The 72,089-nt window shown below is 25.1% G+C and overlaps 1 protein-coding gene across 1 annotated transcript; it reads left to right on the top strand.

Annotated features, from left to right (window-relative positions):
• The first annotated feature begins 12,775 nt into the window (after positions 1-12,775).
• Positions 12,776-41,759, top strand: LOC129605843 (coiled-coil domain-containing protein lobo). The gene is made up of 10 exons (XM_055515818.1): positions 12,776-12,793; positions 17,297-17,659; positions 17,719-18,427; positions 19,272-19,404; positions 19,463-19,511; positions 19,575-19,787; positions 19,875-20,096; positions 21,774-21,965; positions 22,055-22,267; positions 41,586-41,759. Exons 1-10 carry the CDS (start codon positions 12,776-12,778, stop codon positions 41,757-41,759), a joined length of 2,286 nt encoding a protein of 761 aa, XP_055371793.1.
• Positions 41,760-72,089: the final 30,330 nt, after the last annotated feature.

Raw genomic sequence — 72,089 nt, 5'->3', positions numbered from 1 at the left:
AAATAAAAAAAAAAAATTATATTATAAAATATTTAAATTAAATATTTTATATGATAAAACCTTTTGGGGTAAGAAAATTTCTGAAACAAATTTTATATACCTTGAGACAATTCACCTTGCATAAAAAAAAAACGAAAACAAAGAAGAAAAATTTAAAACAACAAAGATCCTTTGAATTATTTTAGTTCTTATATTATATTTTATATTATATTTTGAAGCTTTATACGAATATTAATTTACTAAATTGTATACTTGTATGTATGTACACACGTCCATACATAAATATCTTTATTGCAATAAATTAATTTATAAATTTTCACTCATTTTAAGTTAAAATAAATTTTTTATTTCCTTGTTTTTTTTATTTTTTTTTTTTTTGTAAAATAAAATTCACATTTATTTTATAAAATAAAATTTACAACAATAACTTAAACGTATAAAAAGAATTAGTTAACTTAAATGTGAAAGAAAGAGATGAAAATATTTTTATTTTTTTTTTTTTTTTTGCTCTTTTTTTTGAAAAATTTTAACTAATAAACTTTTTCCTATGCAAGAAAATTATATGATAGAACGAAATAGAAAATATGGATTTAACTAAAAATTTTATAAAACAATCTGACCAAGACTAATATACAAAAATTAAGTTTTCAATTTAAGGACTTGTGGGGATTACTAAGTTGAATCCTTCTAAAATTAAAAAAAAAATAATAATAACTAGAATCATAAAAAAAACCAACACAAAAAACAAATGAAATTAAGAATGTATAAAATTCTGAATATATCAAAAAAAAAAAAAAACGAGAAAAATTAGAATCGGAGTATAAGAAAACTTTTCATTATGTTTATCTGTACATTTGTGTATTGGTGTAATAATAAAATATCTAATAGATATAGAATAGTGAAAATATTCTACATAAATATAATTTAAAAAAATACAGTAAGACCTTGATAATTTTATTTCTAAGTTTAAAATTTATTTCAATTCATTTGAACGTTTGAGGCCTGCATCTTTTCTAATATGCCTCTGTATATTTATAAATTTATGCCTCTATTTTCGTGCTTTAATTTATACTTTCAGCGGTTTTAGAGAACTATTTGCCCCAAGCTGAAACATAATTTGTCCCGAATAAATGGAATTTAGATTTAATTTTCAGTAAGTTTTCCTGTGAAGGTACCTTAATAAAACTTTCAAATATCACAAATTTTAAGCATTTTTCAAAACTCTTTACAAAAAATTAGTTTTAAATAAAAAAGAAAAAAATTCGATTTTGCTAACTTATTTTAGGGTAATTTTGTAATTTTAGCAAGCACATTGTAGCTCTTACTAATAGTATCTTTCGCTTGTATTTGTCTTAATAATCTAATTACATATAACATCATACAATATTCTGGTCGAAGTCAGACTAGAACCTAGATGGCAAGACCCAACGAACCTACGTGCCAGTTTTGGAAAAAAAAATTGATAAAATTTCAAACGTGCCAGGGTTCAGCGAAAAAATGTCAGAACATTTTTTTGGTCAATGAATTAATGAAATGAATCAATGTCGATTGTAGGAAATTAATTCGATATGACTTTGATGAAAATAAATATTTGTTTTCCTGGAATATTTCAACCTGAGTTAAATAAAATTAACTATTTCGAATAAATTTCCTTTGGAAACTAAATTTCAATTTTATATGAAATGGTTGCTGGGCATCGCCGTTGAAATTTTAAATCGATAGTTTTTTTCATGAAGCCGTTGAAATTTTGAAGCGTTAGTTTTTTTTCGTGAGATAATAAATGGTTGGTTGTTTATTTTTAAATTTTTCAAGTAATGGGATCAGTAAGATGAGAAAAATGAGAAATCTATAAATGCCTTACTTTCTATTATTTTTATTTTTAAAATAAAATAAACATTACAGTTTTTCATTACAAAAAAAAAACACAAATTAATTCAGTCTTTAATTAAATTAAACGAGAATAAATAAAAGAAAATAAAACAAATTAAACATCACATTCAAAAAAATATGGAAAACTCTCATTGTCTCATACTTCTCAATTTTTTATCTATTAATTTTTAATCAATTAAACAAAGTGAAATCGAAAAAAAATCAGAGCAAATGTAAGAACAAGAACAAGAACAATTTTACACAAAACAAGACAAAACAAAACACCAACAGAGAGATTTCTCGTTATTAATTCTCTCATTGTTTCTCATTGGATCAAAATGAAAACGAAATATTAAATGCATTATACAGGAACAGAAAAAGCGAGTAGGAATGTTTGGTAAAATAAAATTCAAAAATTATTTTGGTATTAGGAAATATTGAAGAAATTATGCTCGATATTTTTTAAGAAATAAGTAACTAGGTACGTCTAAATATATTTAAATTGTGAATACACTGTTTTCCATTTAAAAATTAAGTAAACGGGTAATTAATAACAAATAATTAATCCAAAAAAAAAGTTACAAAAAAAATTATCCAGCAAAAAAAAAAAAATTTTTTTTTAAAACAAAAAAAAATTTTTTTCAAATAAAAAAAAAATTTTTTTTTCAATTCGATATGAAAAGTTGAAAATTTCTCGCGTGCCAAGGAAAATTTGAAACGTGCCAGTCTTGGCACGCGTGCCATTGGATTGCCATCTAGGGACTAGAATATACAATTAGTTATGTTTCTGGTATAAAGAGCTGTTGTTCTCGGCTAATGTGGTTGTGGTGTCTAATTCTTTTTATTCAATTAAAATATTAATTAATATTTTTAATTTCAGGTATAGTTTTCCTTTTAGTTTTTTAATATGAATAAAGTGCTTTTCATATACGGTTTTGAGAGGAGCTTTTGAAAATCTAATGTAGGTAAAAAGAAACAAAATTTGTTTAAATGTAGAAAAATTCAAATTTACAAGTATAACTACAACAGAGTTGACGAAAGAACTGAGTTGGACCCTTCTTCATAGAATTCATCCCAATTTATTGAGACTAGAATTTATTTTTAATTAGAAATTTTTAGAAGTTTTAATTATATTATTTTAATTATATATTTATGCATAACTTTTTATGTCCATCTCGATTAATTTTTTTACTTTTGAAAATTTTAAGTACGACCCCGTGACGTTGTGTGAGACAGGCGCTTTATCAAATATGATTTGGAAACTTCAGGATAAGGGCTTTCTCATGAATATCACATGACCTTAAAGTTCGGAAAATTTAAAATTTTAAGTCAGAAAACGAAATACTTAGTTAAATGATCCTTTCTTTATAAAAACAAAGCATTTCTTATGTTATAAAGAATATTTGAAGAATTGTAAATTTTTTTTAAATACTTCATATTTTTATATAAAAAATCTAAAAATATTTACAAATCAATAAATTAGAATACATGAAATGAGTTATTTGAATTAAAAAGATTTCACTGCTTATCTTTTATACATGTACTTTATACGTGTGTATGTATAATAAATAAAAAAGAAAAAATAAAATAAAGAAACAAAAAAAATTGTCTTACTTATGTTATTAGAAACTATTTCAAATATCTTTTATATTCATGTATTTTAGTTGGTCACGAAGAGAGATTAGAGTCCCCAAAGCAAAATGGTCTTCCAATATTCATAAATAATTTAAGCTTGGAGAACTTTTATTCTTATTTTCTTTTTATCTTTTGTTTTTTTTTTTAGTTAATTTTTTATATTATAAAAATGAAAACAAGTAAAACATTATAAAACAAACAAACGAGAAAAAAGAGAGGAAAAAGATCAAAAAAAAAAGGGAACAAAATATTTTGTGCTCTCATCCTCACAGATAGAAAAATCTCGAATTAAAGAAAAACTTTATTTTTTAGTTCTTCAACATCATCTTTATCTCGAATCTTATTATACTTATATGTACATTTATGTACATACATATGAATGTGTGTATGAATGTGGATACGGTGAAAATTTCACGCATATATCATACATACTTGTTATTATAAATATGCAAGTTAGATAAAAAGTCCTTTTTTTCGGACCATCTCAGCTTTTAATAATTGTTAAACCTCAACGTAGCATAAATTTCTTTGCATATTATGTACAGTTGAATTCTATAATACCGGACGTGAATATAAGAGAGAAGGATGATAAATTTTCAATAAAAGGTTATAAAGTGAAATAAAATATGCGAAGTCAATGAGAAATATGTGCTAGATCGTAATTATTAAATCTAACTAGATTCATTTTGTACTTTCGTTCAAATATCATTTTCATGTGTCATATGGGGTATAAAAATTTGAAATCTTTTAAAAAACAAAAAATTTAAATTGCAAAATGAATTCTTCAGATCATAAATTCCACCTGCTTCCGCAAGTTGTAGCATACAAAAGTCATAAAAGATCTAGTTTTCAGTTTCAAATTCAAAAACATTTTTTTTTTTAATGAGTTCCTCTTTCTCCCAAATCCATAAAAATCTAAAATTTTGTTGGTTATGAGTAAATAGTTTAATAAAAGATCTTTTTTTTTTATTTTTCTTCTGAAAGTGTTAGTCTTTCATACTCAAAATATCGTATTTAAATGCTTTGCCTTACAAACTCTTTGATTTCGTGGAGTGTACTTTTGGAATTTCTTTCTTATAAATTATAGCTATTAAATGAGTTAAAATTATCATAATTTTTTAAACATCCTACGTATATATTGAAGCTAAAATTAGATACATACATTTTAAAATATATGGATGCATATACATGCACATAAATATTAATAAATGATATATATATATATATATATAACGTTATATATAAATTTTCCTTTAAAGATAATTCAACAGTAAAAGTAGAGTCCATTTTACGAACTTTCCACCTGGAAAACTTTAACCAAAATATAAAAAGAAATGAAAATCTAAAAAAAAAAAAATAAAAATATTAAAAACTATTTTTCTACATACTGCATATATGCAGAATACAAGATAGGATAAAATAATAATAATAACAATAATAATAACAATAAAAATAATAATATAATAATATAATATAATAATAACAATAAAAAGAAATATTTTAACATAGCGGCTTTTAATAGCAACATGGGGCATAATCGAGTAGTAGTACTCGTATATGGTAAATATACAGGTATTATGAGTTTCTAAGGATAAAATTTTCCTTTTTTACTATATATTTTGTGAGTCAAGAAAATGGTGGCATTTTTGCTTAGATAAAATGAAGAATCGACCAGAAGCAAAAATATAGAAAAAAAAACTACACATATTTCTAATGTAGAAGGTAATCCATATTATGTATAAAGAAAAAATAAAGACAGATATAAATAAGCCAAAAACCTTTTTGATAAAAAAGAAAAAAGAAAAACGAAAATTGTACAGAAAAAAAATAAGTATAACTGAGAAAATAACAACAGAACAAAAATGTCTCTAAAGTCCATTGAAAATAAGAGAACAAAAAGTAAGCAAACGAAGAAGAAGAAAACAAAAAAAGAGGAAACAACATCAAAAAGAGATCCTTTTATATCTTAAATTGTATAAAGTTTTCTCTACACATGACAATATATGTATATAGATTAGCAATATATTATTGTAAATAGTTAATATAGGTATGTCCATGCAAAAAGAGCTTGTATATACACGAGTATAGAACTTATAGCCTTTATTACGGTCCATCGTCATTAGCATTTCTTTGCTAGAAAAACTTCTCTTTCTTTTCATTTCTTTCTTTTTTATAAGTATATATATACATTATTAAAAATATGCAATATACATATATAAATATATATTATCTATATGTACAATATTATTATATATTTATAATGTATATATATTGGCGGTTATGCGGCTTAAAATTTTATGGTATGAAATATAACAACGAAATGTTCATATAGCCGTTATAAAAATGAAAAGAATATTATAGAAAAAGAGTTAGTTTGATGCCAAAAATAGAATATATAGTACACATTTACTTATATTATATAGTTAAATCTATCTTATATATTTTAATACCTATATATACTTAAATTATACATATAAAATATGAACATAAAATAGTATAATATGAAGCGCAGCAAAGGACACAAATGTGCATTTTTATTATGTTTGCTTTTTTTTGTAATTCGAAAATTTTTAAAATTATTAAATCGAAAACAAAAAACTGGATAGAAGTTTCTGACAATAATTTAAGTTATTATAATAATACTATATTATATTAATAAGTTCGGGAAAAAGTATCGGGAGAGTTAGTCTATGAATTTTTCCTAAGATTTTGAAATGCTCAATAAACAAAAGCAGTTCGAGTCAAAGAGAACGTTGTCTTATAGAAAATTTTTACTTTATTTAGGACTTTATAAACCGAGTTTAAGTAGAATGAGTTGTCAAATTCTGTCGCTTTTTTTTATTAGTGTTTGGATACATTATTATTGTATACCCAGATTACTATGTATGTAAATTAATATGAAATAATTGAAAATTAAGTTAAATTTTTTTAATATATTAACATTAACTGAGGTTCTAACTGAAAAGATAGATATCTTATTTTAGTAGATAGATATCGTATTATTACTCTTAAAATTCTCTTAAATTTCCTAAAACAAGAGAGTTCTCGTGTAAACAAACACGAAATAACACAAAATTGAATATTATCTCAATCAATTAATTCAATCCAGAAGCTCACTTCAGCTGTGGCTTCCTACTTTTTAGTTGATTTTCTATGATTTGCAGCATTATTTTGTTCTACAATGCTCGTCTTATGCTTAAATATAAAGTGTATAGAAGATTTTTCTAATTTTGAACTGGACTCTATATTTTGTATTGGTGCAGTACATGCACGGGTGCTTACAATTTTGAAATTAAATGGTTCGATAAATTGATTATTTTAAAATAAGTTTCATACATTAAATTGTCTAAAACATGATTAACTAAAAAATTAAATCGCAAGGACAATAATATTAGGCTCAATTCTTTTTTTATAAAGAATTAAATAATATTTTCAAAAATAACTTTCAAGTACTTATTTATTAATAACATGGAATAAATTACATTATATATACAGAAATATTTCGTTTAATGTTGATTATTTACAAAAAAATATCAAAATATATTGTTACGTTGTCCTTTTATAATATTATTATTGGAAACTATAATTTATTCAATATTTCTTGTGTCCGAGAGAAAACAAAAAATAAGAATATAAAATAGAAAGAAAAAAAATTATTTTTAAGGATGATGAGAAAAACGCTGATGCTATGTTTCTTTTTTACTTTTAAATAAAAAATAAAAAAAAACAGAAAATAAAAATATCCTTTTAACCTTATTTTTCCTTTATTGATGACGATAAAATATACATCCATAATTCACATACTTATAAATATATTTTTATCAAAAAACATGTATTTAAATAATCTATATATGTGTACATTTATAAATTAAAATATAAATAAATGAATATATACCCACACTTTTGTATAAAATTTTAGCCACATTTCAGCATAATATTCATATAGAGTCATCATTTCTGCAATAACGTAGAGTTGTCTTAGTCGCAATCTATATTATATTCCGCATTGATCCTTTTCATTTTATATTTTGTCCCACCCTTCTATTTTTCTTATTTTAGTTTGTTTTAGTTGCTCATATTTTCTTTCTATATTTCTGACATAAAATAAGGAAAAAAAAAACACGAAGAAATCGTGAAGAAACTTTAACTGTCAGGATACCTTAAAATAACACTATATATATGTATAATGTACAAATATATACATATCTATATATGTTACATAAAATAGAAATTGTATTTTCATTTTATATTGAAAAGAAATAAGTAATCTAAATATAAAAATCCATGGATACCAGAAGAAAAGTATAACTGGACGTTGGTCTAAATTTATATAAAATGATGATGAACTTTATTGTCATATATATATTTATATATATATTGATAATAGATAAAATTTTCTACATTTTGCATTTTCAATCATATACAATTTCCATAAATATTCATTTATATATTTATCTGTTTATATACCAGTTTTGTTGTATATTAAAATTAATGAAGAACTGACTTATGGTGAAAAAGGTGTACATCCTTAGATATAGATAAGTTTCAATAATATTATGATATGTGTACATGTATATATAAAAATTCTACATATATATGTATGTAACTATGTTTTTCTAATGTAATTCTATAAGATAAAAAACAGAAGCAAAAAAGTTTTTTTTTTCTAAGCAACATCAAAAACAGAAGCAATAAGCAAAATTATCATTAATACATGAAGAAGAAGAAAAAGAAGATTAGAAGAAGTAGAAGTAGAAGATGGAAAATTATAGAATAGTCAGCCAAAGTTGAGTTGCTTTTCGGTTTTGCTCTTGTTGTTCCTGTTGTTATGCATTTTATTATTGATGTTATGCATATGTAATATAATTGTGTACTTTGGCTTGGACATCAACCATTCTTTCCATTTTTTTTTCAATTTGCTTTTAATTTTATGTTGTTCTTTTTGTTAGTTTCATCTTTTCTAAATTATATGTACCTACAGGAAAATAAAGATGATAATCAAATAGAATACACGGGAACGAAAAAATATGTATGTATACTATAAGAAATATAATTTTGTTATTTCGTATTCATAATATTGAAACATGAATAACTGCATGGTGTAACTTTCTCGGTTTTTAAATTATTCATATGGAAAATTATAGTTTATTTTTACCAAACAAAAGAGGAAATTAATATTTCTGTTAAAATACAAAGTTAGTAGGTACATACCTTAATAATTTCAGAAATGTGTATAGAATGTCAATTGAAATGTTTTTCTTTCTATCAGTGATTGCGTTTAATGGTGATAATTGTATATTGAAAAACTTTATAATATTAACTATTACCGACCGCATTGCATACACAATAAGGTTATATGATGGCGCTAAATTTCACATGTGGAGTTTTTGGCGGAAATTAGTTTCTTCATGCTAGAAAAGCGTAAGTAAACCATTTTTGGAGAGATGTTCAGCATCTCTAGTTAGGCTGTACCGATTTTGAAGAAATTTTATGTATGAGTTAACTTGGAGGGTGACACGGGTTCATTAACTTTTGGGATATGTGACGGGCCGATTTTAAATTTTTAATTATTTTCAAGAAGATATTCAACCGATTAAATTGAAATTTTATATATAAGCTTCGCTTGACAGTACAAGAAACCATATTACTTTTGGAAGCCAAGTTTACATTTTTGTACATAAAAAGAGAAATAATTAGTGAATTTCCATGAAATTTAATATAATTATGTGAATAGATAGAAAAAAAATGGCTTATCTTTTAAGTTTTCAGAATTCATGCATTTCAACTTCACTTATGGGACGTATAACGCAGCTATGTTAAAAGTATACGTAAGAGACATATTGTGAATGTATGCAACACGAATTAAATTTTGTGTGCATTGTACATGCATTCGTATATTCAATTTTAAAGTTTATCTGAATATTAAAATCATCTTCTGCAAAGGTTGGTCTTCCTTTTCTTTTTCGTCTTCTTCTTTATATGTAATATTTTTCTCTCTATTTTAAAGAAGTATATTGAATTTTGTTTTTGTCTAATTCTAATATTTCAGATAGATATACTCTTCTAATATGGTTAAGGGAAATTTTTCTCAACTTAGAAATTCCTTTTTTAAAACTAAATATTTCAATTTGATTGTTTTAGTTTTGCTTTTTTCTCGTTCATATTCGTTTTTAGCACTTTTCCAAAAAATTTTTTGAAAAAAGTGCTTATTAGTTTCACTCTGTCCGTCCGTCCGTCCGTCCGTCCGTCCGTGGACACTTTTTTTGTTTACAAAACTTCTACACCCTTTAAGATAGAAAGCTGAAATTTCATACGTACATAGATCTTCACTAGAAACTTATTTCCGTAGAACAAAATTTTTACCTATCTCCCTCCCTCTAGAAGTTATACCCCCCAAAGCACTAAAATGGCCTTTTTTAAATATTTGTTGCAATGAAACCATAAGCATTTTTGAAATTTTACAAACGCAGAAAGGCAGTGGCTTGCTTCCCCTAGCGCGATATACTATAGTTAAACTTTAGAAAAACAAAATGGCCGTTCAAATTTACCGTTCAAATTTATCTAAAGTCCTTTTTTTCCAAATTTTTGATGCCATTTTTCTTCTAGACCTTAGCCTGTAGAAGCTTGAAATTTTAGGAGCTTTTAGACATTAACAAATAGTTTATTTTGTTAGAAGAAAATTTTTTTCTATCTCCACCCCCTCTCAAGTTATCACCTCTTGAAATTCGTAAAATTTGAATTTTTGACACCTTATATTTCCGAAACCGCAAGCTTTTCCAAATTTTTATAAACGCAAAAAGCTAACGGTAAATTCCATGAAATTAAAAAATATAATTATTTTTCTTAACTCACACAATTAACCCTTAAAATCGAGCATTATGTTAACCCCTTTTTATATTAATTTTTGCTTTATTTCAAACACTGCATATATGCGTCATCCTAAATATATGCAATTCTAGAAATAGTTTTGTATATGAATGAAAATAATTTTAATAGTTTGATAGGTATACATAGACTGTATTTAAAAGCAGAATTTTCACTTGTTGAAGGGAAAAGTGCTACAATACAAACCATTGGTTTGACCCAACTTTATTTTTTTGCCATTTTGCTTTTATTTCTATACAGATATTTTATAAATGTATTATATGTAGAAAATTCTATATATAGAAACTTAAGAACAACTCTACAAAAACCAATATGTATAATAAAATGAAACACAATAAATATAATAATAATAGAAGTTTTCGTACGTGTATGCATTCGTATATTTTTTGCAACATAGAAGGTTTGTCCACTTAAATGTCCTGCACTTTATGGAAGCTTTATTTTATCTTATGCATTTGTATGTAAATTATTTATGTAAAAAACAAGGTACTTTAAAGAAATATACCAAAAAAATATTTATTTCATATTTTGTATTAAAAATTTTTTTATTGCATGCATTGACGATTACGAATTCCTACTGCAATAGATTCTACTGTCTGCTCGGCTTTATTTATAAGGGAATCTCTTTTGCAGTAGACTTTTACCTACAAGCAGAGAAGAGTCAATTCGTCAAAATTAAAAAATTAAAATTGTGGTCCGTAAAATTACAATTTTATCAAATAAAACTACAAATGAAATTGAAAAAAGTCAAAATTTCCAATAAATGAAACTAAAAAATCTGTTTTACCAACAAACACAACTAGTATTTCCGATGTTAGTCTAATTCAAGTATAAAACAGTTATTTACCATGGCTATTAGCATTACTATTGTAAACAATGTAAAAATCGTAAACAACGGCCAACAAACATTGACGCTAGTGATTTGTTAATGGAAAGTTAATCTTTTAATAGTTTTCTGTACCTCGTTGAATGTCATACAAGATTTAAAATAAAAATAAGAACATATTTACCTTTTTCTATTTAAAATTTATTCAATTATTTTGTTTTCTAGTAATTACCAATATTTCGCTATTACCATATTTCATTTATTCTATTCAATTCATACTTTTTCTTACTTCAAACCAATATTTTTTATGTATTTATTGGAAAACAACTTTTTACTTTACCAAATAATATACTTAAAATTAGAAGGAGAAAGAGATGAAAAGAATATCTACATACATACCTACACATGTGTACATCATGTTTATATGAACCATCATATAATATTATAAAAGATTTCTGATACCCGATATTGCACATGTACTTACATAAACATAATAAATTCATAGTAAATGTATGACAAAGCTGCTTGCATTGTTAAATAGGATAAGTTTGTAACAATGTAATATAAAAGCGTACGTGAATAATATCAAAAACTCACATTTGCATATTATAGAAAGTTAAGAGAAAATTTATTTAAATCTTAAGTTTTCGTAGGTGTGGGTGGTCTTACAAATATTTATTTACATATGTATCTATCGTTCATACCATAAATAAATATAGTATATACTTTAACAAGTATACCCCAACCCATCGAGTATAAGGTACAACAAAATATGGGTGTATGTATATGAAAGTCGAATATAACGGATATTGCAAGTATAGTGTCCACTACCTCATATACATATGTGGCATTTATAATTTAAGGAATAAAATTGAAAGAATAAGTTAACTGTGTTTAAATATAACAAAGGTCTAACTTTCATCTTCATATAATATGTGTGTATATAAATTGTATAAATTGCACACACGTCGGATATCATTTTGATTCTAAACATTATTTCAAATTGAACCTTATATTCTGGATACAGACATTGAGGGTATGATGATTGTGGTTCCATATAGTGAACTATTTAAACCTCTTTACTATTATAATAATAATATATATGTATGTGTATATTATAGACACCCAAAATGGTAAGCTGGGGTCCAGATCACTCAGAATACCTTTTTTTTTGTCTTTTAAACTCTTTGTATTGTTTTATGTTTCGTTTTCTTACTTTTCTTTATCTTTCATCCAAATAAAGTATTGTAAAAGGATAAATGAAAAAATTAGTGAAATAAGATTATGGAGAACACATACTTCCATACATTATGTATTGTAACACGTAAAGTAAACGAAACAATAAAGCAAAAGAACATGCTTTTAAAAGTGTACCTAAATTAAGATCGTCTGATACTTTGCATTATTTATTTCTCTATTGATAATAGAAAACGAGAGATATTAAGGTAAGAATAACTTACAAAAAAAAACAAAAAAAAGGTATTACTAAACACCTCAAAAATCGCGCTTTCAAATTATTCATGAGACCGTAATAACAATTTCTGTACAATTTCTATTAGTATGGGTGATTTAGTCATGGTATAGCGTATTCATGTATTCTATACAGTATAGTGTATTCAAGTATTTTGCGAATGACCATTCTTGATGGTCACCACAAGATGCCTGTTTACTGGGTTTTTAACAAGTCATTTCTTCTTTGGGTGAATGAACTTTCAAGCAATTAAAGAGTATTTTATATTTTGTATAAAATCCAAAAAAAAAATCATTTTTTAGAACTCTTATTGTCTAGTATTACTTTCATAATAGAAAATTTCGAATTTAATCTAAGATGCACATATAAGCAATTAAAATGTCATCGAGTTTTTTAAATGTTCTTCTATAGTTCCAGAATTTTAATACGCAATAAGTTTTATTTGGCAATTTTGTTTATAAAAAAAATGTGTTATTTATCGTACAAGACTTATAAAAATTAGAATGCAAAGCTATTAGATATTTTATTTTTAATATTATTATTTGATAAACTATTTTATACTGCACCCATCTTGTACGACAGCTTTAATAGGTTTCTAATTGCATTATACTTTTTAAATAGAATTTAAGAAAAATTAAAAATTTTATAATAATATTTTTTTTACTTAGAATAGCTCACAGTTGTAAATCTTTTCATTTATTTTTATTTTTAATTATGACAACGTATTTCTATTGAGTCCATTTCTCATAATTGCTTTGACACAAAAAGACAAAAAAAAAACAGAAAAGGAGCAGAGAATCAAAATTAGAAATGATTATGTAAAATTTCTTTTTGTTGTTTTATTTTTAATAACAATAAAAACGAAACAATAAATGAAGAAGAAAAAATACACCAGCCACCAAAAAAGAAGAGTTTTAAATTGGAACAAAACATGAAAATATAAAAATGTATTCAATATGCACCGTGGTCAAAGTGAAAAATAATAATTACGAGTCCAAGAAGGGAACCATTACCCTTTTCTCTATTCTGCCTTTTTTTTTTGGTTTTTGTTTTTTGCTAACTTAGTTGTTCGTTTGTTTTATAGTTTTGTAGCTTCTTTGAATTTTTTTTTTATTCACATTAATTTTTATTATTTTGTTTTTATTAACATTTAGTTTCAAAGAAAAAAAATTTTTTATTTGATTTTTGTTTTTTTCCACTCAGAAAACATAAAATTAAAACAAGAAAAGATTTTTGTTATTCATATACAATTTGAGAGGAGAAAAAAAGGAGTTAAAAAAAGGACGACTGCAAAGAAAAACAATATATTTTATTTTTATTTTTTTTTTTTAGAATAAATTGCAAAAAATAGAAAAAAGGAGAGCACAACATGAAAACAACAGCAACAAAAATAAAATCATTTCTATTTTCTTTATGTCGATACTCGTGGCTAGTAAAATGTAAAATGAACTTTGAAAAAAAAAAAGAAATACTTAAAAGAACAATCTCTGAGTTTTCTTTATAATTTTTCTAAACGACTCGTTTTAAATTAATGTGATATGGGAATGTTTGTGTGTGTGTTTGTATGAATGTATGATTAAGTAGAATACAAATACAAGCATGTTTATGTTTCTACATTTTCTTTTCATTATTGAAACTGAGAGCAAAAATAAAAATCACAAAAAAAAACAGAGTATAAAAATAGGAAAAAAAAACTATAGGAAAACAAAAAGGAAAATTGCTGCGCTCGTTTTAAAAATTAGAAAAATAGAAGCGAAAAAATAAAAATAAAAAAAAAAAAACAAAATATAAAACTTAAATGTCCTTCCCTTCATCAAAATGATGGCTATAGCTTTTAGCTGAATGCTGCTATTTTTTGTTTTTTCATTTCATTCCTATGAAAAATATTTTAAGTAGAAAAAAGAAAACATAATATAGAAAATAAACAATAAAAAAACAAAATAAAAAGTATAGGAAAGAAAGCAACAGAAATAAACCTCGGGCATGTAGAACACGGTCAAAAAATATATTTATATAAGGTACCCTGGTAGTAAAATTAAAAACAGGTAGAATTAAAATTTGTTGCTAGAAAAGAAATATTATAGAAAAAGTCGGCTTTGACACGAAATTTTTTGGTAAATATTTTTTTAGTCAAAAAGTGTAGTTAAATTAAAAAATTTTAATTGATATTCAAAATTAACAAATCCGAATACTCTCACATGCTCTCATAACTTTTAATTACTGAGTTCCAAATAGAAATGCATAATACTTGTTGTTCATTTTAAAAATTCATGCATAGAGTTAAACTTATATATAAGTTCACAACTCGTTCACACTTATTCACAACTCGTTCACACTTAGTTATAATTAGGATTCCAGAGATTCCACTGTCATTTAATTTTTATTAAAAATTTAAATAATATGCCCCAGAAATAAGTTTTTTTTCGAAACAGACACTTTTTGTGTTAGTACAATATTTTGTGCGCACCAATCCATGTAAATTTGTAGGTATACCGGGTCAATAAATCTTGTAAATGTGACATATTGTTAATGTACCTTTTCTTTTACATCAAAAAAGATCATTATTTCCAAAAATCAGCTACTTCAATTTGAAGCATATGAAAATAAAGTGTCTGTTCTTCGAAAAAAGTTATTCTTCACTGTTTTAAAATTGATTTGAAAAAGTTGTTACTTGGGACATTCCAAGGACTATAACAGAAATGATCATAATAAAACATAAAATTAAAATAGGAACAAAAAAAACACAGAACAGATTAGAGAAAATATCAAAAGTAGGCGCGCATAAAAGAACTAAACAGAAAAGAAAATGTGTTCTCATCAAAAAGGATAGCTTGGTATACTCCTTTTTTCCATATTTATGCTACTTTATAAATTTTTCTTTGTTGTGTTGATTTTTTTTTTTTTTTGTAGTTTAATTTTTTTTTTCTATTTTGGCATTATTTTGCTTTGTAATTTTTCTTATATGATTGCTGTATTTTCTGTCATCAACAAAAAACAAAAAAGCAAAAAAAAATAATAAAAAAATAAAACAAAAAAAAAATTATTCTGATGAAGCTTTTTGTCGTCCTAGAAATGAATTAGAGGATCCTCTTTTTTTTTTTGTTTTGTCCCCATACACACAAATCAAAATGTAGCATAGAACACGATAATATCTGATGATTATACTTTGGATGTTAGCTTATAAATGTAGGATGTTAATGTAGCTATATTTATAATAATATAAGAAATGTGTACTCGAATGGATCGCCAAGCATTTCATAGATAATTTTTTTTTTTTATTTTTAGTTTTAGTCTTTTTTTTTATTATGATTTTGATTATTTTTTTTCTGATGCCGTAAATGCGGTTGATGAAGTTGCCAAAGAAAAATCGCAAAATCACGTTGTTGAATAAAAATAGATTCGCATTTTCCCCATTGGACATCACATTGAATACTACTTATATGATATGTGTAATATGTTGTTATTCATAACCTATCCGTAATATGTACTGCATAGACATAAATATAATAATACACTTGAGTGGTTAATAGAAAGGCTCTTTGATGAATCAACTATATGTAATAAGAAAATGAGTTAAAAAATTAGAAGAATGGAAAATACAGAAAAAAAAAGAGAAAAAAAAATCTATAAAAAGGCGTAATTCGGTATAAAAAATAAGCAAAATAAAAGGACTATACTTTAAGATGATTTATTGATTTAAAAGAGGCTAGTAAACCATATATGTAACTAATTTTCCTTATTATTTCTGATTACAGATAATAATCTAGTATGAAAATCAATTTTTATATAAAAATTGAAGCATTATTTACAGTAATAGAATTGTGAATTCAATTATAAAGAGTTGTCAAAGGAAATTATTGCAATTTGTAGTTCACTTTTATAATTTATTATTGATATTTTTGCTTTGAGTCAACATTGTAAGAAATATTGTTTTTCGTGATACACGATTAATATAAAACGGGACAGGAAGTATGACATAATACAGGAATTGATTTCAATTTTCTATAATTAAAATTAAATCATGCAAATTATTGGCTATAATTTGTTAAACAGAAAATTATTATTCAAAAATTCATTTTCTTTGAATAGGATGAATCCAATAATGGAAAAGAGATGTATATTTTTTTAAAGAGTATATGAAAAAATGAGATTGACTCTTTAGACTTTTAAGATAAATATGAAAAGTGATTTTAAATTCAAGACATACACAACGTATAGTTATGAAACTGGCAAATTTTAGGGTGTGGGTGTGGGAAAGCTAAAACCTCCTTATATGGTATTGTTGTCATATGTTGCAGAATTCTTTTCTTTTTGAATTTTTCTCGTAATTTCCCTTAGCTAATAAAAAAAAAACAAAACAAAATAGCTAATGATTTTTAAAATCAACAAAGCGAAGAAAAGGTTGTTCTCTCTGAAAAATTTACAAAGTGTTTAAATTAAAAATAAATCTCGTATTTTTATTAAAAAAGGATCACAAATATTACTTGAGAGCGTTTTGTTAGTTACGAATATGTCTAGATGTAACTCCACTTAAAATCAATTTGGTTATTTGTTTTGAAATTAAAATAAAATTATTAAAAATGCTAATTAAAGTTCATATTTTTTTACAGCCGCCAACTATAATATCACCAGAGACATTATTACGTCGTCGACAAGGTAATTCATATGAAATGGCAATTTTGTTGGCCAGTCTTTTAATTGGTGCTGGTTACCCCGCAATGGTTGTATCAGGTTTCGCAAGATATGAAATCACCTTAAATGATCAACGAAAATTTGAATGCCCATATTTAGTTGATGATGATCAGGAACCACCTGTTAAAAAGGAGGAATTGGATGAATGGGAATCCAGGTATGTTTTGAAAGATGATCCCGACTTAACCAGTCATTTACAAGATGCATTGGATGAAAGAGCCAGAGAAAAGCAAGCTGTCATAGATGCTGAAGCAGCTGAGGAAGCTAAACGAAAAGCTGAGGTATTCATAGAAAAATTATAATTATTTTCATTCAAACTATTATTTATCGTATATTTAAGTGGTTATCACAAAGATCCTCTGATAAATATCACAATCGAAGAAGACATGCTTGGGTCGTTATAATTGAAAATGCACCATGGAGTATTAAACCTCGTACATTCAAACGTTCAGAAGAAGGAAAAATTATTTATGATCCATTGAAAGCATTTTTTATAGAACCATCATCGGGATTTCGATATGAAACTGATTCCTTATTGTATATTTACGTTGAATCAATTTGGAATCAATACAATTATTATATAAGTTGTCAAACATGTCGCGCAAAGCATGTACGTTGGGATTTAAGTAAAACTGAAGACTGGGAACATTTATTACCTGGTGAACCATTAGAAATGCGTGTACAAAAATATGATCCTGATGAAGATCTTGATAAATTAGATGATACACATATTGAAAAACATTTAGACATAATACGTTCATGGGTAGGAAATTTACATATCGGTGACCGTGAATTTGAGCAAAGATATCCAAATGAATCGAAAACTGTTCATTATAAACAGACCGTTCATGAACGTTATTCACCGTATTCAAGAAAAGATGGAAAAACTGAACAATTAACAATATTTGCCGATAATCAATATAAAGAGGCAACTACACGTTGGGAATGGTATAAAAATCGTTTGGATATGTTGGAAAGATTAAAAGTAAACTTTGTTACGGAGGATATCGAAGAGAAATTTCATAAAGGACGACCAGATAGTCTTATGAGTAAGAAATAATGAGATTATTCAATTAACTATATGCTTGGTTTTTAGGTGTAATTAATTGTATATATAGATATATATATATCTATAGATCTGTACACACGTTTTATTTGAATTAAGTATATAAACTTGATTATTATTCGCTCACATCCTTACCCTTGTATCCTTTTTTTCTAAAAATTACTAGTAATAAGAGCAAGAATCACTTGATTTCACTTTGATATAAAATTTCTTTTTATCGGAATAACCTTTTGAATTTCAAAGTTTTTTTAAATTTTTCGAATTAATGAAAATTCGTCGAATTTTTTTTCGCAAATGTATATAGAATTATGTATATTATGTTCAATGTATATAATGTAAAAGTTATACTATTTGCAAAATTTTTAAAAAGCGTTGGAATAAATAGAGAAAAAAACTTTTAATTGGGTTTAACAAATTGTTGAAAATGTTAGGATATTCAAGTGTATTTTTTTGAAATACATTAAAACTCATGTTTGTCCTTTATTTCAAACTTATTTAAAATCCATTCCTTTAAGATTTCTACACAAACCTGCATTTTAAATGTGTTGAAATAAATAGGAATTCATTCAATTTCTGACTTAATTTCACTTGCTTTTGAACAAATTTTCGATTTTGGGCTCGTAATTCGTCATACTTTTAACTGCATTAATAATAATAAAAAATTGATTTGTAAATTATGAAGAATTTGAAATAAAAAATATGTCTTTAATTTTGGAAAAAGGCAATAGCTTTAAATTTGTTTTTGACTAATCCTAGTTATGTACCCTAATCAAATATAATTTGGTTATTACAATAAATTGTAAAAGCATTATCAACAATTTTTACAGAATATGAACACGGTTCTCGTCCAGATGTACCAAAAAAAATGTATTTTTATGCATTATCGCGACTTGATTCATTAGAATATATGGAAATTCACCAAGACAAAATTATAATGAATTTTCAAGAAAGATCTGATAGGTAAGCTAATCACGTATGGAATCAGCAATAGTACAAAAAAATTCATTTTTTTTTGCAGACTTATTTACCAAGAAATACAATATCGTGAAAGAGATATGAAAATAGAGGTAAGAAAAAATTAAAAAGAAAATTCAATGAATAAATAATAAACAACATATTTTTAATTGCAGAAAGTCATTGAAAAGTTTAGCAGAAATTATGATGTTCAACCAAGTAAAGATATTCTTGAAAGACGTTTTCTACGAACAGACAATAAAATTTGGCTTAAATTTCAATATGCTGAAAATGCTATAACAACATCAACAAGAGAATTTATACGACCTCCTCCACCTAAATATGGCGGAGAGATATTATTTGATAGTAAATTAACAAAAGGATATCACGTAAAATATTCAATATGCTTTGATAATTACACAACACATTTAAATTTATATTAATCCCTAATTTTTTTATTATATTTCATTTATAAGGCCAATCCAAATGAACCAAAACCGACAGAATTTGAATTATACCTATTGCTTTTATCTCAAATGAAATATGATGAAACTTTAGATAAAGTATTTGAAAATCGATTAAAAGAAATTGATAAAATTATTGAAAAACGTGGCAAAGAATTCGAAAATCCTAAACTTATGTTTAGAATATTTGATTCTTTGAGAAATCAAGCAGCAAGGGTAATTCGGATTAAAGAGGTAATTATTTACAAATTTTAAAGACCAAATTTTGAAATAGAAGATAAACTCTTTTATAAAATGAGTTGGAACATTTTTTTTAATTCACCTAAAGTTTATACAAAATAATTTTCCATTAAGAAAAACATATTTGTGTTTTAGCTATTTGTGGAAATTTCCTACAGAATCGGTAAAATTCCAGATTGAACTGTTTGTTTTTGATTTTCATTGATGGTTCATTTTATTCCTGTTGTATATAAATTTCTTAATTCAATAAATTTTAAAAATTTGGTTATGTCTAATATTATGAACACATAAGTTAGGGATTAAGTTCCTATTTTATAATTTTGGATTTCGGGATGCTTTTCTGATTTAAAATATATCCTGTTACTGCCGCTCTTGTTCTAACGTTACTAGACACAGAATTTCTCAAGTTAAATATAAAATATACTTTAAGTCCTATTTTAATTTTCAGACGTCATTAAGCTATAAGTTTTCTATTTTATGTATACATATATAAAGCTCATAAAATGGTCGAAATATTTTATGTAAATTAATAATTTTTTCTTATAATGAAGAAAATGTCAAATAATTAAAATACGTTATTCATTTTTTTAATTAATACTTCTAAATACTCGAAAAGTTCTATAGCAATTTGATTTTCTATAATTGTACGGACTTTTCAGAGTAGCAATAAGGATACCCGTTACGCTAGCTTGTGAATTTTCAAGTAATTTTAAATAGTTGTTCACATAGTATTATTTGTATTATGCTTACTAATAAATAACCAGTCAATAAACTAATGTTCTACTAAAATATTATTCGGGCTCGTTACTTATGTATTTATAAGTAAATAGGTATTTACTTATGAGTGTACGTACATATGTATATACTTATTTTGTATACAAAAATTTAATGCTGTAAAATCATAACATTCCCCTATAAGTATGCAAATATATTAGTATTTACAATAAGAATTTTAAGTTATTATACTAAATAGAAAATTATTATAATACAATTACAATACAAACAATACGAATGTTCACATACCGTCCAACTAAAATATACAGAGTTGGTGTTATTATTCAAAAATTGTTCAAATTGTTTAAATTTTCCTTCAAATAGACAATCCTTGAAAAGCGTTGATATTACTGTTGATGCATAATGTTTCTTATCGTATTTCATATTGCCTTTACGATAGTCAATGAAATAAATTGTACAACTTATAGTTTTGTTATTTGGATGTAATAAGTCCCTTTCTTAATAATATGAGATAAGATTAAACAATGTATAAACTATTGAATATTCAACAAAAATATGAGGTTACGACAAACGAAATAAGAAATTACTTGCGTTAGTTGATATTTGCAGATACGCTATATTGTGTAACTTGGCTTGTACGAAATATACAATTATAGAATTTCGTTAACATAGATTTTTTCATGTTATCATTTAATGATTTTATGTGATTAGAATTGCTTTTTCTTCAGCATTATATTTTTTAATTTTATAGAACTGTTATAAATTTGCTAACAATACATTTTATAAGGCAATATTAAGGCTTCCACACGAGTTAAATGCTTACTTCTCTCTCTTAAACTTTATCATATAGGTTTATTGAAATAAAGTAAACGATTTTTATTGTGCAACTACCGTCATTACAACGTTAATTATTAATTACAACTTTCTATATTCCAGTTCGAAGATGAAGAAAAGCGTTTAGCTGAAGTTAAAATTAAAGATGCTGATTTTCTTGGACCATATCTTGTACCATATGCTAGTCGTAAACCAAATTATAAAGAATCACAAGATATTATGAACAATTGTTTATTAGATTTGAAAACACATTTTGTTTGTTTATTAAATGATCTGCAACGTAAATATGAAGATGTAAGAAAACAGAAATTTTTTGTGAACATTCCAATAATAATTTTTTATTCGAGTGTAAAAAAATAATAAATAAATTTTTAAAATTTTAGTTAACCATGGAAGTAAAATCTATCAATAAATTTTTAAATAAATTTCAAGATCAATTTGATAATTACGAATGCGAAAAACTTATTGAAGAAGCAAAAGATTTAGAATTAAATAAACGTATGGTACAACAACGATTAGCAATAACACAAGAAACAGCACAAGCAAAATATGAGAAAGTTAAACGTTCCTTAACAAATGATGAACGTCTTACATTAGTTGAAGAAAAAAATTTTGAAGAAAATTTTAATGGAGAAAAACAAAATATGAAAGAGAAAAAAGAAGATAAAATTAAATATGAAAGTAAACAAGATGAGAAACAAGATGTTATTCAAGAGTAAAATATGAAAACAAAATGAAACCGTAATCTTATCGTGCAATCACAATATTATTATAATATATCGTCATCGTTAATAATTTGGTCATCATCAACACATCATAATATTTTTATATGATCTTTTCATTTTTATGGTAAAATGATGTCCTTCTTATTACTATGTGTTATATGCTCCAAAAGAAAAATCTTCCTTTCGTTTTTATTATCACTTAAAACTATAAGAAGAAATATAAATGAAAAAACAAGAGCCAAATAACAACACAGCCAAAAAAAAGAGATCTTGAATGCGTTTATAACCATCTTAATAATATATTTTTAATATCCTTTAAGGAACTTTTACGAATTTTATGATTTCTATATTGCTTAACATAAAAAATTTATGTACTTTTATTATATAGATCCTTTTTTTTTCTTTATTTAACCGTATATTTTATATACATACATAGAAATAAATGTATTATGAGTGCTTTATAATAAATTTTGTTTTTCTTCATATAATATTTTGTTTTTGCAATTTTTATTTTTTCGACTTTTATATTCACATAAAATGAAACAGACAAAATTTAATACATAATTATAGTCACTTAAACCAGAAGTAAATTATTTCTTTTTTTTCATTTTCGTCGAATTTTTTTATACTTGTTTTTCGTTCTTTTGACTGGTAAATATTAGAAAATTTATAGCTTTTTATTATTTTATATACTCTTCTAAATTGTTCTTTTTCTTTACACCATCATACGTAAAGTTATTATTCACATTATATCATTGATAGAATTCTGGTGGGTGAACATATTAATATATATATATATATTTAAATATAAGAATTTTCTATTTCATTTTATTATATTATAAGATATCACATTTATTTTAATCCTAAATATATTAATATAAGCTTTATATGACTTAATCTAATGTATAAATTGAAATTATTTTCTATAAATGAGTGAGTGTCTAATGATATTGGTTGAATTTATCAATCTACTAGTATAAATTAAACTATAAAAATATTTTGTATTTAATTAACAGAATTCTTGGTTAAGAGAAATAATTTTTAAGAAATTTTATTTTTAATAATTTTGGTTACTATCATTTATATTATTAATATTATCACGCTTCAATTATAATTATTGTAAATATGAATGAATATTTATTTCTTGCAATTGAAATATGTGCTTTGCCAAGCTAGTTTAAGGTTTAGGTTTACTACGTATACGTACTAAATACACATGTGTATTATTTTTTTAGTAATTCAGTCACAATCAGAGGATTTATTGTGCGCCTCCCTCCAAGTGCGGGGCATGCTCTACAACACACGCTCGAGACCCACCCTCCTGATGAACTCAAGATCGGAAAACTGTAGCTCCGCAAGCGTTACAGCAAAGCCGTTATTACTTAACATTATATCAGAAATGATATTATTAAGAACATTTACTATAAAATTAACATTTTGAACTATACATTTTAAAGTATGTCTAGAGGAGAAAAGCGCATAATGTATAAATCCCCAAAATTTTAAAATCTTAGTTTTCTTTTATTTTTGTCACTTATGTTATAATACTGATTTCTTCTTTATATTACAATGTTTACTAAAAAAAAATTTTTGTTTCAAATATTTTAAAAATAGTTTATTAAATCTTAAAAACAATAATCTTCGAATAGAAATTTTCAAATAGAATATGGAGTGTATTACATAGAGGGTTCACAATTTCTGATTTATAGAGAAAATATTTTTATTTCAAATTGACAAGCATGCCAAGTTTTATAGTTATTTTTCTCAAATATTGTTTTCTTATTTTAATAGAAACTTTCAAAAAATTTCAAAGAAAATCCATTATTTTGTAACATTGTCAGTATGCAAATATTGTGCGATAATTACAATAAATTAAAATCAATCCTACGCATCACGATAGGATATAAATTCTATTTCTTAATCAACTACATTAATATATAAATACCAGTTTACATTAATTGTTTTAATTTACATATAGTCAAGTCGCTATAAAATGTTATGCGAATACATAAATGTGAAAATAAGCATGTACAGATAAATTAAGATAAATTAGTAGTGTAATAAGCACATTCTTATTAACTCCGCAACTATGATGTTGTATTAGTAAACTTCATAATTTAAGCATGTACAGACTTTTTTTTTGTAATGACGACGTTTATGAGCTGTAAAATAAAATCAAATTAATTTTTAACGAAAATATATTTCCTAATTTTTGTCATAATAATTATGTTCTATATGTATTAACATATAGGTTTGTATTATTGTAGTATGTATAATTATTAAATAATTAATAACATATACATGGGTTCGATTTGAAAATGTAAATAAATTATTTGAAATAAATTGTTCAAACATTTCATACATAATTCTAACGTATTTACATATGTGCATGTGTGTTTAAAAAAACTATAAATAACGAAAATAATTAAAAAAATGCTATTCTTTTTTTGTAAATTTCATTGGAAATACTGACCGAGTAACGTGTTAAACTATACATATGTTTTAATATGTACATAAAAATATTTAGTCTATATACTTATATCAGAGTACTAATATGTTTTCACTTGTAATAACATAATAGAAGTATCTGTAAATTAGTTTAATAGTGCAACAACTATATAAGATTATTATAATAATTATGTACATAAGTATGTAAATAATAATTCAACAATAATAGCTACATATAATCCATTTATAATAATAAAATCATAAAATATACTTGTATTTATTTATATTGCATACATATACATACTTACATATATTATGTATGTATTTATTGTATAATACATTTAATTCATTTTAACTATCGTTATCATCATCATCATCATCATTACAATCATCATCATAATTGCTATATGTATCATTATTATCATCGTCATTTCTCATCTTCAGCCCATTAGAAACGAATAAAAATGTAATATACTTATGTGAACTTAAAAAAGAAATAGAAGAAGAATAACAAAATGAATAAATAAAATATAAGAAAATAAAAAATAGAAAAATCAAAAAAAAATTAAAATAAAAAAGAAAATTTATATGTTTATAACGGTAAATTTTTATATTGAAAGTATATATGTATATATCCTTAAATAAGGACTAAAATAACAATAATATAAATAACAGAAAAAAAAATATATACGTATATATGTACATATGTATGTACATTTTTTTTTTATTTTTTTTTTTTCACAAATAACAACAGGTTGTTTTCATGTGATTTTTTTTTTATTATATATTCTAAATGCTATATACAATAATATTCATAAAAATATACAAACCATGCACATTACATATGTACAAATACGAGTATTATAGAATATAAATGATATAAGTACATATTTGTATTAAATTCAGACACAGACAAATAATATAATCGGGGCCCCATAAAATTTTTATGTAACGATTACACTACTCTTTTTCTTGCTAACTTTTTGTTATTGTTATTATTTTTCTTTATTATTTTTTTTAACATATTTTGTATAAATGCTGTTTTGTAAAAGAAATTCATACAGAATATTGGATAGAATAAAAATAGAAAAAAAAAAATATAAAGTAATTTTTTCATATATGAAAGAAAAATTTGGAATTGGTTTTTACCGGCCGGTATCCCTATTCTTCGTTTTTATTATCCTTACACGATTATATATATAGATAAAAGTGAAATAATATCGAAGATGCATAATGATAAAAAAATTAAAATTTGTGAAGGAAGGTACCGATTCTTTCTCTTATTTCTCCTTTTCCTCCTTTTATCAATTTTAGTATTCAAAAAATTTAAAATTTTCCAGCATTTACTTTAAAAAACAAAAACTTTATACTATTAAATGCATTGTTTTTAAAATAGCAAATTTTATTTTAATAATGTAGGTATTGATCTTGAGCTTTTTATACTGCTTTAGTTAACCCTAAACAATAGAAACGCTTTAAATTAAAATTATTTCCTTATTATCACATAATTTTGCATATATTTAGGTAAAATCTGAAAGTAAAAATCTTAAAAATTTATACCAGCTTAAAGATTCAATTTGTTTGCTTCCATTTACTTTGTTAAAATATTACACTCTTTGGTAAGAGGGCCATTACTGTCATGTTAGTGTTTTACAGAAATTTATTTGAATTTATTCATTTGAACTTGGAAAAAATAGGAGACTGAATATGTGAACAATATTTATGTAATCTGTAAATTTTAAATATAATTTTTATTTTTTCTGAACAAGCTTAGTTGCCAACAATTTTTAAACAAACGAAGCTTGCTTATTTCTACTTATAGAAAAATCTATATGTTTCATAATTTTACACTTTCTAAGTGCAGTGAAACCATGATACTCACAATTACAGCTTCGGAACAAATTTCGGAAAAAAATGTGTGATAATTTTACTTTGCCTGTCCATCTTTCTATGTAATGTTCTATCAATTTGTTCAGTTATTTAAATTGTATAGTAAACTAGTACGCAATTTCAGTACACAATCAATTTTTGTATTAGTGTAAAAATTTTCTGAAAATTGTTATTATAAGATTTCTTTTCAATAGATCGTTTTAATTAGACCGAAAGTTATAATAATACAAGCTATCGACTTAAATTGTTAAATAGAAATATGATGCTTTACAAACTATGGGATTAAGAGTTATTTATACACAAGTATATTATCACAGCGGAAAACGGGTTGATCAGAAAATCAATTGAAAAAATTAAAATACTTTAATGCATTTATAATTTAAAAAATTACAATTGCAAAATAGTTAAAGATTTTGTATGTTGTTTTTTTTACTAAAGCAATCTTATAATAAACTTGGACCATAAGATTGGAGAGTATCGATTATGGCCCTTCGAAGAAAAAGCCAATTATATATGATAGACATCTAAAAAAAATTCATTTTATCTGCGGTTATATTTCTTTGCATATTGTTCTGCTGACAATATATAGCTTTTATCTTCGAAAGATGAGAAAATATTAAATAAAGTTGGATGAAACCAATAGTTTGTAATCTAGCACTTTTCCCTTCTGTAAGTGCTGCACTATTAAAATTATTTATTAATTTATCTATATAACATTATATAATAAATTATTATGATATTATCAATACCCCCCGGCTGCCAGGACCATTGCGGGTTTTATTAAAATTACTTTCATTCATAAAGGTATGTATAACATTCATATAGGTATACGAAATTATTTAAAGGACTGTAAAGAGGCGTTAACATAATGCTTGAATTCAAGTGTTAATTAAGTTAAGAAAGATAATTTGAGTTGACACTTTTAAGTAAAAACAAACAAATATCTTTTATCAAGAACTGAGAAGAAATCTCTGATGTAGTTTGCCTTTTAGTTCTTGAAGAACAAAATTTTCAGAAATTTTTTCTTCAAACTAACATACTGTTGGCAAGAATAACTTACAAGTAAGTAAGAAAAGTTAGAAGTGAATTTTCAAAAACGCGAAAACTTCACTTATTGTTCTCTAATTCAAACTAAGAGTACATTATACCTAAAAATAAATTTTTTAAATTTCTCAAGATTTTATTTGTTTTTGTTTTATGATGTAAGAAAGATTATTTGCGAAAAAAAAAAAACCATTTGACAAACTCTGTTTGTTCGTCCATTGTAAAATTATGCTACTTTCTTAAACATATTCCCTTGCAAACATTTTATTTATTTATTTATTTTTTTTTTGTTTTTTTTTGGAAAATAAAATTTATAACTTTCTTTTTTGGTTGCGTTTCTTTTATGTTTCCATAAAAATATACGTTTGACATGTTTGAGGATTAGAAAAACGGGGAATTGTTTATATAAATAAAAATAAAAGCTTAAAAAATTCTATACTAACATGATATCGACATTCATACATGTGTGCACATTCATGCAATATTATAAGAAGGCACTCATCACCTTTGGCTGGTTATATAATATTATATTTGTACAATAATACAAGGATATTCAAGAAAATTATTTTTTTTTGTTGTTATTTCTTCTACATTTTTTATTACTTTTTGATTGCATATATTTTTATGTATATTTTATTATGATATATATATACAACATATATATATATATAAATGAGATATTGAATATGTGTATGTATTATATATATGTATATTAATGTTGTATCCAATAAAAACGATAATAAAATTTATATGATTGAATATAAACTTAAGTGTTAGATGGTTTGATTTATTGCTTCGTAATTTGTTAATAGAACCATGATTTAAACTTTATCAGGATATTCGTTATATATATTTTTTTCTTTCTTTTCTATATTTCTTTTTTAAGATTTCTTATTTGTTTTTCGTTTTTGTCTTATTTATATATTATATACCAACATGTGTTTATATAATCATTACAATGTCTTACAATAACATTATGAAAAGAATTTAAAGGGAGAAAATAACACACAAAATAAAAAAAGAAACCAACACAAAATTTTTGGGGATAATATGATACAAAATTAAAAGATATTAACAAGTCCTCGATTTTCGAGTATATATAGTATGTGAAATAAAGACAGCATTGGACAGGATATAACAAAAAAAAAAGCAAATAAATGCAAGAAAAGAAAAACAAAACACATTTTTATATTATGTAAGTATATTCTAATATATTACTGACATACATACATATATACTTAGTTTTTGTTCTGTTATTTTTTATGTTATTGAGATTTAATGAAGTCTAAAGGACGTAAAAATTTAGATCATTTTGTACATTGCTGTTATTTTTTCGGTTTTTTTTTTCTATATTTATATTATTTTTTCTTTTTGTTGTTCGAAAAGAAAGATAGAAAAAATAAAGGGAAAATTTCTATTCTAATATAGATAAGATAACATAGGGCACACAAAATATGTGCGGCAGGAATTTATTTTGAAAGAGAAAAAATACTATTCGTTTAAGGTTCGCATATATATGGAATTCAATTTTATTCAATTTATTTAATAATAATAATATATATGTACAAGTGAAGTTACTTAGGACAAACGGCAAGATATTTATTTTACTAAAAAGTTTTAATATTTTTTTTTTTTACATTTTGTCAGTAAAAATATCACGATATAATTGAAATTTATGAAGTGAGAAATTATTTTTTTATTGTTGGTTAAATTGGTTAAGTTTAGCGTTTAATAGGAATGTTTTACAAATCTTTTATATTGAATATATATGTATGTGTATATAAAATATTTCCGTTTTGATAAATAAAGTAGTTTATATAATTTAGTATAAAAAAATCTGACTTGAATCAAAATTTTTTTTATTCGATTATATAAAATTTTTATTTATGGAATCAATTGGATATTAAATTTGCTTTGTTTATTAGCACTTAAATTTATTGAAGTCAAAAATATTTAGTAAGAAAATTTTAATATAAACTTATAAATAGGAATTCTGTGTGAGCTGATGACATACAAATAAAGCTTGCCAACAGATGTTTGAATGAACTATGCCAGTTCTAATTAATATATTATATATGTATACATTTTTAGAAGCACATGCTTTTCCAGACGATCTGAATATTAATATTACAGTATCCATTTATACAGCTGTACAAGGAAAAAAAAATGATCGCCCAATATCAATATCAACTACATTACTAACAAAATTATAGAAACCATAATTAATAAGAAAATTACTGACTATTTAAATAATTGCTATTTGACAGACAATTTGGGGTCAGAAAGAACTGTAATACTCAAACAGCAGTATGTGGTAGAAAATTTTTATTAAGACTTCTACATAACATGGGAAGAAAAGGAAATGAATATAAATGTTTTCCAAATATGTCCAACGGCAGAAAACAATATGCCGAAATTTACAAAATCAAAAGTCTTACGCATCTAGTGGGCTGCGTACGGTGTGATACAAAGAAGCGCTCTGGATCCAATACTCTGCTATGTAAATGAAATTGACATGGATGAAAAGTTTATGAATAAATATACATGTATGTAGAGGATTTATTGATTGGATTTATTGACTTGATTGGATTTATTGAGTTATTTGAAGATAACACTCACGAAATATACTCATGAAATTAACGAAGTTGTTATAAAAGGAGTCAAATAATACAAATATCTTGAACTGATTATTGACAGCAACTTGAAATTGAGTCGACATAGTGACGAAATGATGAAAAGCCGGAGCAAAAAATGTTTGTCTATTAACATATTTTAAATTTGTTATCAATAAGCTTCATTAGTTTTACTAAATAGTCAAATAATATACTTTTATAACTTTAATAGCTTGTCCAAACTACTCTTTTAGCAGTTTACTTTGTTCAAAAAAATAAACTGCTCAATAATATTTAAAACAAAAAAAGTCACCTTTCATGATTACGTTCCGGTTTCAAAAACAACCTCTAATAATATGAATTCTGTTGGCACTAGGTAAAGAGAATAGTGAACCTTCTTGGTTATTAAAAAAATAATACAGTTTTGCAATCTTACCTTGTAATTGCTGTACAAACTTTAATGAAATAAAGTTAATTGGTTGGCTTTATTAAATGTATGCCCAATTATGCAATATGACTATACATAATATATTTAAATGTATATACAGCAACATAAACTATTTGATTAATTCTTTACACAGTTTTCTGATTTCTTACACAAATTTCTAGGTTTTAAATTAAATATTTTTAAAATTCTCAAATAGTCATTCCCTGTTGCGGTATTTTATTAAAAAAAAAATATCTCTGTGCCTTACACTTTTTGTTCGATTTTTAATTAAAAAGTCAAAGCTACCGAAATGTGTTTCACGTAATTGGAGAAAATTTTTTTTGTTTTGATTTTTCTTACTTTTCACTACTTTTAATTTATTAAACCAGTGTTTGAATTGAACGTAACTGTTTAATTTTGTTTTTTTTTTCAAATAGAAAAGAAAAACAAAAGAAATACGCCGAACAGAATCATTCAACAATGTCCTTTTAGAAATATGGAGCCTTCTTGTTATGTAAAGATTGTCATTATCGCTGAATATTTAACTGAAAAGCAAAATCAATTTTTTTTATTATTTTTTTTTTTTCTTATAAATTTCTTTTGTTTTTAAAGGTCATTTAAAGTTCTAGAGCCTGCAAGGAGTGTTCACATTAGATAGGTATTGAGTTTAAGTTAAAAAGAAAACAAAAGAAACAAAAAAAAAATACAAAGAAGGACAAAAATGTTTTCAATTTGTTGTCTCGTAATATCATCGAAGTTGTTTCCGTTAATTATAATAAATAGTAGAGAGTATCGAAAAGTTTCTCAAAAAATAATAAGAAAATATTGCTCTTCGACAGCTATAGTTCATGAAAACTGGTATATAAAATAGGAAATTGTTTAAAATATTATTTCCGACGAGAGGTTATAGAAAAAATTAAATATAAGTAAAAACTTAGTTATAGCTCATGTTAAAAGTTTTTAAAAATTTTTGCAAAATATTATTTTATAGAGAACATTTGATCCTTCATTCATATAGGTAAATTGTTTAATTTTGATTTTACTAAAAATTGTAAATAAAATAAAAGTATTGTAATATTTTTCTATCGCCCTCAGTTATTAGAATTTATTGTCACCACAAACACTGAATACTAAATCAAAGCAATTTTTTTTAAGAAGCAACTAGCCATCTGATTTTATATTGTTTTACTTTTTCATTATTTCCTCATTTTATTTTTTACGTTTTCAATTAATGGAATCTATACACATTTATACACCATCACTGTATATAAGTATGTAACTCATAAAAATCAGCATGCAATAACGGTTTGCCTTTGTTGAAAATTATCTCCTTGTTTATTAGAAATCTCGTGTAGTTTAAGATTTAATTTTTGCTTAAATTCTTTTTGAAAAAAAAAAAATAAGACTTTTCAAGCAATTTTCTTTTCGTATCTATTAGTTGCTCACTAATGCTTTAGGCAAGCTGTTCGATTAATGTTTTGTGTAGTTATACACATAGTTTGTATATCCTCGTATATACGAATTAATAATGTTTGAATAATAAGATAGAAACGAAAATAATTTCAATTTGTAATATTGGAAATCGCGATTTCTAACGAAATTTTTATTAAAAAAAAAATAATAGTGTTGACTCTTGTTTAATTACGAGGGTGAAAAATTACTTTAGGAACTAATTAAAAGCTGAATAATTAAATATAAATTGAATAATGACAAAAATTTGTATGTATTTAATATTGAACAGCAGGGAACTTAAATTCAATATTTTTAAAGAAATGTTTCAAGCGAATAAATTTTACCTCTTTGATTTTTCCTAAATTTCTTAATTTTTTTACACTTTTTCAAAAAAATTTGGAAAAAGGTGCTTATTATATTTGATATGTCCGTATGTATGTTTGTCTCTCTGCTTACAAAACTCCTACACAGTAATTTTGCATACAAATAAAGATCTTTAACATAACATAGTCTAACATTAGAATCACAGAAAGATCATTGTTATTTAAAATTTTTGTTATCATTTTTCTTCTGGAAAGTAAGTAAAACTTGGATTTCCGCCGACTTATATTTCCGAAATTACAAGCTTTCCCAAATATGTGCTAAAGGGAAAATCTAACAGTAAATGCCATGTTATCCAAAAATATAACTGTGTTTTTAAACAAACGTACTTAACAGTTTGAATTAGAGCGACCATTATGATAAAAATTCTTTTAAATTTATTTTTGTTCCTCCTTAATATATGCAATAATTTGATATAAAATGAAATAGATTCTTTTAAAAAAAAAATATTTTCACTTTTTCAATGAATGAATTTTTTTATTGGATTTAATTTGGTATTAGACAGTATGCATATCGAATATTAAAGGCACCTAGATAATATTTTTAGTTGCAGTAAATTAACAACATACGAGTATAAGCTCTTTGGTTGCTGGTACATTATTTCTCTGCAATTGCCATATTATTTGCTTAACAGATAAAATTCTTTAATATTTTATAATTGCAAGTGAAATATAAATATTAAATTCAGAGTTTTAGTTTGCAGAATTGATATAATTTTTTTGGCAGCTATAGTATATAATTATTTATTAAATTTTATTTAAAATTTAACTCTTCTAATTAATCATTTTAAAAATCTCAATTATTGTTAACTTAATTAATAGTTTTGTGTATTTCAATGTTTTTGTATAACAAAAATTCATTACTTGTTAAATTTTGCATGACAAATTTAAATTATTAAATTTTATTTTTGGCTTTTCAATCTCAATAAATAAATAATACTATTTGTACATGATATCCATGTGCTTGTGTACTTACATACATATGTATATACAAATAAATATGTGTTTCATAACACTTAGAAGAATTTATAAGTTTACCTTCTCATTGAAAGATAAATTTTTTTTTTTTTTAAATTCATTTCATTGAAAAGTCAATAAATTAATATAAAATGTCACTTCCTTATAAACCACTTAATTTTCCCATTATTTAATAAATTTTCATTGAATCATTTGATTTTTGTTATTTTTCTTTTCAATATTGTTTTTATTATTTTGTCATAATATAAAGAAGCAAAAATATTTATTAAGAGTAAGAGAATATTATTTTTAAAAAGCAGTATGTTTGTATTTATCTATATACATATGCACATAGAAAGGATATTCATCTATTTCAAAATATTTTAATTTTTAAATAACAAAAATTTATCCTCCGTCAAAAGGAAAATATTTTATTTATTTATCTTATTATATGATCTTTTATGTACTGCATATAAATAAAAATAATAGTGAAATGAGAATTAAAATTAGTAAATCCATTATCATTATATTATGAAATTCTTTTCATTTACATATACACATACATATACTTTATACACTATTTATGTTAAAATTATTCTTAGTCAAATGCATATAGGATGTGTGCTAACAGAGTGTTTTATAAATAATGTGAAAAAATTCTATTGTTTTTGAAACGTGAAATTTTAATATCACGTACATATGTACATACATATATAAATATTTATATTTGTTCAAATACTTGTATAATTGTTGTTTGTTTTTAAAAAAATATGCCTTAAGGCGAAAAAATGTGTTTCTGGTCAATTTAATTCAAAACTCTACAAAAACAAGCTCAATGGGTAAAAATAATTAAAACTAACTTTTAACACTTCATTCACAAAATTTTGGCAGACTGTAAAATAATATGGGATTAAACCAACTTTAAAATGATCTATAAAAATATAAAGGCGTTTGTAATTGATTATAATTACTGAATTATAAAATTTCAAAGGTAACACAATACTAGAAAAATAAACACAAATGCTGAATAAAGACAACCTGTATTACATTTTATCATATATACCCTATATATTGAGGTAATCAAAAGAAATCATATTATAAACCATTATCATCAATATCATTATCATCAGCATTCTTATCAATTGTAATTATCGTATCGCACGCTAATTTAAAATTCATCTAATGAAATATTCCTTTCAGTTTTCCTTTAGCATTTTATATAGTAAGAAAACAAATAGAACACATCGCAAAAATATTTTTTTTTTTTGTGAACAAGTACAGACTTCAATAGCGTAAAAACAAAGACCATTTACAGAAAACTTTTTAGAAAATTTTGAAAAAAAAAAAAATTATTCTTATTTTCATTCGCTTTTTAAACAACATAAAAACACGCAAAGACTATTCTTCTTTTTTCTTGTTTTTCATGCAAAAACAATAAAAGTCCTTTGAAGAGAACACAGTAAACATGAAAAACAATAAAAAATGATAAAAACATACAAAGGAGAACAAAAACAAAAAAAAAATTTCTCTTTTTATTTTTTATCCTTCAACAAGAACAAAACTCAAATAAAACGACTTAAAAAATAAATACACATAGCATGTAAAAAAAAAGGACGAAAAATAACTACCCAAAATTTCAAGTAACGGTGACCAAGGGATATCTTGTTTCTTTGCTATCATTTTAAGAAAAAGGGTGGACTTCATATAGAGTACAATGTAGTATAGAGTCATGTAAAGATACAAAAATTTATGTCCATAAATACATTCATATTTACACATCTATATACAAATTCTTGTCTTACTATATCTTACGTAGCAAGAAATGTATCAGCATCACGGACTGAAAATTGAGAATGTTTTTCAGGGAGAGAGAGAGAAAGAATCTAACGTCATAACGGTTTTATAATACTTTTGTGATGTTTATTTATTTGTTTTTTTTTGTTCATATTTGCAATTTACTTGTCCAATAACAGCATTGGCAACTTAAAGGGTGTTATGATAGTCAAATAATTGTTTAGAATTTAAATATTTAAATTTATAAAAGAATAGCAAAAATTGGCAAAAATAATTCTAAAATGGTTTTTCTATACGAACTTCAATAACAGTTTTGTGTTGTTGAATATTAAAAATTTAAAATAGATTAGAATAAAAGTAGAACTGAACAGAAAAAGGAAAATTTTATACGATAAAAATTCTGATAAGAAAAACTGCAACAGGTTCTATGGCCAAACAAATTCTTAATCAATATCAAATATATGAATGAATAATAAGTATTTAAGGTTTTCTTCAAACTATTTGATCTGGCACATGATAATCTGGCGCATGTGAAAACTCTTCTAACTCCACAAGACCTAACTTCACAAACTCTATTCTAAATATTTGACTAAATCGTTTGTTTATAATACTTGAATTATTGCATGACAGGAAAGTAAAAACTAATGAATGATTTTTTTTCCTACTACCATATGAATGCAGCGAAGTAACTAATTTTAACAAAGTTGTAGAGTTTGTGACGTTAGGACTTATAGAATTAGGTTGTGTAGAGTTAGACGTTTGTTTTTAAACGAGGTTGCATAGCTTTTTGACGATGCAAGCCATATGATCTCTTGCCAACAATTTATGTGCAAATGTTTTTGGAGAGATTGCAAATGTTTTTGGAGAGAAACTATATGTATATATCTATATCTAAAAAGTCCACTACTGGCATCATATCTCAAAAATTATGTTTAACTGTGATAATCCAAACTTAGGTTATGAGAATTCAAAAAATTCCGGTACTCTTCGGGAAAACGAAGATGTGCTTGATAAGCTGTTCAAGAAGTGCCTTGTGTTTAATAAAGTAAAATAAATTTAAAATAAAAATTAAATAAAAAAAAAATTAATTTTTAATAACAAACTTAAAAAAATATCAAGTAACGTGACAAAAACTAACGAAACAAATTGACGTATTTTGGCAAATAGGTTGACAAAAAAAAAAAATTGAAAAAATGAAAACATAAATAATTTATAATTCCTACAATTGAATGAACAAATATTCTGCAATTTCTTAAAGTTTTCCTTTTTTTTGTTTTTTCATATATTACAAGTATTACAATTTAAATGAAAAACGAACGCCTTGTGTCCTGTCCGAAAAAATCTACATCATAAACATTAAGAGGATGTAAATATATGTTTGTACAAATATATAAAAAATCTTACACACGAGTTACATTTATGTATATTCTAAGAGATTTTGAATGTACCAGTATAATATTATGTATATATATACATATATGTAATATTCATACATAAATAGCCTAAGTATCCTTTGAATTCACTATTCAACATACATGATAATAAGGAAAACAAAACAAACAAATAAAGAAAACTTAAAATGAAAGAAAAGTGTGTTTTCTTCTCGTTTTTTATTTTTGCTGTTTTTTTTTTACCGTATACACATGAAAGATAGGGGAGGAAGATGTATAGAAAAAAAAGCCGAATGAGTATTACAGAAAATAGCCATTGGGGATGTGAAAAAATAAAAGATGTAACATAACAAACTAAACAAATTTCATATACACATATAAAATACATTGTACGTATAACTGTATGTAAAAGTAAATGGTTTCAAAAGGATATTAAATGTATAAAGAACACATATGAATAAAGAATAAAAAAAAAAGGATCAAGCATATCACGAAAAACATTATTTTTATAAGATTGGAAGGACGAAAAATTTTCTAAAACAAAAAGAAAAATAAAACTACAAATATATAGAAAGAGAGAGGATGCTTAGCTTTTGTAAAGATTTTGTGATATAAAATTTAGAGGGGAGGTAATAATCATAATAATGGTCGCCGTAGAGCATTGTGTGTGCAATCTTTCGTGTCATGATGTTGATAGTAGTAGTCATTATACTCATATATAGTGTATTATATATATACAAAGAAAATATTCCGACCCTTGATAATTTTTCTCGCGAAAATATAATATTTTTATGTCATATGTCCCTGTTTTTACTAGTATTTATTTACTGCTTTTGGAAGTTATTTTAAACAGTAAAGACTCGATGTCTTGTAAATTAAATACAATTTGGAATACTTAACAATAAGAAAAAATAAAATTATTTTTGTTAACACTTTTTTAAACAATTAGATTATGTCTCGACTGTGGTAAAATTCTATTATCATTTAAAAAATATATTTATGAAGATTTATTACCGAAGCGCCTTGATAAATTCGGCATAAATTGACAACTATTTGTAGAGTTAAATGAACTTCATTCCTCTCTCAAGGTATAATTTTAATTTAAAAACTGGTAATGAAATATTTTGACCCACATATTCATAATATGTTTAAGTTAGTACTCAATACCCTAAATATTATTTATTATTCAATTTTTTTGGGGTACAGGGTGAACTCAATTAGTGTATTTGATAATAATCACTGTAAATTTTATTTCACTGTAAATTATATTTCTGACATACAAATTTAAATAAATATAAAATATAATATGTATATATAGTACGAGTATTATTGTATTTTATAAACGTTAGTTGGAAAATATAAAAAGAATAAGAAGAAGGAGAAAAAAAGGCATATAGTCCCTATAGGCTTATGATTCGGCTTTCAAATTATTTGGCTATTTTCTATATTATTATTATGCAGATATATGTTTGTGCAAATATTCGTTAATATGTACATATTTAGTAGTAGTTGTAGTAACAAGTAATTTTGTTTAGGTCATATACGAGAAAATTACTTATAGAAGTTCTAATGTAGCTTTTAACTTATAATTTAAATGAATAAATAAAATATAAAAGTTTATAACTTTCTATTTTATAATCTTGTGGTTTTTCAGGACTTCGAAAACTAGACCATGTTATACAACTAGTAAAAGTTCAATGTTGAATTGTTATTTGTAAATCACATTTTAGAAGGGCATTACCTTGATAACGGTAATATGTAAAGTGGGAGTTGGGACTTTAGGGGTACTTGGAAATCGGGAAGATTTTACAAATAAATCACTCATTTTTGATTTATTTTTTTTGAGTGATATTTGAAGATGACGTAAAAAAAAAAAATAATTTTTGAGTAATTTTTTTCCTGAATTTTTTTAGCTAATTTTAAATAGTGACTTTTTTTTATGATGTCCTCTTTATTGAGAATTTGAGTAACAATTTTAAGTGAATTTTTTTAAAGGAATATTTTTATAAAATATTCGTAGGTTTTGAGAAATTTTTTTAGTAGAAATTATTAAGTAACATTTTCGTTTTTAGAGAAATACTTAAATTTTTTACTAAATCTTAAGTTTTATACTAAAAGATGATGTTTAAAACTTCCTGTCTATTTTTCTATTCGCGTCATTTAAAATTTCTTCGAAGTTTGGGATTGCAGTTCAGTGAAAAAAAGTAAATTAGATAATTTGAATAATTGCTATATTACAAAATTTAAATGCGCAATCTGTGGGAATAAACCGGTTTCAAGTTACATAATCAAATTACGAATTTATACATGCGTACAGTTTGTATCTTAATCCGTAATAAAAAAATATTTTATATTAACTTTCTGTTTTTAGTTAGCAGATTTTCGGCATGAGAAATCAAAGATCTTGATATCGCTAATTTAACATTTCGTAACAATAATTAGCCTCATTTCGAATTTCTTTCTCTGAGTGTCTGAAATAGTTCATATTTTAAAATAATTGAAGTATAAATTTTATTTTCCCTATAAATTCTTCTGTCCTAATCTTTAAATAATATTTGAAAATATATCCAATAAATATATACAATAACTTTCGCATATACAAATATCGTATATATTGAAAGTGTTAGAATAAATTCGAATAACGATTTGGTATAACGCTATTAAAAAGTGACCACATAGAGGCATAATATATAATATAAACGTAATTACAACATCCTTATAAATATATGTACATACATACATGTACGTGCGAAAGTATATATACAATATATCCATCATATTAAAATTGTGTATGTATAATATAAAGGAATATATTATAATTTTTAGTTAACAAAAATAACGGTAAAGTGAATTCTAAAAAAGGATAATATTACATATATGTACACATATATTTTTGACTTGGCATATTTTCTCATACTTACACGAAATGAAATTAAATATGAAATAGAAGGGGGATAAGAAAGGAGAAGAAAAGAAAGACATCGTCGCTGTCCTCAATGTTGGCATAATAATCAGTATAACAATCATTATCATCAACAATAACATCAAAAGCAATAGCATCGATTCAGTAGCCATAGACTATAATTTTCTTTGTATGTTTTTCTTTCTCTTTTTATTGTTTTCTTATTTTACATGTTTCTCGTCCTTTTTATGTTACTTGGTTGCTATCCTTTTTATTTAATTTCTTTTTTGTTGTTTTTTCTTTCCATATTTTTGCTTTATTTTCCTATATATCGTTGTCGTCAGAAACGTTTTAAGAAAATTTGGATCAATAATTTTGAAGCTTGACCAGAACACCGTCACGTTCTCTACACTTGTTAGTTGTTTTTTTTTTTTTTTATTTTTGTTTTGGTTTTACTTTTGCTTTTTTGAGTGTTGTTTTTCTTTTTTACTTTGGTTGATAAAATAAAGTATTAGTCCTTAAATATTTTTAAGTATAAAAAAAAAGCAGTTAAAAAATTATTTTAAAAATATACGTACATGTATGTATGGATTTTAGATGTGTGTATAGAAAATGAGCGAAATTGAAATAGTAAAACACCATACATTCATATTTATATAAAATTTAAAGGTGTATATAGATATTTTGACACATACACATTTGATATTTTCACTAATATATATACATACTTAAAAATTTAAAAAAAGGTAATTTTATTCATGGTAGCGTTTTTCTTCATGTCTCTCACAGTACCGGAAAATATCTTTTTTTTGCAGCTATTATTATTTTGATTCCGGGGTTTTTGTTGTCGATATTTGTTGTTTCTAATAATTCAAAAGATATTTCTAAAACCTAAAATTATACATGCCGTACATAAACATATAAACTTACATTAAGACACATATGTATACATTTGAGAATAAATATTTGTATTTTTAACTACACTATATACACACACTTTATTAACTTTATTAAATGGGCAAAATATTTGATATGGTAATTAGTTTCTACTGTCCTAATCCTTTTTTTCTATTTTAATAATGTATTATATTAAAATATACGCATATAAAGATGTTGTAGAATAAAACGTGAAGGTGGTTTAAGATTCTAACAAAAAAAACTTTAAAAATAAAAAAAGAAAACAACAATAAAATAATAAAAATTTGTTACTATAAAGGCAAAGCTGGCCGAAATGAGGATAGATAGGTATTAACTATTAAAGTTATAAACGGTTCTTATATAAATACCCACATTATTTTTAAAACGTAAAGTACAAATATTCAAAAAAAAAAGATTAATTTTATGAGTCCCTTAGTTTCCTTAAGTCTAATTTTAACTCAGTTAAGTATCATTATTGTAATGAATTTCGTAACGGTTTGTTGTAGCATATAAATCCTATGTAAGAATTTATTTATTTATTTTTTTTAAAACTTCAGTATATCAAATTCATGAAGAATAATACGGATACGATAAGATTTTAGAAATTTCTCTCAATAGGATTATAATTTTTGCGTTAAAACTGCCAAAAAAATTATATTAATTTTAACCTCATCTCCGAGTAAGAGCTTTTTGCCAAAACTTTAATCAAAATTATTAGATTCACTATTCAATTAAAAGCTTTGCTTTTTTAACCGAATTTAAAAAAAAAACCCGAATTTTAAAGAAGGTTATGTATTTCTTTGGCATATTCCAATGTTAATGTTTGGTTAGCAAAAGCGACCAGGCCAATTTTCAAAATTTGCATTCGACAAATATAATATTTCGAAGAGAACCTTGTGAGATTTGATTGATAACTTTTATGCTCCAAAAGCGTCATTTTTAGAAATAAATCCTATGTATCGATTTCCTCAAAGAAACTTGGGGGAACAATTTCAGCAAATTTAACAAATATTTCTTTTTTGGCAATTTTGTTTACAACATTCGCGCAGGTTTTAAAAGTATTCAGGACATTTGATAAATCAGAATTTAATCATAAACGATCACATAAACCATTATGGCATCGAAATCTTGAAGCATCTAATAGATAATTGTCTAAAAAATAAATTATATAAATAAAACTAAATTTACTGCAAAAATCTTGGATAGTAAATTGTTTATGCATGTTAAAAATGTTTTCATCAGGACATAAATACTTTAACAAGTTACTTATTGCATATTACTTTACTTCTAAAGATACTATTTACTAAAAACGTCTCCAGATTCTCGCAAAAATTTCTAAAATTAAAAATACCTATATGCCTATATGCACATATTTAATCTAAACCTAATACCTATATATACATATTTATTCCACATAGTATATAAATATTTAAATTCAAAATAAATTTACAAGAATCACAAAACAGATGGGGGAACCGCAACTTTGGAAAATTGTAATTCTGAAAATCTTCGTGCAAAAACCAATAATCAAAGTAAAAATGGAATGTATAAGAATAAAATTATAAACAATTTTTTCGCGATGTTAAAAACACCTTGTTTCAATATTGGTTTCAACCGCAACTGTAGTATTTTAAAAATAATTTTTAATCTAACCACATCAACCACAAATACCCATAAAATATTTTTGCAACTGATTTTAATATATTTTCCGAATTTGAAAAATACAAGATGGGAGATTTTTTCCACCACAAAATGAGACATATTCATGTGGTTTGGGTTGTGGCCAGTAGTTTTGATTGCGTGTTCCAGGTTAAAAATTACAGAATTTATGTAGGATAACGTATATAAAGTAAATGTGAACTAACAAATATAAATTAAAGCTTATTTAAGTCTAACCATATCCTAACTTATACCTATCCCTTGGTTTCAAGTAAATACAAGGATTGGGTCTACAATGATGTTACAATCACCTCTGATAGCTTGCAGCCTGAGCAGAACCGTCACTCATCTACACAAAAGGGATGAGTCGCGTTCCAGTAGAACCCCTTTCCCTGCCCTTTAGGTTCAAATAAATTTAAAATAGTATATTTTTTATTAACAAATTTACTGTAAGTACCATGCTCTTGAATTTGAAAGAGGATTTATTATTATCTACTTCCGCTCGTAAACGATTCAACCAAATTGTACCGGGTTCATATCCCTTAAAGTACAAAATTTTTCCAAATCATTTTTTCTTTTAAAATGAGTTTTTAATTAGGAAAAATTTAAAAGAGAACGACAGAAATCAAGAAAAAGTGTAATATGTTCAAATCATGCGATTAAATTAATAAGAATCAGTAAAAATTAAGTAAATAAATTTGACAAATTGAAACTTCATTTTCCTATTTGAAATTTTAATTTCGTCTTCCTTTCAGCTGCAGCTATTTCTATCAAGAACAAAGAACAATTAGTTAAGAATACTTTTAAAGACATAGTAATGTATATATATTCAAGTTATTCAAAGCTTTGATTGATATTCGGAATCTAATTAAAATATTCCTGGATATTTCTTTCCCTTATTCCTGATGTTGTTCTCTGCGTAACTATATCATTTCAAAATATATACAATTATAATTCATTATATTTTAAAGAATTACATTTTCATACAAATATGTTTAATATCGGACACCATAACATCATGTCCATCGCAAACAATTTCAATAAAGAAATTTTATTCTACATATTATAACACATTATTCCATTATATATTATTTATAAGCATATGAAAAATATTCTTAGCGTCCTCGTATTTCCATAAAATCCATTTCAGGTTTTAGGTACATATTACAGTTACTTACATATACATACATGTTATATATGCACGAAGCATATATCAAATATTATTATGTACATAAAATGCAATGTTCATCTTTAGTTTTAAGTGTAAAATTTTTCCTTAAGTGGCGATTCTAAAGTATGTTCTCATTATAGAATGCATCTTTTCATCATAGCCATAACTATTATCATCGTCAACTTTATCATCATCATCATCAACATCATCAACAGCAGCATCACTCAATGAAGCTTTTCGAATTTTCCCTATTTTATTCTTTTTCTTTCAATTCACATGTAGGGTAAAATTTATATTCATGTAAATGTTTATATGTATATAGATATAAACATATTATATCTAATTATTATATGTAAGTATGTATGTTGATTATAATATATATACTGCATCATCATGCAGTATTGTACAATAATGCCACTTTTTGAATCCTTCATTTACAGAAGATTTGAAAATCAGAAAAATATAAAAAATAAAATTAAAACAAAATAAGCAAAAATATCATAGTTCGCGTTATTCATTTTCTCTGGTGTTTCTTTTATAGCTGTCAAGAGTTGATTCGACACTATAGTTTTATATTATAATAGTGCACTATCTTCCTGCCGTTTTTTGAGCTTATTCTCGAGAAAACTAAAAAAAAAATTATATAAAAACAGAACAAAAGCAAGAAGGAAAGTCATTGGAATAATATGCCGCTACAACTCACATTTTGTATGTGCTAGATAAGAAAAAAAAATGTAGGTATATGTTTATATGTATGTATACTTATGTAATAAGTAAAATAGAAGAAAAAAAAGAAAATAAGGAAAATAAAGGACTGAAGGAGACTTAATGCCGTTGATTTGGATGCCACAGCAAAAATATTGTGGTGGAAAATGTCTGTTTTTAGTTGTTTTTTTCCTTTCTTTTTTTTTGTTCTTTTATACTGAATCGTATTGGTTTGTGGTGGTTACTGGCAATGGTAATTCATCATGGTGGTAATAGTGGTGGTGGTGGTCTTCTTTTTATTATAATTTTGTTATTATCTTTTTCTTTTCTTTTCTTTATTCAATGCAGCATTTGAGAATTTTTGTTCTGCTGAGATATGAAGTTTTTGTATGCACCAAAGCACAGCGAAAAATTTGTTGTTCTTATTATTTTCTTTTTTATAACAATCCGCTTGAGAATTTATTTCACTTTTTGATATTAACTTATAATAAAAATAAAGAATGAAAAAAGTTCTATTATTCAAAATTTAATAAGACATTCATAACGTGATTTTAGTTAGAAAAAAATTAGAAAGTACATTAAGTACTTGAGGGAGAACTGTTGAGATAACATGAACTATTTTAATTTCAACAAAAATTTCATGACAATGAAACGCTGTCAAATTGGTGTCGAACAGATTGAACGATTACATTTCGAATGATATTTTAATATCAAAAGCTGTTTTCTTACTTTCTGAATAGAAAAATCTGAATGAAAGAGGAAGCTGAATATAGAATAAAATATTAGTGAAGAGCCCTTAGAAGAGTTAAGGAGAGAAACTATATATTTAGTTTTAGTATAGTTTTAGAATAGTTTAGGTACACCTTTATTTATTTTATGAAGATATGCTAAATAATTTGCTCAAATTGCGCCTTTGTCAAATTTCTGATCACTTTCGATTCTAAAATTTTAAATAAAAGATCGCCAAAATCTAAAAAAATTTTAGCTAGATCTCATCAAATGGTATAGCTAAAAATTACTCTTAAGATAATAAATCTTAAATTATTTTATAATTTTCTATATAGAAATTTGGCAATACTGTAAGTTTTTTTTGAAGAACTCGGTTATTTTAATTTTGACTGTTTTTTTATATCTGTGAAACCCTTCCAATAGTTAGTTCGATTTTAATTCGTAATTCGTAGCATTATCCTATAATGATGTTCCAATTAAAATTATTTTTTCTTACCTATATCATTGATTGTTGTCCTTGTCGCCATTTGAAAATTATTTCCTCTCCAATTCCATTTGAATCTCAATTTTTTATAATTTTTTTTTTTTATTTTTTTTATTTTTATTTTTTACTTCATTCAATATAATATGAATACATGATTATATTTGGACGATGATGATAACGTGAAAAAAAAACGACTCCAAAACTGGAGAAGTACCAGTGGAGTTTAAATAAGAGTAAAGAGAAGAAAGAAAAACAAAATAAATGTGAAAATAAAAAACCAAAAAAAAAATTTTTTTGTAAGAATTGACAAGATTCTGCAGTGAGTTAAAGGAATAATATTCTAACTGTACATGGTATTCTATTCCTTGTATAAGTAGATATTCATTCACATATGGAAACACCTTCTTGTGTCCTTTGAAGCGGAATTATCTTCGGTTTCCGTCGATCGATTTTCTTTTCCCTGGCCACTACATATCAGAAAAAGTAAAAGGAAAGAAAAGAATAAAACAACAATAATAATAATAACGACAAAAACAACAACAAATATAAAAGCGAAAAGAATGAAAAAGAAAAAAATATTTAAGAAGAGAGGACTGAAATATCCCCGGCTGAGTTCAATTTTTTTCTTGTTTTTTATTGTTATTACTTTATTTTCTTTTTTTTTTCGTTTCGCTTATTTTGCTTTTATTTTTTATAATATTGTGTTCTTTTTTTACTGCTACTACTGGATATTGGCGAGCATATAAAATATGCGCGTTCTGACATATGGCGCCTGCTGGACACCAAAAGCACTTTCAAGTCATATATGGATTGAAGAAAGGCGAAAATAAAAGCAAAATAAAATACTCAGCTAAAAATGAAAAAAAAAAAAATGAAAATAAGAAATATGAAAAGAAAAAGATTTTGTTTTTTTTTTTCTTTTGCTTTTTATTGAGCCAGGATATTCGCTATTTTGTTTTTTTTTCACTACTGATGATATTGATGTTGTCGCTGTGTGAATATTGATTGTAGGTATGCGCTATATGTACAATAACTGTTATTTTTATTATTATACAACATGTTTATATGCAAAATATTTCAATTCTTGTTATATATGAACTATATACATACATACATACAATATGTTGTAACAATGACTGTATTTTTCAATATTATGAAAAGGATGCATGCTGACTTTTGATTGAATTTAAAATCTTCAAATAATCTACATATGTGTATATACGGATGCGAGTATATGTACTCATAATATATATGTATAATATAATGTGAAATGAGATATTTTTTATATGACGATGTTTGTATGTACTTGCGTATATTCTCTTTTAAAACTAATAATATTATGATAAAAAAAAATGTATGACATTCATGTTGTATTAGGTTATAAGAAAAAACATGAAATAATTTTATATATATAATAATATGCAATATGACCAAATATATAGCATGATTTTAACAACAATAATTTGCAAGGGAAATAACAAAAAGGAAACAAACACATAGAAAGAAAGTATTCAAAATAAAATGAAAAAAAAAACTCTAATGGGAGCAAAAACCAGAAAAGTAGAAAAAAAAATATTTTATCGATTATGGAATTTCTATAGTATTTAAGAATTTAAAATAACGTATGAGCGAAGGTGATTGACGACTTTCTGTACTACTTAAATTGATAAGAGTCCAACAAAAACACATACAATACATACATAAATGTGCTGGTGAAGAGACTATAAAATAAAAACTATACTATAGGACATTATAAAAAAATTCCATTTATTTTTTTTTTTGGTTTTAGATAGAATACTAAAGATATGAATTCAATATTCAGTTTACGTGACAAAATTAGGAAGAGAAATATTAAAAGAAATAAAACAAGAGACGTTTTTTTTTTGTAATTTTGAATGGAAAATAGTGTGAACCTTTCAAAAATATTGAAAGAAACTTTAAAATAACAAAACTATTATTGAATAATTTGTTTTTCTTCGAAGATCTTTATATTTAAGTAATTATTCATTTATTTGAAAAATTACAACCTCGAGTGCGAAGCATTTACTTAGTGAAATATTATTATCTTGTTTTCTGCTTTTTAACACTATTCCAACAAAATTGGAAAAAGGTTTCTTATATTATAGTATCACTTTGTCCGTCAGTCTATTCATAGGCATTCTACAGCGTTTGAGATGGAAAGCCAAAATTTTGTTTACAGATTACAGAGCCTCCTCTAATAAATTAGAAGAATAAAACCCTTAAAAGAAAAAAATTACGTTATCTTTGACATCCTAAATGTATGCAATAATTTGATAAATGTGTTTTGTTCATATAAAAATAATTTAAGTTTTTAAAACAGTATTTTCATTTATTCAAGGGCGAAGTACAACTTTACAAACCATTGGTTTGATCAAACTTTATATAGATATTCAGGTAGCTGTAAAGGAACTAGAAAATTTGGAACGAAATGCATTTTCAGTTAGAAAAAAATGGATCTTTTTTAACATAACTGGTGGTTATTTTTAGACTAAATTAGTAAAATTCTTTTAAAATATAAAAACGCGTCAGAACACAAAAAAGAAACCAGGATACATGCGTTTCTATAGAAAAAAGTGTGAAACTGGAATTCCATTCTTGGGAAGTTATTTCACTCTTAGGAAACTCTATCATCATTACAAGAGTATTAAAGATAAAAGACTTAAATTATTAACATTACAAAGATTTTAAAGAATACTAAAATTTTTTTTTTGGATACTTTGTTGTATAGTAATGTTGAAAGACACTGAGAGTTATAAAGAGAGCTGAAAAAACTTAGCACATATATAAAAATTGTTACCATGCCATATTGTAATATAGAATGTTATATTGACTATCACAAGCAAAATCTCAAAAAACTCTAAAAATTGTACTTGCAAACCTTATTCAAAATTAAACTTGTAAGTTATATCATTCCGAATAAGTGTTTTAAAAACAAGTAAAAACGTTTCAGTCGGTATGAACCGATTGAATTATACCCTGCACCTTTCATTGTTGTATAGCAATTACTCAAACCTGTGAAACCATTCTATAGAAACTTCACGGATATGTCTGACCTATAATTGGACATCCGACTGCCAAGTTTCGTGAATCTGACTTTATTATTTTTCCAAATATTTAAAATTAGTTTTTGGAGTTGTATGGCACGTGCCCGAACCTGCCAAACAATTCCACTAAAACTTCGCTAATATATCTGATCTATAATTGGACACACAACTGCCAAGTTTCATGAATCTAACTTTATTACTTTTCCAAATATTTAAAATAAGCTTTTGGACTTGTATGGGAGCCACTCGAACCTGTCAAGCAATTCCACCAAAATTTCAGAAATATTTTTGACTTATAATTGGAGACACAACTGCCAACTTTCATGAATCTGTCTTTATTATTTTTTCAAATATTTAAAATTAGCTTTTGGAGTTGTATGGCAGGTACCCGAACCTGCCAAGCAATTCCACTAAAACTTCGCAAATATATCTGATCTATAATTAAACACACAACTGCCAAGTTTCATAAATTTGACTTTATTATTTTTCCAAATATTTAAAATTAACTTTTGGAGTTGTATGGCAGGTACCCGAACCTGTCAAGCAATTCCACTAAAACTTCGCAGGTATATCTGATCTATAATTGGACACACAACTGCCAAGTTTCATGAATCTGACTTTATTATTTTTTCAAATATTTAAAATAAGCTTTTAGACTTGTATGGGAGCTACACGAACCTATCAAGTAATTCCCCCAAAACTTCAGAAATATCTTTGAGCTATAATTGGACACAGGACTGCCAAGTTTCATGAATCTGACTTTATTATTTTGCCGAATATAAAAAATTTGCTTTTGGAGTTGTATGGCAGCCACCCGAACCGGTGCAGCTATCTCATTAAAATTTTTAGAGCATATGTAGAATATGATTGGACACATGTATACAAAATTTTGTGTTTGTACCTTTATTAGTTTTTGAAATAATTGAAATAAACTCTTTGAGTTGTATGGCAGCTACCCCAACCCGTTGTCCGAATTGGTCCAATAACAATAGGGTTCGTCCTTGGCACAAAAGAAGCAACTTGTGAAAGTTTGGTGTCGATTGCATTGTTCGTTTTTGAGTTATCGTGCGATCGGACGGACGGACGGACGGACGGACGGACGGACGGACGGACGGACGGACGGACGGACGGACGGACGGACATGTCTAAATCAACGCAGAATTTTACGCTGAGCAAGAATATATATATATGTCCATACCGCAGATGACTCCTTCAAGTAGTTACAAACTCCATACCAAAGTTAATATACCCTTCACGAAGTGCAGGGTATAAAAAGGTGGTCTTGACTATAAAGCAGGCTTGTATTTTTTTTACGAATTGAAAATTTTAATCATCAAAATCAAACTTATTTATCAAATATTTTTTGCATCTGCACTATTGTTTGTTGTTTTTCAATTATTTTTTTTATTCTAGATTGAAATTATTTTTAATCATTCTAGAATAAACTGCAAATTTGAAACTCGCATGCACATTTACTAATTAACTTACACATGTACTACACAATAAAATTTAAAAGCTGTACATATCATCACTCTCAGTGTAACTTTTATTTTCCCACACGTAAATGGCCCATATTGTACAAAATGAATTCTTCGTGTAAATTACATTTAAATATTCAATTATTTTAAAATAATTTTTATAATTTCAATTTTTTATTTTCAGATTTTTATAAATTATATCGAACGCTAAGTACATGTACCTATGTATGTATGTAAATATACATATGCCATACCTTATGTCATTAAATTTCTCTTTTAGTACTCTCTTCTTGCGATAAAAACCAGTAGCCTTTTCATACTTTTTTTCGCATAAATACTTGACACAACGTTAGTTACTCAAAATATGTGAGGAAAGAATGAAAACAGTAGCATTTCATGCTGAAATTTTAACACAATATATTATAATAATAATAATAAAATAATCAGTTAAAAGGAATATCAGATTACGCTAATAAAAAAATTAGCAGGGAATTTTTGCTTTTCTTTTTCCTTTACACCTGAATTAATTTCGCGCATATATAAAACATACTAAAAAATATTTTATTCGCGCAATATGGAATAAAAGTTAACGTTCAGTATTCAAGGATAATTTAGGGATTTTTTTTTATAATTGCCACCGTTTAATTTTGTTTTTTTATTTTTAAGCGTTTTTCATACGATACTTTAATCATGTCATATTGAACGTTAATTATTATAGGCATATGCGATTGTCTTTCTTGGTGGCATTATTAAAACAAAAGTAAAGTAATAAAAAGTTAATCATCGCTGTTGGTCAATAATGAAAAATGAAGTGTAGTTAGTTGATTTTGAAGGTTTATAATTGAAAAGAAAAAAAAAAGCAGAAAAAAAAAACCTCACATAATGTTTCCTTTTAAACAGCGCATGTAATTATTTTAACGTGGAATGAAAATTAAGAGGACGTTGTTTTTGTTTTTTGTTTTTTATTTTTTGTTTTTCATATAAAAGTTTTTGAATGAAATTTGAGGTCCCAATAACAATAAATATATGAATTGTGGGATTTTATTTAAACATGTAAATAAAAATGAAACTGTGCATCCTGCAATATGTGCCTTAAATTTTGTTTGTTAAATTATCTTGCCGGTAGGTCTTAAATTAAAACTATAAGATGCTAGTGAAACTATGAAAGTTTTTTTTATTATTATTAGATTAGATGAGGTTTTTATTGCTGGAACCGTTACAATGTGTTGTTTTTTTGTTTCTGTTGCTTGGTATAGCATTTTTTTTGCAAGGATTGAGTAATGTGTGGTCTCGTGTTTCCTGACTCTATACAAAAAAATGTAATTTTTTTATTGGGTTCAATTCTTGTTTACTTGATTCGATTAAATCTTAGCATCATTACGCTTGAATAAGTGATATCTAATTTAATTCCATAGAATATTTTCTATTTATTGTTGGTGACGAAATAAATAGAAACAAAAACAATCATACAGCAGATGGCATTTGTATAAATTATATTGTGTAAATCTATTCTGTGAACTAAAATAACAAGTAATTTTTTGGCTTTTTAGTTTTCCTTTCTTTCTATTTTTGACACCTCACGCTTGGTTTAATGCAATTTTCTCTGTAATCAGCAGATATCTTAAAAACCCTTTAAAATTATATATTATAAATATATATGTTCTTGTTATTGTGTGTTTCAATAGTAGATTGTATGTAGCAATCAATGTAAACAAAAACAAATACTTAGTAATCATGTGAATTACAGTATAAGCAATGTAGAGAACATTTCGTCTGCAATTTCTTCATGCCTCTGTAGCTCAGTTGGTAGAGCGTCGGTCTACAAAGCGGTAGGTCACTGGTTCGAGTCCAGTTCGAGGAGAAAAATTTTTTTAATGAATTTTTCTGCCTTTAACTCGTTCCTTTGATTACGTCATCCATCTGTTCTGCAGTTGCATGAAGAGATTTCCATTAAGTTAAATTATTAAGTGTAATAGGCACATTACTTATTAATTTCGCAACTATGATGTTGTATTAGTAAAATTCATAATACCAATTCAATTCACGAAACAAAACTTACATTTAATATAAAATAAAATTATTCGAACATAGTAAGTATTAACGCTTGATACAACTGCTTTGATACTCGAACAATAATTAAAAAATTGTTTTGGTTTTGACATTAATTGTAATTACATATGTATAATATATAAATTTAAGTATTTACACCTTCATACTTATATATTTCGCAATAGTGAAATAAGAAAGATGGAACAAATCCTATACAAGTCATTCTTGTTAAACACATAATCATACACAATATTTTTCTTAATAAAAATTTTTTAAGTAATAAATAAAGTTGGGTCAAACCAATGGTTTGTATTGTAGCACTTTTCCCTTCAACAAGTGAAAATTCTGCTTTTAAATACAGTCTATGTATACCTATCACACTATTAAAATTATTTTCATTCATATACAAAACTCTTTCTCGGATTGCATATTTTTAGGATGAACGATTTATGCAGTCTTTGAAATAAAGCAAAAATTAATATAAAAAGGGGTTAACATAATGCTCGATTTTAAGGGTTAATTGTGCGAGTTAAGGAAAATAATTATATTTTTTAATGTCATGGAATTTACCGTTAGCTTTTTGCGTTTATAGAAATTTGAAAAAACGTGCGATTTCGGAAATATAAGGTGTCAAAAATTCAAATTTTACAAATTTCAAGGGGCGATAACTTGAGAGGGGGTGGAGATGGAAAAAAATTTTCTTCTAACGAAATGAACTATTTGTTAATGTCTAAAAGTCTCTAAAATTTCATGCTTCTACAGGCTGGGATCTAGAAGAAAAACGACATCAAAAATTTGGAAAAAAAGGACTTTAGATAACGGTAAATTTGAGCGGCCATTTTGTTTTTCTAAAGTTTAACTGTAGTATACCGCGCTAGAGAAAGCAAGCTGCTGCCTTTCTGCGTTTGCAAAATTTCAAAAATGCTTATGGTTTCATTGCAACAAATAGTTAAAACAGGCCATTTTTAAGGTTTTGGGGGGGTATAACTTCTAGAGGGGGGGAGATAGGTAAAAATTTTGTTCTACGGAAGTAAGTTTCTAGTAAAGATCTATGTACATATAAAATTTCAGCTTTCTATCTTCAAGGGTGTAGAAGTTTTGTAAACAAAAAAAGTGTCCACGGACGGACGGACGGACGGACGGACGGACGGACGGACGGACAGAGTGAAACTAATAAGCACTTTTTTCAAAAATTTTTTTGGAAAAGTGCTAAAAAAATAAAATTTTACTCTATTAAAATTAATGAACAATAATATCGCAAAAGTTTTCAAATTAATTCATTTTGTAAAAGCATTTTCTATTATTTTTACAAACTTATAAAATTTTTAAAATTATATTTTTATTTTCAAATTTTTATCATGACATAAGTTTGAATTGTTTTTAAACAATTTCAGAAATTATTAAAATTTTTCTTTGTTTGAAAAGAAAAATTTGTAAATTAATAAACTTTTTCGACCGAATTGCATAAAATAAGGGAAGTAATGTGATGGCACCAAATTTCACTTGTCGATTCGGAAATGCTATCAGTTAGAAGCGATTTCTGTTGGTCTGCCTATACCGAATTAGTTACCAAATTTATTTTTTTAGCATATCCAAGTAATTAATTGATGGAATTTGCTGAAATTTAATATTTGAGTTCTATTTGCTATTAGAAGTAACAAACAGCTGACAAACTTTTCAGAGAATTCAGATGGTTCAAAGTGAAAAACTACTAAGAGCCACATTCACATTATTCTAGCTACGTTAACTAAAAGCTGGCTAGGGTCTTTAAAATTTGAAAGAAATACCCAAAAGGCATTTTCATAATCTTATAAATCATTTTCGTTAAACTAGACAATACCTTGCGGTCAGTTATATTTTGATCTTATTAGATTATTTTTTTTTGTTTTTCTGTTTATTTATTTTTTTAATTTATTAAAAAGAGGGAAAGAAGATTTTGTTCTTCAATTTCAAAATGTTGTTACACAATGCAGAAACTTGTAAAATGACCTTGATCAAAAAGTTGGAACTCTTTCATGTGTTTTTTTTCTTCAAAATTTTAATGTAAAACAATTGAATAATAACCTTTTAGTTGTCATATTGATAATTTACAAATTATCTTCTGTTTTAAAAATTCTTTCAAGTTTCATTAATTTTGATTTGTAATACTATGTACGTACTAAGTCCAAATTATTCAAACTTAATTTGTAATAAAAAAATAAATAGTGAAATTTGTTGTTTTTTTTAAATTAAAAATGATTAAAAAAAATTATTAAATTGCAAAGATAAAAAATTCAATTTAATAAAAGTTTTATTTAAACAGGTGCTTCTATTACATGCTATTTTAAATTAATTTTAAATTGCAAAAAAAAAAATAATTTTTGAGTTTTAGATAATTTTGTCTTAAAGATGCACTCCTTTATTATTTTATTAAAATTTCATTCCATACAATGTTCTGGCGTATTTTCTTTTAATTGTATAATAATGTAAATTCCATATGAATTATTTTTCAATTATTGTTCAAGAGTTAGAAAAAAAGAAAATTAAAACTTCTTATTTTTTCGAAAGAATATTTTTAAATTTTTATTATTTTTTTTTTTCATCTTTATTTTATATACATACATACATACTTATATGTACATAAATTGATACGTTAGAAGAATATACAAATTAAGTATACATAATTTTATAAATTTGTTGGAAATGGCCAAAAATATATACAGGGACATGATTTCTTTGAAGAATTGAACAAAATGAACGAAACAAAAATACAGCAAAAAATATCCTATAATTTTCGTAACTGAATACAATTGTGTTTATGTTTGCTTATTTTTCTTTACCCTATTCAACCACCTAGTCTCTAGAATTTTAGAGAAATTTAGATTTTTTCAGTTTTCTCAAAATATCTTTTAAATTTAATGTGACATACTTTAAGGGAAAGCGACTGAAAGCCAACTGAATTATATACATATATTTTTAGAAAAATGTATGTATACATAATTTTGTTTATTTTAACCTTCGTTTTTAGAGCAGGTAGGCTAAAAAACTTTGACTGTATCATGAATTTAGTTAAAAAGATATTATTTGAATTCTGACTTAGCCAATTCTTCTCCACATCCGCAGGGTAAGAAAGGCAAATGCAGCATACAAGAATATTCATATAGATTTTCAATAATCGTTCCAAATTGTAGAGAAGACGTACATGTACATCGATGGACGTAATTCTTATTATTTTGAATCTTTATTTACCTAACATATCGGCAATGTTATGGAAAAGTCACGAAACTGCTTTTATTGTGTTTCGAGAAAAATGCATTTGAAAATATACGGAATAATGTAAATTTGCAGATACGTATAAAATTTTCAAAGTTATTTTTCCGATAATACTATCGTTAGAGTAACGTGGGTTTTTTATAAAAATAGTTTAGAAAAGAAGCTTTAAGCATAATAATCTTTCCCTAATATTTATGTAATTATTTTGTATACCATTAACACCTTTGTGGTTAATATTAAGTGGATTATTAAATCGAGTTGTATTATTTATTCAAATTTGTTAGAACTTCTTGCAAAACAACCCTGTAATAAAATGTATCGCATATTTTTCATTTGATACCAAAATGTTATATTGTATGTACATGTTCGTTTATTTACTTATAGCTCACATTACTTAAAAATACATAGCATTTAATAAGTCTTTTGGTAAAAGGGTATTGTATTTAAAAAAAAATGAAAGTTTAAAGTTAAAAAAAAAGTGCACAAAATGAAGAAAATGAATCAAGCAACCTTCATTAAAAATTTCAAACTTATTTCTAGCTTGAATAATCACAAAAGGATCTTCACTTGGTGATTACATACTTGTACGTTAAATATCATTATAGTAAATATCTGCTATACAGTAATTTTTAAAATTTTACTTTCATAGTTTTGTTTTAATTTTCTAAAAAAAAATTTTAACTCCTTTTATTTTCCTATTCTACCTTGTATTATGTAGTTCTCATTTTATTTTTCTTTCATTTGTCCTTCCATATTATTTAGTATATTTTTACTGTACTAATTATTGCACAGCTACCCATGTATATAAATATCAATGAAACTATAAAAACTAAATTGGACTGGACTCTTTATGGAAGTCGTCCCAAATATAGAATAAAAATAATAAAAGAGAAGAAAAAAAATGTTCTTTCTCTACACCTTCTTCATAAATTTTTATTTCTCATATTTTCTTCTAGAAAGTAAAATGAATTGCTCATCAAATGTGGGTACATTTCACTTAGTTACACATAACCTATACTTTTATATACAAATAAATAATACTTTATATAATAAGTATTTAATTAGAGGTTGCACTTTGCATAGAAAATATTATTTATTTTTATATTTATTTTTGTATAATTCGAGGTACTTTTGCAATGGCCAAATAACTTATTTGATCTGAAATAAATAAACAAATTGTTCTTTTTTGGCGTTCCTACATATCAAATCCATTAAAGATAATGCTTTGCTATTACAGCAACAAACTTGTTTTTATAGTTTTCCATCCTACAGATATTTATTTGCTTATCTTAAATTTTCCAAACGCCCGAATAATGTTAAACTAAGAATGATAGATCATCGAGTAAAAGAACTCGAAAAATTGCTTATCAAAATTAAGACCCAAATTACTTTGATCTCCTTTGTTGATAAGTAAATCAAATTGCCCCTTAGTTTCATATTTTCTACGATTCTAAACACCGTATAAAGAATTAGCAGAATTACCTAAGTAACAGACATCCAGTGAAGGATATTCGGTAAGAAATTAGTGGGGGAAGCTCTGAAGAAGCTTGATATTTGGAGGTTTCACGGTTCATTATAGATCTTTCAACTCGTTTTTGAACAGTCGAAAATCGCCAAATATATTTACATACATGGGGTACAAATAGTCAACAGCATGCCGTCAAAAAAATATTGCGGTATAAAAATAATAATATAAAACTTTGTTTAAAGAAATTTTAAGAAGGATATCGAATTTTGCAAATGGTAGGGCCCAAGAAAATTTGTCAGGGACTCTTAGAAAAATCATTGGAAATACATCTATGTATTTACATAAGAAAGTAATCTTTTTACAGTGGTATAGGATCAACGCTTTTAATTTTTACTAATTTTATGGTTATTCGAGGGATATAGGACTGTTGCAAGACATCATAGAGCCTTGGTTTTGTAAGCAGGATTTTAACTAGGCAATATTTATTGTTTTATTTTTCTTGGTGTTTCTATTAAAATTATGGAAGTATGGTAATTACTTTTACATTACTTACCGACCGCATTGTGTATACAATAGGTAGGTTATGTGATGGCAACAAATTTTGCATATCGAGTTTTCGGTGGAAACGCACTTTTCCATAGTAGGGAAGTGTAAATAAACTATTTTTAGCTAACTGTCGGTCTGTTGGTCTGTGTGTACGCGTGTATCCCAAGTTCGACTGAACTGATTTTGGTGAAATTTTATATGTAAGTTTATTTCGACCATGTCACGGATTGATCAACTGGCATATAACAGGCCTCGGGAACTGCACTTTTAGCAGACCTGTTTTTCATTATCGATCATTATGAAGAAAATATTTAACAGGTTTACTTGAAAATATATAAGCTTCGCTCGACCGTCCGCAAAACCTCCTAAGTTTTGGAAGAAATCAGGCATCAGCAACTGGACGTTTACTACGATATACATTTTTTCGTATATAAAGAGAAAAATTAACTGATTTCATTGAAATTTAATATTTAAATTCGAGGTATTAAAGCAATGAATCTGTATATTTTTTGGAAAAATAAGGGCTCGGAAATTGATCTTGGGGCCGATTTTACATTTTTTACATTATCTACGAAACGATGGAATTTCTTTAAATTTGATATTTGAATTCTGGCTGTTACAGAAACTAACTGACGAGCATTTCAGTGAATTCGGGTAGCACAAAGCGAAACTATACTAAGAGCCAAATTTACATTTTTCTAGGTATGTCAATTAAAAGCTTAATAATGCCCCAAAAATTGGAAAGAAATATTTAACAGGCATTTTTATAATATTCTGTAACACTTTCACTTAACTAGACAATACACATTGCGCTCGGTTATGTGCTGATCACATCAGACTTTTTTTTATATGTTGTTTTATAATATTGTATGTTAAGCTGTAGAGCTATAGAATATGAAATACATAATATGAAATACCTGATCAGAGTTTAAACCCGGAACCTTTTGGTTGAAAGACCAGTGCTATAACCACTGTTTCGATGTTCAGATTCTTTATACATACGTATCGTTATTATATAAATGAAATATTATTTAACATTTTTATTTGTATGTATGTATCTTTTTATTTTAATAGATATATCAAATATAAATTATTTAAAAATACTTAAAAGAAAGAAAAACAAATAATATATATATAAAAATAGAATGGTACAGCAACCAAAAAAAAAACCTTTTTTGCCCTTTTTGGTATAGCGGTACCTATAATATACTTAGTTACGTAATGTACACATAGTATTCGCATATTATATAGCATACAACGCAAGAAAAGCAAAAATTTTAACTGGAATCAGAGAAATTCTTTTAATAATAATTTAAAGTTTTTTTAACTATTACTGTTATATCAATGTATATACATACATAGGAATACAAACATACATATATTGGTATCTTTAATGAAGAAAACAAAATTTTAAAGTATACTTAAATATAGATACGTATTCATATATATGTACTTACATAATGTAGCTATAACATGCATATTGTATATACTTATTCTAAAGTAAGAATTATTTGGTCAGCTTTTTGGATATCCTTAAAACAAGAAAACTGTATTATTACATTATTTCCATATAAGTAAGCATCCATACATATGTATGCACATAAATATATCTATATTATATTAATGGATAATCTGAAACTAACAAAAACTTGTATATATTTTGTTATATTTATCTAATATTACTCAAAATATATATATGTATACGTTATATTGAATATACTGTAATATAATAGAAAATATGAACATTCTTCTTCTTAACCTCCACATAATATGTAAATTTATAGATAGTATGAATGTGCACAATTATTAGTGTCGGTTGGTCATCATCTATAAGATAAGGTACTTAAAAAGTATATTTAAAGGATACGTACAAATTAAATATACATGTATAATATTATTATATTTATGCACATTTTATGTACATATTAAGAATAAAATATAAAATATGTATATGTATATTTATTATATACATATATGCATATAACTATTATAATATAAATTGAAGAATGTGATGTTTGTACAATTAAATATACAAGAAAAAGAATATAAAATAAGTAAAAAATTCTCTAAATCGGTTAGAATTTCTACCAATATATAAAATATCAAACTCCCTAATGTATGCAAAAAGTTTTATTCCGCCTTTTGCATTTTCTTTTTGTTTTCCTTGTGTTTTTTATAATTTTTTTTTCATTTTCTGTTCTGTTTGTTTTTTCTTTATTATAATTATTTTTATGATTTCTATTCTTTTGTGCAGTATAAGCAACATTTATTTAGAATTACAGTCTAAAATATTATATAGAAAATATCCTTAGCGTGTAGAAAAGAAATTCTTCTACAAAAACGCACATCTATATTTTATAAATGTTATATTTAAATATATTCGTAGGAACATAATGTAATATGTATGTATGTGTTCAAGATTTAAATAAAAGTATGTATTATTTTAAATTGATAATAAAAATATGGATATATCTTTTGCTCATATAGGTATACGGGCAAGTATGTGTGTTTATAATTTGTATATGACCATTATATGGACTTTGTATAATAAAATGTGTTTAATCAGGTTTAAATGTATGTTGATATTTATTTAAAAATATTTCCATTTTGTTTTTTTTTTTTCTTCTTTTCTTTCACATATAACAATATTCATGTAACGCAAATTAGAAGAAAATTTTCTCTATTTCTTTTAATCGTACTATATGTTATATAAGTGTATGTATGTATGTTAATATTATGACTTACGTGTATAATTTTTAATAAGTTAGTGTACCTTGTACTCGTAGATGTTGGGATATATGTATGTATATATGAAATAGTGCAATATCTTTCTTTTCTTTCTAATTTGAAGTTTTTAGCACTTTTCCAAAAAAATTTTTGAAAAAAGCGCTTATTAGTTTCACTCTGTCCGTCCGTCCGTCCGTCCGTCCGTCCGTCCGTCCGTCCGTCCGTCCGTCCGTCTGTCCGTGTGTCTGTTTACAAAACTTCTACACCTTTGAAGATAGAAAGCTGAAATTTAATACGTACATAGATCTTCACTAGAAACTTATTTCCGTAGAACAAAATTTTTACCTATCTCCCCCCCTCTAGAAGTTATACCCCCCCAAAACCCTAAAAATGGCCTTTTTTAAATATTTGTTGCAATAAAACCATAAGCATTTTTGAAATTTTGCAAACGCAGAAAGGCAGTGGCTTGCTTCCCCTTGCGCGGTATACTATAGTTCAACTTAAGAAAAACAAAATGGCCGTTCAAATTTACCGTTATTTAAAGTCCTTTTTTTTCCAAATTTTTGATGTCGTTTTTCTTCTAGACCCCAGACTGTAGAAGCTTGAAATTTTAGGAGCTTTTAGATATTAATAAATAGTTCATTTTGTTAGAAGAAAATTTTTTTCCATCTCCCCCCCCTCTCAAGTTATCACCTCTTGAAATTCGTAAAATTTGAATTTTTGACACCTTATATTTCCGAAACCGCAAGCTTTTCCAAATTTTTATAAACGCAAAAAGCTAACGGTAAATTCCATGAAATTAAAAAATATAATTATTTTTCTTAACTCACTCAATTAACCCTTAAAATCGAAATAGTTTTGTATATGAATAAAAATAATTTTAATAGTGTGATAGCTATACATAGACTGTATTTAAAAGGAGAATTTTCACTTGTGGAGGGGAAAAGTGCTACAATACAAACCATTGGTTTGACCCAACTTTTTATTTAAAATACTCTAAGGCACAATTACGAATTTTTATATCTACAAAAAATATATCTTGTAATATTAACATTTCGGTATACATATATACACGGTGTCTCAAATCTTAATGTATTTGTTACATATTAAATTTTTCTTTATTGAGCTAATAGTGGCTGTTTCCAGACACTGTGATTTTTAAGAGACAATAATTTATTTCATATTATGATTATTTAGTTTAAATCAAAATTCTAAACTATTTCAAATCTTATGTTCTTGTAAAAATCTTATCTAGTATCTTAGATATATGTACAAATTTCAAATTTTAAAATGTAGATTTTAGAATGTAGTTCGTATAAAATCTATAGTTTATTTTTAAAGTTATTGCGTTTGAAATAAAATTTATGAATAATTTGTGCCTTGTTTTTATTTTCCTTATATGAGAGCAACAAGAACATGTTACATTTAATATAAGAAACACATCTCGTACTATATATTTTCCAGTTAGGTACGAGTTCCGGCCATATATCAAAAATATAGAACCTACATATGTGCATGTATCAAAAATATAGATTATTATTAATAGCAACAAAATATATTTTGTGTAGAAAACTAAGAAAATATTAATATTATTCTTTTGTGTCTTATAAGTAAAACCAATTTCTTTTTGCAAAATTCAGTTCATTTATTTGTAAGTAAATTTTAATTACATAATATAGAATGTGTATATATACGTATACATATACATAATCTCGTGCATTTCTAAATTTTCAAAAAAAAAACATTAATAAAAAATGATATTCAAATAAAATTAAAATCAACTTTCAATTTAAAAAATAAAGGCATAATATCAAAATGTATTTGCAAAATTTTTGAAATAAAATTCTTTATAAATGAAAGGTTTGTTTATAATTATGTAATTTGGTATGTATGTGTTTAAATGCTTATATATGTACAAATGTGTACCGTACAAGAATAATTCATTAAACGTTAAAAATGAAAATAAAAGAAGAGTTGAAACTGCCTACACATAAAAGAAATTAAATATTCTCATTCTTTCCACACACAAAAAAAAACCGAAGTTATTAAAGGACAGAAATAATATACTAGATAACGGTACATGATTGAATTACGTATATTGATCGATTATTCCTTTTAAATGAAAACAAAAACAAAATATACCAAAAGAAAGTAAAACAAAAAATCAATCGTAATTTTAAGGATTTTCAAAATTCTTATAGGTATATAATATAAGCTTTTACTAAAACACAACTAATAAAACTGAGAATTTTCGATGCAATTTTTGTCCTTTTCAATTATTTAGCTTTATTGCAATAAATGCAGTACCTCCGTACCACATTATACAATAAAATATTATAGATTTTACGATTCAGCTATAATAGTTTTAGTATATTTTAAATATGATTTTCTTTGATATTTTATTGTTATCTGTATACATTATCTACAATAATTATAAAATATCCTTTATATTTTTTAAGATAGACATTATTACATAGACGTATACATTAATTATACTTATATACTTTTCATATACCCATGTACATAAAGTCATATTGAATATCAACAATAGAATGAGATAAATTATAAAATTGCAACTTTATTTCAATTCTATTTTATTACTCTTTCCAATTTTACTATGCACATACTATTATATACCCATTATATATTTAGTTTATTCGCTAGAAAAGTTTTTATATTGTTATAATACTTTAAGAGAGATAATAATATTCTTATATAAATTATACTTATAATTACTTATTTGTAGGAAAATAGAAAACGGTATAAAGTAAGGTATACATTTTAAAATAAAATAATGGTAAATCTATAAAATATTGTCGATATAATGTATATAACAAAGTCCATTAATAAAATGGTATATATGCCATCTTATATGGTGTGTATCTTATATATGGTATGCATCAATAATTAGGTTAAAATAATTGACCAAAAGTTTTCTCTGCCTAAGAGTTTTCAATTTTTCGACTTTTTTTCTTTCTATTTTACTTTATTTTAGTATTTTTGTATAGTAGCAAGCAGTAAAGATATTCAATTATTTATTCAAGAATAGAGGGTAATCAAATCTTTATTTATTTTAGTTAAAACATGTATGTATATTAGAACGTTCATATATAAATACATTCGTATAAATTTAAATAAATTCTTAATTGGATTGAATATTGACTTTTTAAAATATATGAGTGAATGCTCATTAATATAAATTAAAATGTTGTGTGTGTTTTTTTTTTTGGTTTGCTGTATGCGTTATAGAAGTATTAAAGATATTGACTAGAGAATAAGTGTGAATTTTATAATGTTTTGAATTTGATTATTAATGAATTAATAAGATGGGAGGAAGAGTGACAGTTATATGAAACATCAATCAAATCAATATGCGAACTGTCGCTTTGCAACTCAAACTTGTATGTCGTCGTTTAATAATTTTAAACTAAAAAATATGGTTTTTAAATTGAAAATTATTGCTACATGAATAACGTTCAGAAAAGAAGCAAAAAACAAGAAATAGAGGAATATTGAAGTCTCAATTTGATGGGATCTTTGCTGGGGATTGCTTAAGAAAAGAAGTAATTAAAATTTGGTTGTGGAAACTTTTAGCTTAAAGCAACTTCTTTAAGATGTGGTAAGTACTGAATAACAAATTACTATAATTTAGATGCTGTACACTTTGAAATCAAATCAAAATTTTGTCGTTTTCGAAGTTCGGTAAGGTTCAGAGGCAAAGAAATGTATTTTTGTTAGAAATGTATATAAAATTAGGTCCCAAATTTAATTTTACCGATAAAAAAGTCAAATATTTTCTATATTCCGTCATTTTTTTGACTAAACCCAAAATTTAATTTTTTCCAGCGCAAATGTGGCCTAACATATTGTGGCAAAAATTTTACGAGTGAAGGTTTGGCCATTTTGCTTCTTAGTTCCTTAATTTTAATTAATAAATAATAAATTAGGAAAACACCTTTAATGTTCATCTTACGATTTGGACGGGAAAAACTCGACCCAAATCAAAAATATAAGTTGACCTAAATTGGTACGAGTATATACTGCTGTAACATAAAATTTATGAACATTTTCTAATCCCTCCGGGTCCCTGGATTTAAAAACCGTTTTAAAGTTTATCAATGACAAATCAATATTTACGAAAGATGCAACATAGATTTGAAATAATTTTAGAAGCCTTAGAAAAAAAATGCAATGTCAATAACACCTCGTCGTTAAATTTTCTTTTCTTTGTATAGAATTGTGTAATACCTACCTAATTTATTTATTCATATAATATATGAAACTTACTGTTAACATACAACAATATAACATTAAACAGAACATTCTTTGTTTCTAAAAGTATTTTAATTAATTACTTTGTACTTTGTAATATGTTTATGTGTGTTTTATAATTAAATAAGTTGTAAATATTTTAATTGTTTTTTAACATAAATTTTTTTTTAAAAAACAAAAAAAAGGGAAACAAAGAAAATCGATTTTTTCAAGTTATTATTCAAAAACTTGAACATGTTTTTGAAATTATGTGTATTTCTGTACCTATTTGATAATTTTAAGATGGTGTATACTTTTATTTCTCTATGAAACTTAAACACTGTATAATATGTAGCACACAATATATAAAATTTTTATTTTTTACAAATGTTAGATCTTGAGTATTCTACTGGACATAAAATTCGATTTTAAAATGTAATTTACAAAATACGATTTTTGCCTCCCCTAAGCTTCAAATAATATACAATATCATTACAATGTTATATAATATACGGTAATACGTATACATACATAGTGTACAAATTTTAAACTTCAACCAACTAGATGTCCAATTCCTTAAAAGTTTAAAAGGGTATGTGAATTAAAATGGACACCCGTTTCTTTTTTTTTCAATTATGTTCTTTCACAAAAATTTAAATAATTTCTAAAATTCATATTCTTACAAACGTACACATGTATAATTTATATACGTAAAGAATAATAGTTATATTTATGTATAGAAAGGAATGTAACTATGTTATACAGATTATACCAAAATGCGATACCAAAATTCTCAACCAAACATCCATTTCTTAGAATTTTACGTTCTAATAAAAGAACTTTTTCTCTAGCTACACTATAAAATTTCAATTCATTTTACAATTATGGGTATAATTTTTTTCCTTATTAATATAATATATATATATATACGCACATGGGTACATAAGATACGTTATATTTACGTATATAATAATTGTAATGAAAACTGTAGTTATTTATTTCTAACAAAATATCTTTTGATATTTTAAAATTATCCTAAATTTAAAATTTACAGTAAAACTCTTACAGCTGTGCCATTCTTCCATATGCTTTCTGATATAATTTGATCCAAAAATTTGTTGGAAAAATGTCGTATACTGCAATTTTTAATTTCTCATTCCAATATTTTAGGAAAGTTAAGTTATTAAATAATTTTACAGAATTGTAGCACATAAAGCTCACGTCGTATTGAATTTAGTTTTCCATTAATTTAATTAAAAGATAAATTTGATGAAATAGTTTTTATATTTTACCGATTTATTACAATAACAAATCAATAGAACGTATTTTTGTTAGATATTTAAAAAATTTTGGACAACATTCTTCATTTTGAATGAGTTTCTACTGTATTGCATATACTAATTCGCTATTTAATTGTCAACGTAATATGGAAATTATTTTATGTAGGTATATGAGTGTGCACTACACTATACTCTCTATATATTTACATTGAATATGTATATATATAAATTATAATTTAGCTCATCCACACTGTGAGATTGTGTATATGGTTAACTGATGGCTACTTTGTTCAATATTAAGAAAATAAACTATGTACAGAAGGCAAATGAAAAGAAAAAAGAAATTTTAAAAGAGGAACCACCGCAAACCCAATTTTGTCCAGTCGAAATCCCAAGTCATAATCATTTTACGATAACAAATACGTATGGTGATGTAAGAAAATTTTAAAAATGAGAAAAAAAGGAAGAGGAAGGATTATAATATTATATAAAAGTTGCAACATGTTCACATGAAAAAGCCATTCCACGTTAATTCTAATTCATTATCATTATAAATGTACCCTTATTCTGGGCATTGGGTATGTACAAGTTTCAAAAACCTTTAGTGAAGAAAACTGCAAAAAAAAAAACAATTTTTATTATTTGTTCTATTTAGAACAAAATTTTCATATAATGGTGGTTTAAATTTACATATGCATGTATTCGTCATTTAAATTTGGTTATACGTATGCCAGGATACATTTGCGTAGGTGAAGAACGTTTACAAATATTAGTATACTTTATATATGGGGGCACATAAAATTTATACATTAACAATAACAATAAGTGTTAGAATTTGGTTGCATGTTAAAATTTTCAATATAACTCAGCTTTGGCATTTATTATAGAATGATGTTAAGATAAAGGTACAAGTTTTATAGTTATAAAATTGTTAGCTAGTTAAAAAATTGGCTTGGCTACTTTGTATATGGTGAAGAGAAATTTTTTAAAAACTTCTTATTTTGTTTTTTGCTGCCCATTTTATAATTTTATATTTTATGTATTGTAAGTCTGAAGATGTTGAATTTATTCTCAAATATTTATGGTATTTAACCCTTTCAATACCACTATTAATTAGTATAGTCTATAAAATGAAAGAAAAGAAGATAGAAATTTTCATTTGGAGAATTGCCATATAGAGCTGTCCTAACATTGGGATACTTTAAATTACCAAAATGTGTAAAATTGGAAAGAAAATATAGAAGTGTTTTAACGACAATATTCGGATTCTCGAAAATTCACTAGGAATATAAACTCAAATTGTTCGAAAAGGAAGAATAAAATCGATTTAAATATCAAAAACAAGTAAGAAATCGCCCTCGTGTGGAATGTTTAATTTTGCATTTGAAATTTGTTTACCTAACAGTAAACAGAGAAGAATTATAACACGTGTTTTATACTGACTTTCTTTTTTAAAGATTTATTGTTGTGTATAGTAATGTAACGAAATTTTGGTATCATTTTAAAATTTAAGTTCCTTTATTAACAGGAATCTTTCAAGCAGATGCGGTTTTGACTTGTTCGGGGACCTACGTGGTTTCCAAAAAGTGCGTAATATTACACCCCCCTCGCCCGCTTTCAAAGCAATGAACAATATGAAAGAAAATTAAACATTGCGCATAATAATCACTTTCTTGTAATTTTATCATGCTGAATGCAAGATCAGTCATGGAAGTTTGTTTATCCATAAATATAATTTATTGTTATCAAGTTAATTTACCTGTAAATAGAAAGAGAAAAATTTTAGGTAAACACGTAATGGAAAAAATTTTAAAATTTAGTTTTTTTTATAAATTTTCAATGGGAATCCTGTTTTTCGAAGGAAATTGCAAATGCTTACTTTGCACATATAGTAGATGTAGCGCTTCTTTCAACCTGACAATTTTAAAAGATGTAGAAAACTTATTTGTGATAAATATGTTAGTATTAAAAAATTATATGATTTACAAAAATATATTTTTATATATAACAAAGTTTTATTGATTTTGGCGCATTTGATGTAGCTGAATGAAAAAAACTGTAAAATTTTTCACAGTAAACTTACTAGTCTTGTATATAAACAAAGCTCACTTTTGTCCACAATATATTATGAAAACAAAGCTGGTCAAACTCGCAAGGTTTTAAAAGCAGTTGCTTTCTAAATATCCATATACTACAGAATATTTTATACTCGTATTTGCGGATACATTTATTTCATGCACATAAAAACTAGTACTTTTATTTGAATTCAATTTAATATAAACACATCAATATTAAAATATAAGAACTTATTGCATATATGTATATACATGGCTATAGTTACCTATATTTATTCAAAAATATTTTCTCGTGTTTTGTTTTTTTTTTTATAAAATATAAAGTTACGAATATAAGAAAACTTTTTCATATATAATAATATAAAACTTCTAATACTGGACTAAGGACTCTCACACTGGACTTTTTTACTTGATCGGAAACAAAATAATGGATAAACAAAATTATAACAAAAATAAGAACAATATAAGTTTAAGGTAGTAGAGAAATACTGTTATATTAAAAATATATATACATATTTACAGTTAAGTTCTACCTATAAAGGGAATAAACCATAGGGAATAAGTAATATAAACTGCTGAAACTCGATTGTATATGAAAATGTATAAAAAAAAGAAAAAAACGGCAACAATAAATAAAACTAAAAATTAAAACAAAAATTTTTCTTGCTCCTTTTCTTTTTGTATGATGAAAAATACTTAACTTTGCGGTATACTTTTCAGCTCCATGGATGCAAATTTTTAGTTTGATGGTTACATTTTCTTTTCTTATAACCCAATGGGTATTATTATATCCCGTACTCTTAAAAATTTACTTCGACAGTTACAATATGTATACATACATATAAATATGTACATATATACATAAATGGTATACTTGAAGAAAATTTTTACTTATTTATACATATTTATATACATACGTACGTACATTAGAACTAATATTTTAATATTTACCTACATTATATTGTATAGGTTTTGGTCACTGTAACGTTGGCTACACTAAGCACCTTTCCTTATATATTATAAAGATATATATATACATAAACCATATTATTATGTTGTGTACAGATGCTTGATTTTACAGTTTTCATACAGTCTTCATACTAAATATTATGTAAATTTTCATTTTAACAAAATATATGCAATCAAGTAATACGAATGGAGAAGAAAATGATCGAACGTTTGTAAGCATTATATATGTATATATGTATTATACATGTGAATCTCATTCATTATAGTATATTGTAATAATATAACTTTTAATGGAGTATGATGACGCAGTTGGATGTTCGTTGTCCAACAGATATATGATTTTTATTAAAAAAGAAAAGAAAAGAACATTAAAAATAGAAAATAAAGAGTCATTTGATGCAATTTAATTCGTATTACAAGAATTTTTTTTGTGAGATGGGTGTTTGTTGGATTGACTTGGATATAGAGTGAGTATAAAGAATAGTTCATTATTATGATATTGAGTATAAAATTTATAAGCGGGTTCCCATTTGATTTTATATTTTTATTTTCAATATATTATTTATATACAACATACAGTAATAGAAATATTCTTTACCAGAAAGTAAAATTAACAATATGAAGAAAAAAGAAAAAAGGAAACAAACGAGAAACAAACAAAAGTAAAGCAAGATGAATTTTTTGAATGCTTTATGCAATTTTGAATTTTCATACACATAATGTACACATATATTACATACATTTACTATAATATTGAGGAGATTGAGAAGATTTTCAAGGAAAAGGAAAGAGTCTTATTTGGCACTATAATCATATATAATAAAATGTGAGAAAACATATAACCTCGAAAAATTTCCATATGTAATCCTATGATATATGTATGTGTGTATGTATATATGTAAATTTTGAATTAAGAGAATGCTAAATTGTTGTAGTAAAATACATCAGGGTGTATAAAAGAAAAGAATGGTATATTATATCTTTTTGTATCAACTCCTTTGGCTTGAGGGACTTGAATAGTTTAGTTTTTCTTTTGGTTTTTTTTTCTTATTTTGGTTTTTCTTAATTTCGTTGTTGTCGTCGTTGTTGTATGATGGAAAATGAAATTGGAATGGTCAACGTTGTTTGAATATTGTTAGTTCATTTTCTGGGAAAAAAATTTTTTTTGTCGTTTTTTTTTTTGTTTTCAGAATGAAGAATTGAAAATTCAAGAATTTTTGCAACAGAAATAGAAAAATATAAAATATATATATATATATATATATGGTATAGGAAAGGAAAGCCATGATGGGCATTAGAAAAGTTTTAGAATAAAAGAAAAAATAAAAAAATAAAAAATTGGAAAAGAAAATTTTTAGGATGTACATATTGTGTATCCTTGCATATACATACATACATACACATATATATGTGCTTCACAAGGTATAATGGGATATTTGATACGCATATGCATGCGATGTTCCTTATGGGTGGACGACGAAAATTTGTTGTATAAATAAATGTGTATTCGTATAATACGTAATATTCATAAAAAGAAAAACAAAAATTCATGTAGAAGTTACACAAGGTTATACGATAAATATTCTTTTGGTCAGAAGAATTATTCTGAACAATTTTCTAAATTTTTTTTTTTGTTATATATTGGTCTTTTTTTTTCTTTTTTTTGTTTTATGTTTTTAGTATACACGTTTTAGGTTTTCCCGTGAAATGATAGCGACTTTTTACTAATGGTTTTTCTTTCTTTCCTGAGCATTTATTTGAAAGATTTATGTGTGTATATGGAAAAATTTATATTATATGGGTACAGAAAGGTGTATTGCAATTGTACATATATAAGTATTTTCATATACACATAGTAAGTTGAGAGGTGTCCTTTTTTTTATGTACTATAAATATGTGCACATATATTTTAAACAAATATACATAAATAGCTTTTATATATATATTACAAACGAACTTACTTGTGTACTTACTTAAGTATAGTTTTAAAATAAAGAAAATATTTTATTTGTAAAATTATTTTGCCTCTGCTTTTTTTTTCGTTTTTTGTTTTTTTTTTTTTCAATTTTCGTAAGAAGGTTTGCGCAAAATGCTGTAAATTTTAGAAAATTGTGTTACATAATATTGTATGTATAACTAATATATTAATAAATTGCTCAAATTTATTTGTGTATGTAGGTATATAAATCAAGGAAAACTTACATTTATCAAATTCTGCATGTATGTCTGTTGCAAACAACGCATAATTCAATTAGAAAATTAAAATAATCATCAAAATTAAATTGTATAAAAAGGAGCAAGTTTCAAATGAAGTCAAGATTTAGGTATGTATATTTTATTTCGCATATTAGCCAAAATTATTATGCCACTTATCATTATTGCAGCATAAAAAAATTATATTTTTTAATATAAGCCTTCTAATGATTTGATATTGTACGAATACCTCAATTCGATCGTGATATTTTAATTAAAGCAGAGTGATAACTGATGATTTCATATTACCCTATGCTATAATTTACGATTATTCTTGAAATTTCAACTTTGGTATTATAATCTTTGAAAGCCTATACGAAGGCTGTTCAAATTAGTTTAATTGAATAATTTTTGAAACAATCTAAAAGGGAATAAGTAATATTAAAACCATTATTACCAATTATTTAAAAATGCTTAGATTTCTCATTTGACCTCAAGGTAGCATTTTATATTCTCATAATCTCATATAAATTTTGCATTAATATAGAAATTATTAATCTGTTTTTCTTTTATAGAAAAATTTCTTAAAATTATAAAAAATAATATTTGATGTACTTGCATAGTAGCTGTGTGCATTCAAAATATAATTTTTAAATTAAGATTCAATTTTCATATTTTATAATAATTACTGCAATATATACATACATACATATATAATTTTTAAGTAAGAAATAAAATATAGGAGGAAATTTCCTTCATTTCCTTCATATTTTACCAAAAATCAAATTGCATAATGCAATATGTGTATGTATGTACATGCAAGCGAATCTATAAAACAATGGCTAAAATAATTTTCAATATCATGTAGGTTCTTTCGATGTGGTCAAGTTTTAAATGCATAATTATTACTCTTATATTTTTATTTTGATTCACTTATAGTATAATATACCCATACACAATATCTATTGCATAAAAATTTATGTATATTTGTCATAGTGCACTATGTATTTTTATAAAATAAATTTTACGATATCTTAAGTTCTATTTTCCCGATATATTACAACAATATTTGCATAAATACGTTTGAAGATTTTAAATTTTATAAATATACATGAAGGTACATACACATCTTCGTATAATGTTATATAATATAATATTATGTTGCTATTGATAAGTAATCTCAATATACAATACATATTTACATACATATATGTAAAATAGTATGAAAATTTATGAAAGATGGGATTTTACTTATCAAGTATTTATACTTATATATACATACATAATTTCTATAAAATGCTTAACTAAAATATTAATATACATACATATAGGCGCAACCATATTTGTATATATGCAAGGCATTAAGATGAGAAAACT

The sequence above is a fragment of the Condylostylus longicornis genome, unplaced genomic scaffold, assembly GCF_029603195.1.
Source record: "Condylostylus longicornis isolate FDR11 unplaced genomic scaffold, ASM2960319v2 ptg000015l, whole genome shotgun sequence".
NCBI lineage: Eukaryota > Metazoa > Arthropoda > Insecta > Diptera > Dolichopodidae > Condylostylus > Condylostylus longicornis.
The sequence above is the reverse complement of the archived record's forward strand: the minus strand, read 5'-3'. Positions and strand labels throughout refer to the sequence as shown.

Bases quoted from the DNA above. Each gene is read 5' to 3' on its own strand.
- LOC129605843 (XM_055515818.1), top strand. The intron at 18,428-19,271 runs GTAAGAAATAAT...CAATTTTTACAG, and splicing joins ACGACCAGATAGTCTTATGA to AATATGAACACGGTTCTCGT. The intron at 20,097-21,773 runs GTAATTATTTAC...TCTATATTCCAG, and splicing joins GGGTAATTCGGATTAAAGAG to TTCGAAGATGAAGAAAAGCG.